This window comes from Salvia miltiorrhiza, chromosome 8, assembly GCF_028751815.1.
Source record: "Salvia miltiorrhiza cultivar Shanhuang (shh) chromosome 8, IMPLAD_Smil_shh, whole genome shotgun sequence".
Taxonomy (NCBI): Eukaryota; Viridiplantae; Streptophyta; class Magnoliopsida; order Lamiales; family Lamiaceae; genus Salvia; species Salvia miltiorrhiza.
In genome coordinates, this window is record NC_080394.1 from 54,264,438 (window position 1) to 54,334,224 (window position 69,787).

The 69,787-nt window shown below is 36.9% G+C and overlaps 12 protein-coding genes and 1 pseudogene across 14 annotated transcripts in view; 7 read left to right on the forward strand and 6 right to left on the reverse strand.

Annotated features, from left to right (window-relative positions):
* The window catches only part of LOC130999178 (FT-interacting protein 3-like), a 4,806-nt gene extending 1,149 nt beyond the window's left edge, over positions 1-3,657 (forward strand). The window contains exon 2 of the mRNA XM_057924678.1: positions 307-3,657. Within this exon, the coding sequence (XP_057780661.1) occupies positions 415-3,444 (3,030 nt within the window). The 5' untranslated portion in view covers positions 307-414 and the 3' untranslated portion in view covers positions 3,445-3,657. The remainder of the gene's footprint in view (positions 1-306) is intronic.
* A 220-nt stretch (positions 3,658-3,877) lies between these two features.
* On the reverse strand, positions 3,878-5,657 carry LOC130999179 (putative ripening-related protein 2). Its single transcript, XM_057924679.1, has 2 exons — positions 4,998-5,657; positions 3,878-4,427 (listed from the first exon to the last, which is right to left on the reverse strand). Exons 1-2 carry the CDS (start codon positions 5,553-5,555, stop codon positions 3,942-3,944), a joined length of 1,044 nt encoding a protein of 347 aa, XP_057780662.1. The 5' UTR covers positions 5,556-5,657; the 3' UTR covers positions 3,878-3,941.
* A 1,240-nt stretch (positions 5,658-6,897) lies between these two features.
* LOC130998687 (uncharacterized) lies at positions 6,898-8,193 on the forward strand. Its single transcript, XM_057924098.1, has one exon. The coding sequence runs from the start codon at positions 6,898-6,900 to the stop codon at positions 8,191-8,193; it is 1,296 nt and encodes a 431-aa protein (XP_057780081.1).
* Positions 8,194-10,741: 2,548 nt separating this feature from the next.
* Positions 10,742-15,108, forward strand: LOC130999182 (putative ripening-related protein 5). The gene is made up of 3 exons (XM_057924683.1): positions 10,742-11,754; positions 12,369-12,449; positions 14,597-15,108. The coding sequence occupies exons 1-3, from the start codon at positions 11,278-11,280 to the stop codon at positions 15,092-15,094; spliced, it is 1,056 nt and encodes a 351-aa protein (XP_057780666.1). The 5' UTR covers positions 10,742-11,277; the 3' UTR covers positions 15,095-15,108.
* LOC130999180 (kiwellin-1-like) lies at positions 12,377-14,504 on the reverse strand. Its single transcript, XM_057924681.1, has one exon. It carries the CDS (start codon positions 14,017-14,019, stop codon positions 13,456-13,458), a length of 564 nt encoding a protein of 187 aa, XP_057780664.1. The 5' UTR covers positions 14,020-14,504; the 3' UTR covers positions 12,377-13,455.
* A 5,982-nt stretch (positions 15,109-21,090) lies between the features above and the next one.
* On the reverse strand, positions 21,091-21,954 carry LOC130999181 (kiwellin-1-like). Its single transcript, XM_057924682.1, has one exon. It carries the CDS (start codon positions 21,797-21,799, stop codon positions 21,239-21,241), a length of 561 nt encoding a protein of 186 aa, XP_057780665.1. The 5' UTR covers positions 21,800-21,954; the 3' UTR covers positions 21,091-21,238.
* Positions 21,955-22,287: 333 nt separating this feature from the next.
* On the forward strand, positions 22,288-24,546 carry LOC130999183 (uncharacterized; annotated as a pseudogene).
* Positions 24,547-32,612: 8,066 nt separating this feature from the next.
* LOC130999184 (uncharacterized) lies at positions 32,613-34,862 on the forward strand. The gene is made up of 2 exons (XM_057924684.1): positions 32,613-33,267; positions 34,241-34,862. The coding sequence occupies exons 1-2, from the start codon at positions 32,713-32,715 to the stop codon at positions 34,736-34,738; spliced, it is 1,053 nt and encodes a 350-aa protein (XP_057780667.1). The 5' UTR covers positions 32,613-32,712; the 3' UTR covers positions 34,739-34,862.
* Positions 34,863-35,260: 398 nt separating this feature from the next.
* LOC130999187 (kiwellin-1-like) lies at positions 35,261-42,317 on the forward strand. The gene is made up of 2 exons (XM_057924686.1): positions 35,261-35,846; positions 41,412-42,317. Exons 1-2 carry the CDS (start codon positions 35,284-35,286, stop codon positions 41,890-41,892), a joined length of 1,044 nt encoding a protein of 347 aa, XP_057780669.1. The 5' UTR covers positions 35,261-35,283; the 3' UTR covers positions 41,893-42,317.
* A 164-nt stretch (positions 42,318-42,481) lies between these two features.
* LOC130999185 (putative ripening-related protein 1) lies at positions 42,482-45,204 on the forward strand. Its single transcript, XM_057924685.1, has 2 exons — positions 42,482-43,161; positions 44,589-45,204. The coding sequence occupies exons 1-2, from the start codon at positions 42,604-42,606 to the stop codon at positions 45,072-45,074; spliced, it is 1,044 nt and encodes a 347-aa protein (XP_057780668.1). The 5' UTR covers positions 42,482-42,603; the 3' UTR covers positions 45,075-45,204.
* A 463-nt stretch (positions 45,205-45,667) lies between these two features.
* On the reverse strand, positions 45,668-48,610 carry LOC130999188 (AT-hook motif nuclear-localized protein 9-like). 3 transcript variants are annotated; one of them, XM_057924687.1, is made up of 6 exons: positions 48,403-48,610; positions 47,374-47,818; positions 46,867-46,931; positions 46,645-46,770; positions 46,392-46,550; positions 45,668-46,071 (listed from the first exon to the last, which is right to left on the reverse strand). In XM_057924687.1, exons 2-6 carry the CDS (start codon positions 47,783-47,785, stop codon positions 45,904-45,906), a joined length of 930 nt encoding a protein of 309 aa, XP_057780670.1. In that variant the 5' UTR covers positions 47,786-47,818; positions 48,403-48,610; the 3' UTR covers positions 45,668-45,903. The 3 variants fall into 3 exon arrangements, with proteins under 3 accessions (XP_057780670.1, XP_057780671.1, XP_057780673.1); XM_057924688.1 differs by having other exon boundaries at positions 48,119-48,405; XM_057924690.1 differs by having other exon boundaries at positions 48,261-48,404.
* Positions 48,611-51,890: 3,280 nt separating this feature from the next.
* On the reverse strand, positions 51,891-52,727 carry LOC130999189 (uncharacterized). Its single transcript, XM_057924691.1, has 3 exons — positions 52,574-52,727; positions 52,392-52,453; positions 51,891-52,145 (listed from the first exon to the last, which is right to left on the reverse strand). Exons 1-3 carry the CDS (start codon positions 52,629-52,631, stop codon positions 52,017-52,019), a joined length of 249 nt encoding a protein of 82 aa, XP_057780674.1. The 5' UTR covers positions 52,632-52,727; the 3' UTR covers positions 51,891-52,016.
* A 2,468-nt stretch (positions 52,728-55,195) lies between these two features.
* On the reverse strand, positions 55,196-57,428 carry LOC130998688 (uncharacterized). The gene is made up of 6 exons (XM_057924099.1): positions 57,350-57,428; positions 57,027-57,265; positions 56,703-56,909; positions 55,817-55,909; positions 55,625-55,732; positions 55,196-55,549 (listed from the first exon to the last, which is right to left on the reverse strand). Exons 1-6 carry the CDS (start codon positions 57,426-57,428, stop codon positions 55,196-55,198), a joined length of 1,080 nt encoding a protein of 359 aa, XP_057780082.1.
* Positions 57,429-69,787: the final 12,359 nt, after the last annotated feature.

Consider the following 69,787-nt stretch of genomic DNA (forward strand, 5'->3'; position numbering starts at 1 on the left):
TGGAACGATTAGTATTGCAAATGTTGTTATCGCATTTACCTTATCAAAAAAAAATATTGCTGGATGATGGAGGTTATGTGTTGTTGATATGAGCTTTAACCAAGCTTTAGACTTTATCATAACTGTGAATTGCTCTTGATTCTTTAGCGCTCACCACTTTCACTGCCGCAAAATCAATAGTTCTTATCTCTCTTCCAAGGGGTCGGGTTATATTTTTAAAACATCTTAAGCTGAACAGCTTTTGTTAGCTAAACAGCATTGTTCTTTTTGGTACTGAAAAAAGATGTCCTGTCTCTAAAAATGCAGGTGGTATTTCTTTTGACACTTCATCATCACTCGACGTTGCTCCTCCTTTTCACGAGCAGGTTGCTGAATTCACCGAAAACAAGACATTGGTGCTTTGTGGCGTAACCCATGAGCAATCTCAAGCTAGGTGTAGAGGTTGTAAGAGCCCACAACCTTTTGCCCAAAGATGGGCAGGGCTCGTCTAGTCCATTCGTGGAGCTTCATTTTGATGGTCAGAGATTCCACACCACGGTAAAAGAAAAGGACCTCAACCCATTCTGGAATGAGGCATTCTATTTCAATGTGTCGAATCCTGATAACCTGCACAATCTCATCCTTGAGGCTCACGTCTACAACATCAACATAACCACCAAGTCAAAATCTTCCCTTGGAAAGGTTAGATTAACCAGTACATCATTTATTCCCCATGCTGATGCCGTTGTATTTAACTATCCATTGGAAAAGGGGAATTTATTCACTCGTGCAAGAGGTGAGCTTGGCATGAAAGTATTTGTGACGAATGATCCCTCTATCAGACCTTCAGTGCCTCTTCCTGAGACAGCTTCTTTGTCTTCACATTCAAGCGTGCATCCAAGCAGCCATGCCGATCATTTGCCTTCTGAGAAAGTGGAAGAGGCCGTCTCTGGCACATCGGCTAAAGGCAAAAGGGGGTCAATACGCACGTTTTTCCATCTTCCTAACTCAAGTAGCCAACGACAACAGCCTCCTCCTACGGGCTCCCAGAAATCAAATGTACACGGAGTTGATGAAATGAGGTCTCACCCTCAGGTACCACAAGCATATGGCATGTATGCAAATTCCTCCTTGCATCCTGCTGATTTTTCTCTTAAAGAAACGAGCCCTTTTCTTGGAGGGGGCCAGGTCATTGGAGGACGAGTTAGACGTTCAGAGAAGCCGTCTGGTATCTATGATCTTGTCGAGCCTATGCAGTTCCTATTTGTTAGAGTTGTTCGAGCTCATGATCTTCCTTCCAAGGATGTTACTGGGAGTCTTGACCCGTATGTAGAAGTGAAGCTCGGTAACTATAAAGGAGTCACGAAGCATTTCGAAAAAAACCAAAGTCCAGAGTGGAACACTGTGTTCACCTTTTCAAAGGACAGAATACAATCATCAGTTCTAGAAGTCGCTGTTAAAGATAAGGACACACTGAAAGACGAGGTCATTGGCAGTGTTCGATTTGATCTCCGTGAGATTCCCACACGAGTTCCACCAGACAGTCCGTTGGCTCCAGAATGGTATCGACTTGAGGACAAGAAGGGTGGGAAAAAGAAAGGTGAATTGATGCTAGCTGTCTGGATGGGCACACAAGCCGACGAGGCTTTTTCTGAAGCTTGGCACTCCGATGCAGCTGGTCCAGTTGATAGCTCGGTGGCCTCCACCCACATTCGCTCAAAAGTCTACATCTCACCGAGGTTATGGTATGTAAGATGTAATGTGATCGAGGCACAGGACTTGGTCATGGGTGACAAACATCGTATTGCAAATGTACATGTTAAGGCACAGATTGGCAACCAAGTTCTAAAGACGAAACCTGTCCAATCACATAGTATGAATGCTTCATGGAATGAAGATTTGATGTTTGTTGCTGCTGAACCTTTTGATGACCATCTGATACTTTCAGTCGAAGATCGTGTGGGTCCAAACAAGGATGAGGTTCTTGGTAAGGTTTTCATACCACTGACAACAGTTGAACGGCGAGCTGATGACCGAATTGTTCACTCTCGATGGTTTAACCTACACAAAGAAAGTTCAGCTGATACTGAGGAGCCAAAGAAAGACAAGTTTGCTAGTAGAATCCATCTCCGTGTTTGCCTTGACGGGGGCTACCACGTGCTTGATGAATCCACACATTATAGCAGTGATCTCCGACCATCAGCTAAGCTGCTATGGAAGCCACCCATTGGCCTTTTGGAGCTTGGCATTTTGAGTGCTGATGCTATTACCCCCATGAAGACGGTTAAAGGTCGGGGCACTTCTGATACTTTCTGTGTGGCGAAGTATGGTCAGAAGTGGGTGAGAACAAGGACAATTACAGACAGCTTAAATCCGAAATACAATGAGCAGTATACTTGGGAAGTTTCTGATCCAGCCACCGTTCTTACAGTTGGTGTTTTCGATAATGGTCATATTGGTGAGAGGGCCTCAAATGGTCACAGAGATCTGAAGATAGGTAAAGTTAGGATACGAGTCTCAACTCTTGAAACTGGCCGAGTCTATACTCATTCGTACCCGTTGCTGGTGCTTCATCCCTCCGGTGTCAAGAAAATGGGAGAGTTGCATTTGGCAATTCGGTTCACATGCTCATCAATGTCTGACATGATGTGCTTGTATTCCAAACCGCTCTTGCCCAAAATGCACTATAAGATGCCGTTGACAATGGTGCAGCTTGACATGCTGCGTCACCAAGCTGTCAATATAGTGGCAGCACGTTTGAGCCGTGCTGAGCCCCCTCTCAGACGAGAAGTGGTTGAGTACATGAACGATGCTGACTCACATCTCTGGAGCATGAGGCGTAGCAAGGCTAATTTCTTCAGGCTGATGTCTGTTTTCAATGGATTGTTTGCTGTTGGGAGATGGTTCAAGGAAGTCTCCCTGTGGAAGAACCCGATCACAACTGTACTAGTGCATGTTCTCTTCATCATGCTCATCTGTTTCCCGGAACTGATCCTACCTACGCTGTTCCTCTACATGTTCCTCATCGGGCTTTGGAACTACCGCTTCAGGCCAAAGTATCCACCTCACATGAACATACGTCTGTCCTGCGCTGACACTGTGCACTCTGATGAGCTTGATGAGGAATTCGACACATTCCCTACCTCAAGAGGCTCAGATCTCGTCAGGATGAGGTATGACCGACTACGAACCATTGCTGGAAGAATCCAGACAGTGGTAGGTGACATAGCATCACAAGGGGAGAGGATCCAGGCACTGCTGAGTTGGCGAGACCCACGCGCAACTGTCCTGTTCATGATCTTCTGTGTCGTGGCTGCCACCGTGCTATATGTTGTGCCTTTCCAGTTGTTGATTATCATGATTGGACTATATTCCATGAGGCATCCGAGATTCCGGCACAAGTTGCCTCCGGCACCACTCAACTTCTTCCGCCGCCTCCCTGCCAGGACTGATAGCATGTTGTAAGCCATCAGATTCCAGTATGTCTCTTCCTCAAATTCATGTAGTTTAGCTATGTTTCTTATGGGTTTCTAAAGTGTACAAAAGTGTGTATACAGCCGTTTCTTTGCTGTAACAAGCCACTTTTTTTTTTTCTTTTTTGGGTTACAGAAACTCAATTCCATGTATAATAGAGCTTCCTGTTTCTTGTTCTTCAATTCATGGATATGTTCGGTGGTATCACTTGTTTTCTGATTTCTGCTAGAAAGCCAAAAAAAAAAGTGTTTGTGTTGGTATATGTATCATAGTATCATAATTATAATATGTATGAGATTATACATTTTATTTGACAAGTAATGCAAATTTCTAGGAAACAAAGACTGTTTCTGACCACATATAGACTCTTATTCCTTAAAACACAAAGTAATTGTCTTCAACAAGTCACTGAATTCTATCTCATTCCTTAAAACACAAAGTAATTGTCTTCAACAAGTCACTGAATTCTATCTCAGTGCTGTTTTTGGTCAAGCATCAGTCCAGTGGATTTCCATTTCACCCCAATCCTTTTCAGGCACTTCTAGAGCTTGCCAGACAGCTTTAGAAGCGTCAACGATGTTGTTATTGCACGGCGGCTGATAGTTGTGCTCCTCATCACACCCCACAGACGAATCGCACTCATCCACCACCTTGGCAACCACTTTCTTCCCATTGCCATGGATGACAACTTTCTTCAAGCACCTCTTCTTGTTGTTGAACCACCCCGTCGAGAGTGCCACGATCGGAGTGTCGTCAGAGTGGAAGTTACCGTCACACGCTGCCGCCCCTCCACCATCATCTCCTTTGCCGAAGCCATTGAGAGTCAGGACTGCTTTAGTCCGGCCAGTGACCGCGGGTGAGCATCTGAAGGTCTTGTAGAACTTGCCACTTTCACAGCATTCGGAGTCGTGGTCCCGATTGCATTTCCCTTTAGGAGGCTTCTTGCCCTTGATCTTGCCGCTTGCTTTGCAGGTTTTAGGTCTAGCATCGACGCCCAAGCTCAACGACGCGATCAGAACAAAGAAGAGCAGGAAGAGCAAGAATGTGAAGGCATGATTTCTCATCTTCCTCTTCTTGTAATAGATTTTTAGAGTCTGTTGCTTTTAGCTTTTGGTGGTACATGCATATTTGTAGTGCTTGCAATCATCATCTGCTGAAAACATAGCTAACGACAATTTTGGCAGTTCGATGTGTTCTAGGATTCCCCTTGCTGTCATGAACAAGGAATCCTTGTAACTTTCCTAGGTTGTTAGATATATATGCACAGTGAATCTTTGCTTATGATTAGTATTTTATTGAAAGTAATAGATACCTTATCAGAATCTAATTTGGTTGGTTGAATCTTGCAAGATACTTAGTTAATTTCATACATACGACAAGAGCTACAGTGATTAATCACATAGTAGTTTCAGCAGTTGTGTTTACTTGATTAATCATGGATGCAGAAAAATAGTGAAAACTGCAATTAACAGTTTGTTCATAACATGATTTGCTAAGTATTACACCATGCTTTTACATCATATTTTACAGCAGTATTGTTAAGCATCAGACCAGGTAATATCCAGCTCGCCCCAGTCGCCTTCGGGAACCCCCAAGGCTTTCCAGACGGCCTTAGAGGCGTCGACAATGTTGTTAGGACATGGTGGCTGATAGTCGTGATCATCATCACATCCCATGGTGGAATCACACTCATCCACCACCATTGCTGTCACACTCCGGCCATTACCAGTTATAGTTACGTTGTTGAGGCATCTGCTCCCTCCGCTGTACCAACCAGTGGAGAGGGCGACGACTGGAGTGTCATCAGAGTGGTACTGACTGTCACACTCTGATGGGCCGCCTCCGTCTCCACCCTTCTGGAAGCTGTTGATGGTGAGAACTGCCTTCGTGCTGCCAGAGACGGGTGGAGAGCATTTGTAAGTGGTGTAGAGCTTCCCTTGCTGGCAGCAGTCGGAGTCGTTTTCCTGGTTGCATTGCCCCGGAGGTGGCTTCTTTCCTCTGATTTTGCCACTCGGGTTGCAAGACTGGAGACGGCCCTCCAACGCCTGAGCAGCGAGGATGAGCAGCAAGACAAGAACGGCTCCTTTTCCGAAGTAATTCATCTCAAAGCTCGGTTTTGTTTAGGATTAGTATTGGAAGAATGAATGTTGGATGCAGAATTGGGATGATATTATATGTTACTATAAAGTTTCCAGCCTTAAAAATGCCAAAAATGTGCTCAAGCAGTGGCGGAGCCAAGGGGGGGGCAGTGGGGTCACTGGACCCCCCTGGAATTTGGTAATTTTCGCAGGGGTATTTTAGTAATTTCATATATATTAATAAAAATTAAAAAAAAAACAATTTTAGGAACAATTTTCGCAGCCCCCTGCCTCACAACCTAACCTCTGAACCCTTCTCCATTGCGCAGCTGCGCCGCTTTCCAACTTCCAGGTGCCGCGCCGCTTTCCAACTTCTCTACCGGTTGCTGCCAGCCTGCCCCTGTCGACGCCGTCGCCGGCAATCTCTCTCCGTCGACAGCAATCTCTCTCCGGTGCGTCGTCTCTCTCCGGTGCGACGTCTTTTGCTTTAATTTCATGTTGGTTTTAAAAATATAAGTTTGTATGCTTAAGAATGTTGACTCACTTCTGCGATTCTAAAATCTGAATTAGTTTTCTTCTTCTTTGAAATTAAAAATGGGAACTGCCGAACTGCAACATGTTTAAATCAATTGATCTTTTTTGTTTGTTCTTTTGTTTTTCTCTATTGATGATTTGATGTGATGTCTAAATCAGTAGTATTCACATTGTAATGTTCCTTTGGTATGAATGAGAATTGTTATTTTGATATTGAAAAAGAATCCAGTAGCATCACCAAAAATGGGAACTGCCGAACTACTGCAATGTGTTTGTTTGCTTCCAAATGAATAAGTTAATCACCCCCCAAATGAATTATTGAGCACTCTTGTAATTACCTAGTTCAATCCCCCTTCATTTGATTGGTGATTTGCCTTATATATTTGTTGCCTTGTTGGTATTAATGCGTTTATATATTGACTGAAATGTATATATTTTTTATTCACAGGAAGTAGCTGAAAATGAAACGATATTATAATCACATAGTTACTACAAGTGGGGCGGGTTCATCTTCAACGATTAATGGTCCTAATGCACGTGTGGAACCTGAAGCATCACCAAAAGAAGTGAATATTGAAGTTGATCTTCAGCTTGAGCCATCTTCGAAAGTGGTTGATTTATTAAATCTTCCAAGTGATCCGGGACTACGGCCTAACATAATGAGCTATCCTCCAAACATGATTGAGCAGGTGCGTAGAGCTTATTTATTGGTCTAGTGCATGTTAGTGACACAATTGCTACCTCACTTGAGAAGGGAATTGATTCCTTATTTTCTACTTATGGGTTGAGCATTTCTAGTTTGAGAGGTCAAGGATATGATGGTGCAAGTAACATGAGAGGTGAATTCAGTGGATTGAAAACTTTGATACTCAAGAGGAATCCTAATGCCTATTATGTTCATTGTTTTGCTCATCAGCTTCAACTAACAATTGTTGCTGTTGCGAAAAAGCATATCATTATTGGGTCTTTCTTTAACACTATCTCGCGTTTATGCAATGTGGTTGGAGGTTCATGTAAGCGCAGGGATATGCTTCGAGAGAGCCAAAGAGAGAAGATTATGGAAGGCATTGCAAGTGATGAAATTAAGACCGGAAGGGGATTGAATCAAGAAATGGGGATGAAACGACACGGGGACACTCGTTGGAGTTCTCATTACGGTACTCTCATCAACTTGATTCACTTATTTACTTCTGTTGTTGATGTTCTGGAGTATGTTGGGGCAAATGGTACCGATGATTCACAAAAATCTGAAGCTATGGATTTGTTAGATGTTATTAGTCGATTTGAGTTTGTCTTTGTGTTACATCTGATGAAGAAAATTTTGGGAATTACACATGATCTATCTCAAGTGCTACAAAGGAAAGAACAAGATATTGTGAATGCAATGAGACTTGTTAATGTAGCAAAAACTCGCTTGCAAGCAATGAGAGATAAAGAATGGGAGATGATGTTAACTGACATTTCTAAGTTTTGTAGTAAAAATGAGATAGAAATGATTGATATGGAAGATGAATATGCACCTCGAGGAAGAGGAAGGCGTAGAGTTGAGAAAATGACAAATCTCCACCATTATCGAGTTGAGCTTTTTTACACTGTGATTGACATGCAGGCTTTAGAGTTAAATCAACGTTTTGATGAAGTCAACACAGAATTGATTTTATGCATGTCATGTTTGGATCCTAGAGACTCATTTGCTGGATTTGATATTGAAAAGCTAGTTCGACTTGCAAAGTTTTATCCGTCTGAATTTTCTGAAGTTGCTTTGTATGAACTTGAAAGTCAGCTTGAGAACTTTATTGTCGATGTGCGCATGGATGAAAAGTTCTTAGAACTATCAGGGATTGGAGATCTTGCTGAGAAGATGGTTTCTACAAGGAAACATGACATTTTTCCTTTGGTGTATTTGTTAGTTAAGTTATCATTGACTTTACCAGTTGCTACTGCTACAGTTGAAAGAGTCTTTTCAGCAATGAAGATCATCAAGAGTGTTCTTCGCAATCGTATGGGAGACAATCTTTTGAACGATTGCTTAGTACCTTACATCGAAAAGGATGTGTTTGTAAATGTTACTAATGAAGCTATTATGCAGAGGTTTCAGAACATGAAAAACAGGAGAGAAATGTTATGATTTCTGAAAAAAATTGTTTATGTTGTTTATTTGACTTGTTATGTAATTTAAATGACATTATAGTTGTATTAGTGATTATTATTTATTTCGAATTTTTTATTATTTATTTATTTATTTTATTAAAAAAAATTGGACCCCCCTGAACTCAAAGTCTGGCTCCGCCACTGTGCTCAAGGCAGTTGATTTAAACCAAATCATCTGTCTGCAACATGAAGAGAGAGAGAGAGATTCCGATGGAGGGTTCAAAATATTTGACTTCTCATGGCAAGGACTGTTACATTAGCTTGATCTGCTTAATTAGATTTTGAGAAGTTATAACAAAACTTCATTTTCCTTTTATTTTTCTCGAAATTTCTTTTTGGGTAAATATTAGTTTTTGGCCCATTGTTTGAACGTTTTCTCAAAAATATCTCATTCTAAGCATAATTACAAAACAATATCCATCGTTTCATTTTTTTTCTTATTTATGGCCCGCAAAAATTTTCCGACGACCGGTATTTGACGTGTTCCGGCCAAGTGCCATGTCAGCATTAAAAAAAAAAAAAAAACTTAACATCAGTTTTTGGTCCATCGTTTGGGCGTTTTCTCAAATATATCCCACCCTAATCAAATTTCCAAAATAATATCCATCGTTTCTAATTTGTGACCCGCAAAAATAATCCGACGACCGATTTTTGACGTGTTCCACCATTTGACGTTTCATTAGTATTATATGCACTAATATAAATAAGAATCATCGATATTGTTGTTATTGTGTTTGTATCACTCTGTGGATAATAATATGTGTGTTTGTGAAATTTTCCTAGAGTTTAAGCGATCTACCATCATCATTTCATGACTTCCAAAAGCTTAAGCTATCGGTCTTGAGACCCCAGTCTTACCTCCTACTTTGACAGATTTGTCCTGTAGTGAGAGATTCATGTATTGTTCTCTCATTCATTTTTCTCAATTGTTATAAATTTTATTTGTTGTTGAGATATGGAGTGCAATGTCTATAAATGATCTAGGTCAAATACCGTCAAATGATGAAACACGTCAAATAAGAAAAAAAATGAAACGATGAGTATTGTTTTGTAAATGATTAGGGTGTGATATATTTGAGAAAACGCCCAAACGTTGGGCCAAAAATTGATGTCAAGTTTTTTTCTTTTATTTTTTTAATGCTGACGTGTACTAATGACATGGCACTTGGCCGGAACACGTCAAATATCGGTCGTCGAAAAATTTTTGCGGGCCATAAATAAGAAAAAAAATGAAACCATGTTTACTGTTTTATAATTATGCTTAGGGTGAGATATTTTTAAGAAAACGCCCAAACGATAGGCCAAAAAGTACCATTTCTTTTTTACTACATTCACAATTAGCAGAAGATTTGGTATAACTCAAATTCCTTGATTATTTTCTTCGCATTTTAATCATAGATAGATTTTACATGTCCATCAGCAACAGACACAACAAACACCGTTAATTATAGTCAGTGACGTAGCCAGGATTTTATTTCAGGGGGGCCCAATTTGTAATAATTTTAAAATAATATATATATATATATATATATATATATAAATTAAAAATAAAATTATTTTTTTATCAATTTATTTTATGTACAATGCATCGTTTAAAATTAATAGCTAGGCATTGCTATATTATAACATATAGTATTTTTTTTACATTTAGTATTCTAAAATTATAATATAAAAACTTCATTGTAATATTTAAAATAAATGGAATCAAAAAAATCTCTTTCAATTTGAGGTACTACGATTAATCAAAATATGTTCTAATAACTTACATAACAAAATTTAGGATTATTAATAATAATTAATAACTTGATATCTGAAAATAAAAATAATAATTGGATTCATTCACTAACGCACTACTTCGCATAACTAAAGAAATACTAAATCCTCATTAATAATGTAAATACGAATAACATATATACAAAAAAGAAATGAAAACTAATTCACTAGCATATGGTTTGAGCTAATAACTGATATGAACTAAGATTAATTACTTAAATATATTAACTATAATATCTAATATTAAATGGGAATTTTATTAAGGAAAACTATAATATGTAATACATAATAAAATCAAGTTATAATTAAAAAATATTATTAATAAAGAAACTAAAACAAACAATCTATAACATAATTTAAAAAGTAAAATAAACATGGAAAGTAAATTGCAAGGTGATTATAAAAAAAGTTACATTTAAAATTCAAAATTTACTGTTTTCTTTATGATCGTTCATTATAGATAATTGAAAATTCAAATTTACTCTTTCAATTAAAAATAATAACAAACAATATAAAATAACATCCACCTAAATTAAAAAATGTTGTGAATTTATGATTGTTTTAAGGAAAAAAGAGATTTTTTTTAGAATTAAAAGTACATATATTTAACTAAAAATATAAATATTACTATATATATATTAGTAATTATTTTGAAATTTCCAGTGGGGCCCAGTGCCCCCACTGGACCCCCCCTCCCTCCGTCACTGATTATAGTTTACTGGTACGATGTTTTCAATGTGTAGAGCAGTAACAATATGTTTGTAGTGAGAGTAAATTCAAAGAAACAGAGTTAATAGTCCAAAAACAACAAACAGAAGCTGAAGAATCAGGCTTTCTCTCTCCTCCTTCTGCTTCTCTCTCTTCTCACCATGGCCTTGCATTGCATGGGGTTGAAGCTAAACCATGCAAGCCTAATGGCAAGATTAAGGGCAAGGGACTGCATAATTAACTACGATGATTGCTGTCATTAAAACTAAAGTAGTAATCAAATCTTTATAAAAGATTCTCACACAAAATGTTGAGAGATTTGGAATTTTAGCAGACTGGGCCAATGTATCAGTCTTGGCATGGAAAGATCAACTGAAACGGCAAATTCAAGCAATTTCATATGGATATATTACTCTCTCTCTCATCATGTTTCAGACATGATTTGGTTTCAATCAAAGGCCTTGATCACTTTCTTGGCATTTTTAAGGCTGGAAACTTTATATAAACATATAATTGCATCCCATTTCTGCAACCAACATTCATTCTTCCAATACTAATCTTAAAGAACCCGAGCTTTGAGATGAATTACTTCGGAAAAGGAGCCGTTCTCGTCTTGATGCTCATCCTCGCTGCTCAGGCGTTGGAGGGCCGTCTCCAGTCTTGCAACCCGAGTGGCAAAATCAGAGGAAAGAAGCCACCTCCGGGGCAATGCAACCAGGAAAACGACTCTGATTGCTGTAAACAGGGGAAGCTCTACGCTACTTACAAATGCTCACCCCCCGTCTCTGGCAGCACGAAGGCAGTTCTCACCATCAACAGCTTCCAGAAGGGTGGAGACGGAGGCGGCCCATCAGAGTGTGACAATCAGTACCACTCTGATGACACTCCAGTCGTCGCTCTATCAACTGGCTGGTACAGCGGAGGGAGCAGATGCCTCAACAACGTGACTATAAGTGGCAATGGCCGGAGTGTGACAGCCATGGTGGTGGATGAGTGTGATTCCACCATGGGATGTGATGAGGTTCACGACTATCAGCCACCGTGTCCTAACAACATTGTTGACGCCAGGGACGGAGTCAGGAATTAATTTCGGGGGGGGCTGAAACTGTACGGGGGTTCGGGGGCGGTAGCCCCCGAGAATTTTTTTTGGGGCATTCTGTATATTTAAGGTATTTTTTTTATTAAAATACGAGCATAATACTAATAATAACGAACAATATTTTCATAGATTATATAGTTTCAATATATCACAAAACTTTTTTTGGACATTCCGTATATTTAAGACATTTTTTATTAAAAGGCAAGCATAATAATAATAATAACAAACAAACATGTTCATAGATTATATATTTTCTATATATTACAAATTAGTTTCAATACATTATAATTTTTTTTAGCATTTCATACATATTAGGCATTTTTTATTAAAAGACAAGTATAATAGTAATAATAACAAACAATATTTCATAGATTATATAGTTTTAAATAACAGAATTATCCTTAAATTAAGTATATACATGAGATAATATAATAACCAAATACTCTTTTATAAAACAAAATTATTTTATAATAGGTATAAACATATATCTATATATATTTAAAAAAAAAAAAAAACTCAAAATTTGGGAGGGGGCTCTAGCCCCCCCTAGCCCCCCCCTGGCTCCGTCCCTGGTTGACGCCTCAAAGGCTGTCTGGAAAGCCCTGGGGGTTCCTGAAGGCGACTGGGGCGGCTTGGATATCACTTGGTCTGATGCTTAATGCTTGTTTAAATGATGTAAGGATATGTTGTATTACTTTGTAAATCATCTTATGCTCTTATGAATATTACTTTGAGTCTTGGTGTTCATTATTTTGCACTTTTGTTGAACTATATAAATCACTAGTTTCTTGCAGGAAAGCATCAATGTTTCTGATAAGTGATAACCATTCATCACGATTTCTCTTCATTTTACATCAAACAATTCTATCTTTCTTACTGAAGACAAACTGTTTAAAGCTAGCTTAAATCATTGGTATCAAGAAACATTTCTTTTATAAAATATGGTTCTTGATAGTTGAGTTTAATTTCTAAAATTCATCTTTTAATTATGCCAATTGACAACAGTCTTCTTTATGAATTCCAAAGCTTAAACAGTTGAGTTGGAGATGGAGATGTTCTGTTTTTTGCATGCCTTGATTTTATCTCCAACTAGTAATAACATGGTGAAATAATCTACTAAAAATGGAAAGACATATATGTAATGGGCTAATAGTGATGAAAGGGACTGCATAATCAGACAAAAAACCTATGTTCAGACAAGATTTCGGCCATGGATTCATGCTAAGAAGCTTAACCAACAAATATATACAATGATTCACAGATTTTCCTTTGTATAATTCTTGTATGACATGAAAGCAGCTTTGGATGAATAACTGTTCAAACAGAAAAAACCTTCTTTTCAGAGAAAATAATACTAATAATTAATTTTGAAGATCAGAAAGAAATCCATCATCAATGCTTGAGTTTACTTTTGTTATATTTCATCTGTAAATTGATGGTCATTTTAAGTTTATGGTCAAATAGGATCAATAGGTTTATTGATGTTTAGGCCGTGACACAGATGCTTCTTAATCATGCATCATTAATGGAACAAGAAATTTATGCAAGGAACAGAAGTTTGAACAAACTGCATTATATTTACATTCTTGATATGATTCAAGGATTCTCACAACATAATTTTACAATGACATAAAAACTGGATAAAACACATAAACTGCATTAGGCATCAGACCAAGTGATATCCAACTCTCCCCAGTCACCTTCATCCACTCCCAATGCTTTCCAGACGGCTTTTGAGGCGTCAACGATGTTGTTAGGACACGGAGGCTGGTAGTCGTGGTCATCATCGCATCCCATTGTCGAGTCACACTCATCAACCACCATGGCAGTCACACTCTGCCCATTGCCACTGATGACAATGTTCTTGAGGCACCTTGATCCTCCGGTGTACCATCCAGTCGAGAGCGCCACAACAGGCGTGTCGTCAGAGTGGTACTTGTTGTCGCACTCTGATGGGCCGCCTCCGTCCCCACCCTTCTGGAAGCTGTTGAGGGTCAGAACTGCCTTCGTGCTACCAGAAACGGGGGGAGAGCACTTGTAGGTTGTGTATGACTCCCCTGCTTTGCAGCAGTCGGAGTCGTTCTCCTGATTGCATTCCCCCGGTGGCGGAGTCGTGCCCTTTATCGTGCCACTCGGCTTGCACGACTGGAGCCTGGCATCGGAGGGATATGCTGCAAGAAAGATCAGCACAAGGAGAAATCCTCCTAGGGTGAAGTTCCTCATTTTGGATTGATATTTGATATATTGCTTTTGAATTATTGATAAAAAACTGGATAATTTGATGCAAATTAGGATGGAATAATCTGATTATATATATACAGGTTTAGCCACTAGAAATGAGTCAAATGACAAGAAAGTGCTCAAACAGCAGTGAACTGATAATTTGTCTGTGATGATCCAGTTTTTCTAGTAATTAAGAATCAGTAACTTTACAATGATGCATCAAGACTTGAAAAACACTCATAATAAAAACAAAAAAGTCAGAAAAATGAATCTCAACCATTGATGAAATACTTAGGCCAAAATATCAGTCTGTGGCTTGAGAGAGAGTGGATGAGAAGCTTTATTTATTTTTGACTGATAATGTAAATTAAGCTTAAGATATTTTGAGCAGATTATTTAGTTGAAGTTGAATGCATTGATCAGTTTCTTGGCATTTTTCTTGCAAAAATACTTATATAAACAGATCTCATCATCCCATTTCAGCATCAAACATACAGCAATCTAATACAAGATGATGAACCTCAAAAAAGTATCCATCTTTGCTTTGCTAATCGTCCTTGCTGCTCAGGCGTTGGAGGGCCGACTTCAATCCTGCAACCCGAGTGGAAAAATCAGAGGAAAGAAGCCACCTCCGGGGCAATGCAACCAGCAAAATGACTCCGATTGCTGTAAACAAGGGAAGCTCTACACCACTTACAAATGCTCTCCCCCCATTTCTGGAAGCACGAAAGCAGTTCTCACCATCAACAGCTTCCAGAAGGGTGGAGATGGAGGCGGCCCATCAGAATGTGACAATCAGTACCACTCTGATGACACACCAGTTGTCGCGCTATCCACTGGTTGGTACAGCGGAGGGAGCAGATGCCTCAACAACGTAACTATAAGTGGCAATGGCCGGAGTGTGACAGCAATGGTGGTGGATGAGTGTGATTCCACCATGGGATGTGATGAGGATCACGATTATCAGCCACCGTGTCCTAACAACATTGTTGATGCCTCAAAGGCTGTCTGGAAGGCCTTGGGGGTTCCTGAAGGCGACTGGGGAGAGTTGGATATTACTTGGTCTGATGCTTGATGCTTAATGCTTGTTTGAATTAATGATGTAAGAATATGTTGTACTATTACTTTGTAAATCATCTTATGAATATACTTTTGTGTATTGGTATCATTATTTTGCACTTTTGTTGAAATATAACGCGCAGTTTCTTGCACACACCTGCTTATTTCTGTTCTGAGAAATCGATGTTTCTGAGAAGTCAGAGTGAAACTGATAACTCATGAACTGCCCTAAACTGTTATACATTTCATCTCTATTTCTCTTTTTATTACATAAAGTAATTCTACTCTCTTACAAAAGAAAAACTGTCTCCTTCATCTTAAAGCTATCAAAGATCGTCTGAATCTTGAGAAAACGACTATTTTGGCATACATCTCCCATCAAAACTGAATCTTTCTGGCAAAATTATCATAATTTGAAGAAAAGAAAGTTTTCTTGAATATAATTCTTGATGGTTGAATTACTCCTTTTAATATGCCAACAACAACACTTTTTTTTTTCACTTGCTTTTGCCTTTTGCTTTGAGCATGGTTTATTGTCTGTAACTTGTGTAGAGAATAAAGATATAAAACATATTGAAGAAGAAGAAGTAGGAAGATGTATTTATATTGGAGATAAGAGTACATATTTATATGTAAGAGAACTATCACAACTAGGAACACTAAACCAATGTGGGATACTTATTACTATTCATAACACTCCCCCTCAAGCTGGAGCATATATGTTAATCATATCCAGCTTGATACACAACTCAGAGAAACGCTTGCCTCCCAACGGTTTAGTGAAGATATCAGCAATTTGATCTGACGAAGAAGTGAACGGAGTAGAAATAGTTTGGTTCAATACACACTCACGAATGAAATGGCAGTCAACCTCAATATGTTTAGTCCGTTCATGAAAAACTGGATTGTTAGCAATGTAAATAGCTGCTTGGTTATCACAGTGCATGGGTAACGGTTCATTGAAAGTGAATCCTAATTCCCCAAGCAGATTCTTCACACCAATCATCTCAGTTGCAGTATGAGCCATAGCTCTATACTCAGCCTCGGCTGAAGATCTAGCAACTGTTTGTTGTTTCTTGCTCCTCCAAGTTATCAAATTTCCACCCAAGTAAGTACAGTATCCAGATGTCGATTTCCGATCAATTTTAGAGCCAGCATAATCAGCATCAGAGTACCCTTCAATTTTTAGATGACCATTTTTTTTAAAGAACAATCATTTTCCCGGAGATTTCTTGATATATCGAAGAATTCGAATAGCAGCTTCCCAATGAACTTGTTTAGGCTTATCCAAGAAACGACTAACCAAACCAACCGCAAAAGAAATATCAGGCCGTGTCACTGTCAAGTAGATAAGTTTCCCAACAAGACGTCTGTACTTAGCTTTGTCCTCCAAGAAATCTTCACTCTCATCCCAGACATTCGGGTCAATATCCATAGGAGTATCAACCGGCTTCGTTCCCAACAACCCGGTTTCTTTAAGTAAATCAGTAGCATACTTCTGCTGAGACAGAGAAATTCCATACTTGCTGTGAGCAATTTCAATTCCCAAGAAGTACTTGGGACGTCCCAAATCCTTAATAACGAATTGTTCTTGCAAGTAGGGGTGAGCAAAAAATCCGAAACCGAATAACCGAACCGATCCAAACCGAAATTTTAAAATATGGTTCGGTTTTTTCGGTTTTTCGGTTCGGTTCGGTTTTTTTTCCCATAAAATTTCGGTTTTTCGGTTCGGTTCGGTTCGGATTTTTTAAAACCGAACAAAACCGAAAAACCGAATTATATTTATAATATATATATAATATTTTAATTATAATTTTATAATATCTAACTTCTAATATTTTTTTAATTTTATAGTTTTTTTTGGAATTTTCGGTTTTTTTCCGAAAATTTCGGTTTTTTCGGTTTTTTTTCGAAAATTTCGGTTTTCTTCGGATTAATTCGGTTTTTCGGTTCGGTTCGGTTTTAATTATAAAAATTTCGGTTAATTCGGTTCGGTTTGTTCGGTTAATTCGGTTCGGTTCGGTTTTTTTTTTAAACCGAACTAAAATATGGTTTGGTTCGGTTTTTGCTCACCCCTACTTGCAAGTATGTCTTTGTATCAGCAATTCCTTGTACATCACTCCCAGATATAAGGATGTCATCGACATAGACAACGAGAATGACAATTCCAGAGGCTTGATGGCGCACAAAAACAGAGTGGTCAGACTTGCATTGCTTAAACCCAATTTTGCTGAGAACACTACTAAACTTGTCAAACCATGCCTTCGGACTTTGCTTAAGACCATAAATAGCCTTCTTAAGACAACACACCTTAGTAGAATCCTCCCCCTGAGCAACATACCCGGGAGGTTGCTCCATATAAACAGTTGGAGATATATCGCCATAGAGAAAAGCATTCTTCACATCAAGCTGATACATAGGCCAAGAAAGATTAACAGCCAAGGAGAACAAGATGCGAATGGAGTTCAAGCGAGCGGTGGGAGAGAATGTCTCAAAGTAATCCACACCATAAGTCTGTGTAAAACCTTTTGCTACAAGGCGGGCTTTGTACCGATCAATGGTACCATCAGCAAGAAACTTGATAGTGAACACCCAACGACAAGAAACAATAACAGCAGAAACAGGAGCAGTTGCTAGAACCCAAGTGCCACGAGATAAAAGGGCACACATCTCCTCATCCATAGCAGCCTTCCAATGCGGATGTTTGAGTGCCTCAAGGTAAGAAGTTGGAATAACTGTAGAGAAAAGGGAAAGAGCAAAAGACCGAAAAGAAAGACTCAAACAGGCAAAAGAGACATAGTTAGACATTGGATGGCGAGTGGTACAAGTACGTTTACCTTTGCGTATAGCGATAGGTAAGTCATCTGTGTTAGCAGGTTGGTCATCCTCAGAATCTGCAGAAGAAGATAACTCGGGTGGAGAACATGAGGCCGGTTCAGCAACAGTCTCTGGAACTGGTGCGGGACGAGGACGACGGGTATACACTTGTAAGGGTTGAGTAGGAGGAGAAACTATCGCAGGTATAGGCAAAGGAGCAGAGTGTAACTTATTTTGAGAAGTAGTGCTAGTATGAGGAAAAAATGGAAGAGATTCAAAGAAGGTGACATCGGCACAGACATAGTGACGTTTGGTAAGAGGGTCAAGACATCTATACCCTTTCTGTGTTCTAGAATACCCGAGAAAAACACACTTAATAGAACGAGGAGATAACTTATCTAACCCAGGACTTAGATCATGAACAAAACAAACACACCCAAAAATGCGAGGAGGGACAGGGTAAAGAGGTTTGTCAGGATGAAGATACGAAAAAGGAATATCTCCATGAAGCACACTAGAAGGCATTCTATTAATGAGAAAACATGCCGTAAGAACAGCATCACCCCATAACCACTTAGGAACCCGCATATGAGACATAAGAGTACGAGCAACATCCAAAATATGACGGTGTTTTCGTTCTGCAACTCCATTTTGTTGGGAAGTATGTGAGCAGGAAGTTTGATGAATTATGCCACGAGAATCACAAAAAGATGAAATAGATTTTTGAGTGAATTCAAGAGCATTATCAGTGCGAAGAATACGCAAATCGACAGAATATTGAGTTTTTATTTCATGATAAAAAGAGTTTAGTATAGCAGGGACTCCAGTTCTCTGTTTGAGCAAATACACCCATGTCATACGCGAATAATCATCAACCAAGACCATAAAATATCTGAAACCCCCTCTAGACTCAACTCGACTCTGACCCCAAACATCACAATGAACAAGCTCAAAAGCAAAAGAACTACGTTTATCAATTCTAGAAGGAAAAGATGTGCGATGGTGCTTGCCCAACTCACAAGACTCACATTGAAATTCAACAGACGAAGTAGGAATTAAACTGCAAAGACTAGACGGCGACGGATGACCAAGGCGACAATGCCACTGATATGGAGTCACGGTGGCAGAGAGAGCACGCGAAGGTGCAGGAATACCAGAATCCAAGTAGTAAACCCCGTCACGCTCATGTCCTCCACCAATCGTCTTCTTCGTCTGCAGGTCCTGAAAGGTAACAAAGGTAGGAAAAAAAGTGACAGAGCAATTGTGAGTTTTGGTAAGTTGACTAACCGATAATAAGCTAACGGGAAATTTAGAAGCAAACATGACATTGTTAAGAGTTAATTGGGGAGTAGGACGGACAACACCACTCCCCGTCACCGAAGAATAGGTGCCATCAGCGACACGGACAGAAGGTAAGGATGAATGAGTAAAAGATGTCAAAAGAGATTTAGTACCAGTAATATGGACAGAGGCACCAGAATCTACCAACCAAGACTTACCATGAGACACTGCAAACGCACCTGCGGAAGCAACTATAGGAGAGGCTGCACTAGTAGATGGAGCAGTACCAGATGACAAATTGATGGATTGGATCAGTTTGTCGTATTGAGCCCGTGAGAGCGAGACCGTATCATCACTGGAGGAAGACTGAGGATCAGGAACAACTGTATGAGCCCGACCTGGTTTGCCAAAGGTTTTCCAACAATTTTCAGAAGTGTGATTGGTTCGGTGGCAATACTCACAATAACGATCAGAACCGCGACCTCGGCCACGACCTCGTTCACCACTACGGCCACGACCACGACCACCGTAAGAACTTTGACCGTGAGCATAATTTTGATTCTGAATAGCCTGGTTGGAGGGCGAAAAAGAGGCACTAACATGAGAATTCTGACTGCGAGCAGCCATGGCAGAAGAATTAGGTGAAGTAGCATCATCGGTACGACCAGTGGAAACCCGCAACACACGAGATAAGGCATTGGATAATGATGGAACATTATCACTTGATAACAGGCTGTCACGAACTGGTCGGAGATCAGCATCCAAACCTGATAAGAATTTGGCAACCATGAACTCTTCCCACTGTGTGGCCCGCTGAGTGACAGAACAGGATAGTGGATGATAAACAAGAATTTCATCAGCAAGTCCTTTGAGTGTAGAGAAATAGTCATTAACTGATTGGCCAGACTGAGTATGAGAGAAAAGTTTCTCATATAACTCGAAGACACGAGATACGTTCTTGTCATTGGAATACATCTGCCGTAATGTATCCCACATGTCCTTAGCAGTTTCTAAGAACATGATATTCTTACTAACAGAGTCTTCAAGACTATTCAAAAGCCAAGTCATGACAGCACAATCGTCGGCACTCCAGGCATCATATTTGAGATCCGTAGAAGCAACTGGATCACTTAGAACATGTGTTTTCTTTTTCTGAGAGCCTAAGAACAATAGAAAGGCACGAGACCAGAGAAGATAATTGGAACCATTCAATTTTATGGTGGTTCCTAGGGCAGCGGATTTTGAATCAGACATGATGTAAAAGGATTAGAAAACTGAAACCCTATATAGAGAATAGACAGCAACGGTGGCTGAAAACAAAAGCTAGAGAGGGAGGCTGTGCGACGGGGAGACCCGAGCAGCAATAGTAGTGCCAGCCGGAGAGAAGGACGGCCGGAGAGATGAAGGAAAACAAAAAAAAAAATTTCTGATGTGGAAGATCAGACAATGCTGCAACCACAGAGCATACTTATAGGAATAGAGAAAAAAAAAACTATTCATAAATACGTAAAGTACTATTCATAAATACGTACAGTACTATTTATAAATACGTACAGTAGAAAAAATTATCAGGTATCTAACATGCTCTGATACCATGTAGAGAATAAAGATATAAAACATATTGAAGAAGAAGAAGTAGGAAGATGTATTTATATTGGAGATAAGAGTACATATTTATATGTAAGAGAACTATCACAACTAGGAACACTAAACCAATGTGGGATACTTATTACTATTCATAACAACTTGTATGGTTTCTGTAATACATAATTCATCTGAAATATTCGAACCCTTCTTCGTCTTGAAATCTTCAGAACTCCGCGAAGCAGAAGAGTTTTCTCTCTCATATCCAAAGCTTAATGTGGACAAAGGATTGAGAAACAGATTGTCTTGTTGTAACTGAGATTAGTTTTATGTTATCTACTGCTTAACTTTAATTCTGCAGATCTTTCTAAAGAAGATTGGGACAGGAAATTATGAGATCATTAAAATTATTCTTAATCCACATGAAACCATACATTGAAAATGCAACAAAAAAGAAATGAAAGCACAAGTTGTGTCATTAGGCATCCAACCAGGTGATGTCCAGTTCATCCCAGTCTTGCACGGGCACCTTCAATGCTTTCCAGACAGCAGAAGATGCGCCAACAACGTTGTTAGAGCACGGAGGGAGGTAATCGCTGCCTGCATTGCATCCCTTGGAGGAATCACACTCATCAACCACCATAGCTTCCACGCTCCGCCCATTACCACTTATGGTGATGTTGTTCAGACACCTTCTCCCTCCACTGTACCATCCGGTAGGCAGAGAGACAACAGGTGTGTCGTCCGAGTAGTACTTGTGCTCGCATTTGGATGGCTTATATCCATCTCCGCCTTTCTCAAAGCCGGTGACGTAGAGAACTGCCTTTGTGGCTGCAGACACCGGTGGAGAACATTTGTAAGTAGTGTAATATTTCCCCTCTCTGCAGCAGATGTTGTCGTCTTCGTTGCAGTATCCTTCAGGTGGCTTCTTTCCCTTCACTTTGCCACTCGGCTTGCAGGTTCGATGCCGAGCTTCTGATAAATGAGGGGAGAATATCAGTGCAAGAAAAAGTGCTCCCAAGCTCAAGTTCCTCATCATGATACCAATTTTAGCTCAGCAATGGAAATTCTTGATATTGGGAGTGAAAAATATGAGTTTATATAGAGGTTTACCACAAGAAAAATGCCATTGTTGTTGTCAAAACTGAACTAATAAAATTAAATTTTTAAATGCTGATGATGGAGATGGAAATAGAGATAGGTTATGTTCTGTCTTCAGCAGCCTTGATTGGATCTCCAACCGGCAATAAAAAGGCGAAAGAATCGACTCAGAAGTCAGAAATGCATGCTATCTTCTTATTAGTATATGTTTATATGCTTCCATACTGTGTTATCAAATGACATAAATGAAAATATGACAAGATTTTAGTCCATGCTTATGGCAAAGTAACTAATTCTTAATTAGTATAATTAATAAATTATCAGTTCACTGCTGTTTGAGCACTTTCTTGTCATTTCCACTGCCTAAACCTGTATATATATAATCAGATTATTCCATCCTAATTTGCATCAAATTATCCAGTTTTTTTATCAATAATTCAAAAGCAATATATCAAATATCAATCCAAAATGAGGAACTTCACCCTAGGAGGACTTCTCCTTGTGCTGAACTTTCTTGCAGCATATCCCACCGATGCCAGGCTCCAGTCGTGCAAGCCGAGTGGGACGATAAAGGGCACGACTCCGCCACCGGGGGGAATGCAATCAGGAGAACGACTCCGACTGCTGCAAAGCAGGGGAGTCATACACCACCTACAAGTGCTCTCCCCCCGTTTCTGGAAGCACAAAGGCAGTTCTGACCCTCAACAGCTTCCAGAAGGGTGGGGACGGAGGCGGCCCATCAGAGTGCGACAACAAGTACCACTCTGACGACACGCCTGTTGTGGCGCTCTCGACTGGATGGTACACCGGAGGATCAAGGTGCCTCAAGAACATTGTCATCAGTGGCAATGGGAAGAGTGTGACTGCCATGGTGGTTGATGAGTGTGACTCGACAATGGGATGCGATGATGACCACGACTACCAGCCTCCGTGTCCTAACAACATCGTTGACGCCTCAAAAGCCGTCTGGAAAGCATTGGGAGTGGATGAAGGTGACTGGGGAGAGTTGGATATCACTTGGTCTGATGCCTAATGCAGTTTATGTGTTTTATCCAGTTTTTATGTCATTGTAAGATTATGTTGTGAGAATTCTTGAATCATATCAAGAATGTAAATATAATGCAGTTTGTTCAAACTTCTGTTCTTTGCATAAATTTCTTGTTCCATTAATATGACGGCCTAAACGTTGGACGTGTAACCATCTTCACAACGGTTCTTGAAAGATAATTATCGAGTTAAAAAAAGGTAAAAATGTGGCATCAAAATCTTTATTTTGATCTGGTAATTGCACAAATTAGATAATATGGAGCTGCTCTTTTAAAAAAAACAGAGAAATACTGGAATTTTTTAACTATGTTTGGTTGAGTTTTCAGATAAAGAGAGTTAAATGAGAACAAAACAGTATGAATGTCTAAAACATATCAAATCTATCTTATCATTACAATAAAATGAAGTTACTTACAAAGATAAAATCAAGTATTGATGATGCTTTTTTTATCTTCAAAATTAAAGATTGCTTTTTATCTTCAAAACCAGAGAAAAAAAACACACACACACACAAAGAGAGAGAGAGAAATTTCTGTTGGTTATCAGCACTGTACATTTTTTTTAATTTTTTGTGCAACCTCAGAATCTTTGGATGATTTTCTAAGTTTTTAGTGCATTATTTTTTGTTACAGACTAAACAAAAGCTAATAAAGGAAAGTTTTTCTAAAGAAATAAAGCTTAAGCTATCATGAAAAATATAGGCCAAAATTTATTTTGACTGATAAATGTAAACTATGTGCAAATAATTTTGAACTCTAGATTGTAAGAAATGATGCCTCTAACTCTGTCACATTATGCACTGATAATTTGGTTTGAAGTTGAATGCCTTGAGCAGTTTCTTGGCATTTTTACTTCAAAAATACTTATATAAACAGATCTCACCATCCCATTTCAGCATCAAACATACAGCAATCTAATACAAGATGATGAACCTCAGAAAAATAGCCATCTTTGCTTTGCTAATCGTCCTCGCTGCTCAGGTGTTGGAGGGCAGTCTTCAATCCTGCAATCCGAGTGGCAAAATCAGAGGAAAGAAGCCACCTCCGGGGCAATGCAACCAGGAAAACGACTCCGATTGCTGTAAACAGGGGAAGCTCTACACCACTTACAAATGCTCCCCCTCCGTTTCTGGCAGCACGAAGGCAGTTCTCACCATAAACAGCTTCCAGAAGGGTGGAGACGGAGGCGGCCCATCAGAATGTGACAATCAGTACCACTCTGACGACACACCAGTCGTCGCCCTATCAACCGGTTGGTACAGCGGAGGGAGCAGATGCCTCAACAACGTAACTATAAGTGGCAATGGCCGGAGTGTGACAGCAATGGTGGTGGATGAGTGTGATTCCACCATGGGATGTGATGAGGATCACGATTATCAGCCACCGTGTCCTAACAACATTGTTGATGCCTCAAAGGCTGTCTGGAAAGCCTTGGGGGTTCCTGAAGGCGACTGGGGCGAGTTGGATATTACTTGGTCTGATGCATGATGCTTGTTTGAATGATGCAAGGATATGTTGTATTACTTTGTAAATCATCTTATGAACATACTTTTGTGTATTGGTATCATTATTTTGCACTTTTGTTGAAACTAGCAGTGAGAACGTGCGATGCACGTTGAACATGTGTGATCTTTGATCAGATTCTAATAAACTCCTTTTTTGTGCCGCTTCTTTGAATGTTGAGCATTTTATACCATTAACCGTCAATAAATATTGGAAAGAGGTTGGTCCCCTGACATGATTCAATAATAATTTTTCATAGTATCTTTCTCCTTCAATCGGACTTACTGCACTTATACATACATAATGCTCTGGAAATTCTCTGTAGAGATACTGCCTTGCCTTTTCACTTATAGCACACATATAAAAATATTCAGTTAGCATTGTTTTAGAAACATGATCCCACAATAAAAGCTTCTGCAGATTTTGGGATGCGTGATAGGATACAAACTGTTTATCAGGAAGGTGAAGTTGTAAGTTGATAACTGCTGGAAAAATATCATTCAGACCAAATTCATAAATTCTCCACATTGCTTCTTGCGCAGATACCCATCGTGCATCTTGAAATTGTTTGATTTCATCAACTTGATGCGGCTAATCATCTTGGGTTATATGAACAGCCACCCTATCATGTCCATTATGGATATATTTGTACAAATACTTAACAACTGTGATACCAGAGCATACCTCGACACTCGATATTAATATGACAGTTGTATCTGGACAATATATAGATGTGCATTATATGGTAGAACACATTGGTTGTCTAAGTCTGCATTCTGAACACGTACAATTGATCCATTTTTTCTTCTTTTGTAAATTGGATATCCATCTTTACCTTGTTGTGTGCTTTCACAATATGGTCGCGGATAATGGCATTTACATTTTCCTTTCACCAAACAAGGATTATTTAGATTTTCTCTCCACAAGGTCCATGCATCATATGTTTTTTCACCAATTCAAACAATTCAGAATTGTTTTCTTGATCGGGAAGTTCGGCACTTACAAACTTATCTATTTCACTTGTCGTATTCAACTTATACTCAGTCTTGAAAATTATCAACATGTGGACATGTGGTAACCCTCTTTTTTGAAATTCAACTACATCAACATGTGCAGCTACATGTCCAAAAATTTTCCTCTTGAATAATTGATCTTTTAAGTCTTGCAATTTTGCTCGAAATACTCATGTAGTTAAGTCTGGACGATCTTGAGCTGTTTGATCATCATATAATGCTTCTTATATTTCTTTCCACTCTGGATTGCAAGTCATTGTAATGAATAGATCTGGTTTCCCAAATTTTTATACTAATGCCAATGCATCAAGATATCAACACTGCATATCTCTTGGTCCTCCTATAAATGTTGCTGGTAGAACAATTCTTTTGCCAACTTCATTCCCTCTTAATTCTCCATTAAAGACACTATCCACAATTCCTTGATACAATTCTGCTCTCATACTTGATTGGTTTTGACGAAAAAAATTTAGTCTTGTTGTCTCTAATTCTATATACATATCCACTATATATTGCTGTAATAATCTTCCAGCTAATAAAAGTATGGATTGTCTTGGATTTCTAATTTGTATCTTATAACAAATATATTCTCTGCACGATACATTCTTAACGTTTTGTCTTCTACCACCTATAAATATAGAAAAATACAACATAAAAATAATAAAAGTTATATTATAGTGGTTAGTGAAATAAAGTAAAATATAACAGTTGCAGAATAAATAATTGTCTTAACAATTCCTTAATTATATAAAAGAATCTCAATCCAATTAACAACCAAAAGATTTTCATTCAAACTGTGTTTAAAAATTTAATTAAATATACTCATTATTACCTAAACACTCTAAATACAAATAAACACTTTATGGATTTAGGCCATCCATGCACCAGTAGTTAGTGATAAGAGCAGAAAGACTTCAAAGTATATTTTTATTTTTTACACACGCTTAAATCCAAAAGTTTAATACTATAATTTATCAAATTATTAAAATCAATTTATAAACATAAAAATATAAAATATGATAACTGCTTAACTAATTTTATCATCAATCAATATATAAAAAGTTAATAGACATACCTTGATCTTCATTGAAGATAATATCGCCTGCAGTTATGGTTCTTGCTAATAAAGTAGAAGTAGAAATAGAATTTGTGTTACGAACTGAAGACATTGGATCAATCTTTTTAATGTTTTGATGCCAACCTGTTTCGCCCATTGGAAAAAGAAGTGGATATTGCAATGGATCATAATATCCATAATAATGCTTTATTCTATGTCTATCACCGGAATGAGCATGAACTACAATATCCCGCTCCAATGAGATATTTTCATTATTTCCCTCAACCCATGTAGCTGCAATTTAATCAGCCTGTGGAGAATTATATACTCGTTGGTCTAAGTTGACATCTTTGGAAATATGAAGCTGAACATTGTCCATTGAAGGATAATCTTTCAATCTTCGAAATAATTTTGCATACGGGTTGATCTCTAAAATTCCCATGAGTATCTTTACAACTGCTTCTGATAAAATTTGATTTTGCATTATGTCAATTCTATTTTCAATCTCACTTTGTGCGTCATAAAAGTATAGTTGAAAAAACGTTGGGATCAATCCAAGAAGATCATGATAAACTATTTGTTATGCTCGAAAAGAATAAACTCCCCGTCTTGCATATGCGAGTTCTTTATCCAAATTTACACCGAATGAAATAAATGAGAATATACTATTATAAGCCCGAATATTCCTTCTGAAACTAATAGCTTCTTGTGATTGGACTGTAAACAATTCATCTAACTCGGGAGGAACTTCAGAAAATGCAAGTTGAATTTTTCCATTATCACAACAAAAAGTAGGAGGTTCATATTCAAATCTTCATGCACCACAATGAATGCAATCAGACACTTTTTTCAATTCATGTAGCAATGAACCTAAATGGATAAATAATATAATTAAAAAAAATATTAATAGTTTATCATAACGTATAATACATATTTTTATCTTAAAATAATGTAATGCTTACAATTCAAATCACTTGCATTTCGTTTACGTTTCTTTTGCTCGTGTAGCAATGAACCTAAATAGATAAACAATATAATTAAAAAACATTGATAGTTTATCATAATGTATTAAACGTATTTATATCATAAAAGAATGTAATACTTACAATTCAAATCACTTGCATTTCGTCTACGTTTCTTTTGCTTTTGTAGATTTCTTCTTTGTCTATATACCATATTAGCTGCAATATATAAATATAAATATATTAATTAAAAAATATTTCGATTTGTGCTCATGTTGTGTGATATGTGGTGATTATAACATAGACAATTAATATATGTATAATATATATATATATATATATATATATATATATATTCCTTAATATAAATACTTAGAAGCTTGTGTGCTCATGTTATAGAAAATACGTAAAGTTGAGCTTGTTTTGCGCAATGTAACTTCCAAGCTCATAATTAGTATATAAATTTCAAAATCCTACAAATGAATATTTATTCTGTAACGCGACAACATAAATAATTAAACGTCAATGCTTTAATTAATTAGCTGAGTAATTTTTTTTTTTGTACGGTTTGTAGAAGTAGATTTGGTAGATTAAATATTTTCAAACATTGTTATAATCTTAAAGTTTCGTAGCTGAAATACTGTTTTCTCGAAGAGAAGATGGAATTTAATTTTTTTTTTGCTTTCTTAATTTCCTTTTTTCGCTTTGAAACTTGGATTAGATTTGAGTAGGGATGTCAATCGGGCCAACCACTCGGTTTCGGGCCAACCTATTCGATTTCGGGTTATTTTCAGTTCGGGCTAGTCGGTTGTTTTATTTTTCGGGCTAAAATTTTTCGACCCTAACCCTAACCCACTCGGGCCCACAAATTCATGATTTTTTATATGTATAATTTTTTTATATGGAAATCATATTATTGTAATAAAAATATGTCGTGCTTTTTAAATCAAAACATTTCGCCTTATTTTAGATACAAAAATTAGTGTCATTTTAATATAAATTTACATAAATCTAATTTTAACTTTGTTTCCGATAAAAGTTGTATATAGATATAACATAAATTACTATATTTCTTTGACTTTTATATCATAAATATTTATTATTAATCGTTAAAAAAATCAAAACATATTATACAAGCATCAAAATGTTATTATCAAACTAAAAAGTAAAGTATTAAAGTTTAAAAATCAATTATTAAGAAAGTGTTCGGTTAATCGGGCCAACCCACTCGGTTTTCGGGCCAACCCTATCGGGCTCGGGCTATTTTCGGTTCGGGCCATTCAGGCTAAATTTTTTTCGGGCTAAAAATATTCAGCCCTAACCCACTTTTTTTATCGGTCTATTCGGGTCGACCCGCCAGTTTCGAGCTTTTTTGACATCCCTAGATTTGAGGTAGAAAGATTCCAGTCTGTTTTTTGTTTGTAGATGTTCTTAGGCAATTTTGAGGAGTCGAGGTTCATGTAATTAATGATCACATCTCATATAAAAATCTATGAGATGTGGGATTATTTGAGGAGTACTGATTTGGTTTTTTGAAATAAAGTCGACGATTATTAGTATATCGAATCTTAAATATTGACACCATACTAATTCTTGGATAATTTAACTCATCGGAACTCCAATACTTTTCATCTCATTAAAACAAAAGGTATAGGGATCCAATTTTAAAAAACATTAAAAATAAAGAGCAAGTATAAATATAAACACGTCCAATTCATGTACCAGAAATAATTATCAACATCCAAAAGGATTTACATAATAGATTCAAGTAAGAGACTTCACTATATTCTAATAATGTTTATTAACAGAAGACATCCAAAAGGATTTACATAATAGATTCAAGTAAGAGACTTCACTATATTCTAATAATGTTTATTAACAGAAGGAGCGAGAATCAAAACTAAACTCAACTGTCCTTCGAATGTCCTTCGAAGAGGGGAGGCGGTGACCGGAGAAAGACTAAAATCGGCTCAAAACTGCGGCAAAGCACGAAAGAGAGCAAGGTAGACTGAGTCTGAGTAGAAACACGTTAAAAACATATGATCAACATGTCGAAACCAAAAGACTTGCATCTACATGTGTTGGCTATGTGTCAAAAAAATTTAACAACAAAGCTTCAAAACCATAAGGCTTACATTTAATCAGAATCCCAAAGTAATACAACTAAACTACATAAAAAATAAAATATAAAACTCCTAAACAATAGTTTTGAAACAATCCTATTGAACTACTGCTACATCTTTATATATATAAAGAGCAAAGTAAATGTAAATAAATTTAATTGCAAGGATATAATTGGAATTGGTGTGAAAAAATTAAACAAAAACCGCCAGCCAATATTCCATAAAAATCGCAGCAAATTAGTTGTTCAAGCACATAATGTACAATGGTCAAGAACAATTGGGTTCCAAACGTTTTTTATTTTTCATTTTTTGTTTTAGCACATAATATTTAAATGTTACAAATCAATTAATTCTCCCAATACGGTGGCACTATGTTTGCAAAATTAATTTTAAATTTTAATTTGAATAAATTGTAATTGCCTTTTTTTCCCTTTCTTTTTTTTTTTAATTTTTTTATTTTCTCTATTCTATTGTTACATTCTTCCTAAAATCTTCATTATTATGTCCATTCTTATATGTAATTTTAGTAGTGCTCGAATGAATAAAACCAGTTCTAAAAACTTTTTAAAAAATAATTTTAGTAGATTTTCGAAAATATATATGGTTTGTTTTTTATTTTTAATTATTATTTTGAATCTATGAATATTACAAGTTAAATTTTAAAGGGTTAAGTACCAAATACCCCCCCAACGTTGGGGCCCCTATCGCGTATAGGACCCTATAGTCAGGGTCCGCGCTGTTTACTACCTCAACGTGGCTAAACCTAAGCAAATCCACCCCCAACGTTGGGGCCCCTATCGCGTATAGGACCCTATAGTCAGGTATTAAGTACCAAATACCCCCCCAACAGTGACTTAATGCAGGGGGGGTATTTGGTATTTGAGGGGGGGATTTGTTTAAAATTAGCCACGTTGAGGTAGTAAACAGCGCTTACCCTGAGTATAGGGTCCTATTTGCGATAGGGGCCCCAACGTTGGGGGGGTATTTGGTACTTAACCCAATTTTAAATATATAATCCATGTGCCTCACACATGTGATATCTAATATATATATATATATATATATATATATATATATATATAGGGGAGGGCTACAGTAAAAATACTTCTTAAAATATAAATATAAACCTTTTTTAATGTACGAATTTTATTCAACAGGGTTACGAATTCATCCAACATGGTTACGAATTGTGAAAAATAAATTTTTGCTACCTTTGGGATTCGAACCCAGGACCACGAATTCATTCAACAGGGTTACAAATCAACCGTAGATCTTGATGATCTAAGAGCTGAAAATCATTTATATTTTATACACTTAAGAGTGTTTTTATTCTAGCCCTCCCCTATATATATATATATATATATATATATATATATATATATATATATATATATATATAGGGGAGGGCTAAAATAAGAGCATTTCTTAAGATATAAAATAAGAATCATTTTCAGCCCTTAGATCATCAAGATCTACGGTTGATTCGTAATCTTGTTTGATGAATTTATGGTCCTGAGTTCGAATCCCAAAGGTAGCAAAAATTTATTTTTCACAATTCATACATTTATACAGCGAATTCATACGTGTTCTACATAAAATTCATACATTAAAAATTGCTCTTATTTCTTATTTTAAGATGTGCTCTCACGGTAGCCCACCCCTATATATATATATATATATATATATATATAAAGAAATGTGTGGAAATAAATTTAATTTTAAAGATAAAATTGAAATTGAAAACAAAAATACATGATCCCCTACCATATATACATATTTTCAAATGAGACACTTTTTCGTGGACGAAAAGAATATTATTTTTGTCAAAAAGGAAATCATAAAATTATCAAAGTGAAATAACGATGATTGTGTGTTAATCATTTAAATAATTTTTTTTTAAAAAATATGATATCAATTGTTATTATTTCGTAATTTTGATTTTAATTTTCAATATTTATTTCATCATCAAATGGGTGAAAATTGAATTCATGATTAAATATCTAACAATTATTGAATCAAAAGTTATAAGAGATAAATAAAAGCATACATGCTTGAATTTGTTCAAAATTATTGTTACTTTTTTAATATGATAACTCTTTTTTTTTTCTATTAATGTATGTATATTTTTTTTTTGTAATTGTACAATTATCTTTTATAAGTTTTAAATTAAATTTGGATATTTTTATGTGTCTATTAATATTTTAAAAATAATGTGTTGAGATATGGTCTGTTAAGGATCAATATGCTTAATAACAACTATTTTTATCCCTTAAATTGTGAAGATCTTTGATGGAATTATAGCTTCACTGACTAAATTTTTGGTCCAAAGTTAGAATCTCATAGATTGAATTTAATTAAGCATTTTCACAACAAATTCATAATTTACATAGCGAATTCATAGACAACTTATTTTATACGATAAAGCTGATTTAATTTGTATAATTATATAAACCCCCTATATAAGTGATATTATACCTATATATAGACACATGTTATATTTTTTATATGAATTACTTAGGTTATATTAAAATATTAGATACCTTTGCAAATAAAAATGTGGTATAAAATTTTATTTTTATTAGTTTATATTAATATTATAAAGCATAAATAAGCACAACTTACGTGATGAGGATGAAATTGGGAAATTAAATATATTCAGATATATATTCAGCAAAAATACGAAACGTGAAGATAATAAAATACAAGAAAAATGCCATTGTTGTTGTCAAAACTGAAATAATAAAATTAAATTTTTAAATGCTGATGATGGAGATGGAAATAGAGATGGGTTATGTTCTGTCTTCAGCAGCCTTGATTGGATCTCCAACCGGCAATAAAAAGGCGAAAGAATCGACTCAGAAGTCAGAAATGCATGCTATCTTCTTATTAGTATATGCTTCCATACTGTGTTATCAAATGACATAAATGAAAATATGACAAGATTTTAGTCCATGCTTATGGCTAAGTAACTAATTCTTAATTAGTATAATTAATAAATTATCAGTTCACTGCTGTTTGAGCACTTTCTTGTCATTTCCACTGCCTAAACCTGTATATATATAATCAGATTATTCCATCCTAATTTGCATCAAATTATCCAGTTCTTGATCAATAATTCAAAAGCAATATATCCAACATCAATCCAAAATGAGGAACTTCAATCTAGGAGGACTTCTCCTTGTGCTGATCTTTCTTGCAGCATATCCCTCCGATGCCAGGCTCCAGTCGTGCAAGCCGAGTGGCACGATAAAGGGCACGACTCCACCACCGGGGGAATGCAATCAGGAGAACGACTCCGACTGCTGCAAAGCAGGGGAGTCATACACCACCTACAAGTGCTCTCCCCCCGTTTCTGGAAGCACGAAGGCTGTTCTGACCCTCAACAGCTTCCAGAAGGGTGGGGACGGAGGCGGCCCAACAGAGTGCGACAACAAGTACCACTCTGATGACACGCCTGTTGTGGTGCTCACTGGATGGTACACCGGAGGATCAAGGTGCCTCAAGAACATTGTCATCAGTGGGAATGGGCAGAGTGTGACTGCCATGGTGGTTGATGAGTGTGACTCGACAATGGGATGCGATGATGACCACGACTACCAGCCTCCGTGTCCTAACAACATCGTTGACGCCTCAAAAGCCGTCTGGAAAGCATTGGGAGTGGATGAAGGTGACTGGGGAGAGTTGGATATCACTTGGTCTGATGCCTAATGCAGTTTATGTTGTGAGAATTATTGAATCATATCAAGAATGTAAATATAATGCAGTTTGTTCAAACTTCTGTTCTTTGCATAAATTTCTTGTTCCATTAATATGACGGCCTAAACGTTGGACGTGTAACCATCTTCACAACGGTTCTTGAAAGATAATTATCGAGTTAAAAAAAGGTAAAAATGTGGCATCAAAATCTTTATTTTGATCTGGTAATTGCACAAATTAGATAATATGGAGCTGCTCTTTTAAAAAAAACAGAGAAATACTGGAATTTTTTAACTATGTTTGGTTGAGTTTTCAGATAAAGAGAGTTAAAGGAGAACAAAACAATATGAATGTCTAAAACATATGAAATCTATCTTATCATTACAATAAAATGAAGTTACTTACAAAGATAAAATCAAGTATTGATGATGCTTTTTTTATCTTCAAAATTAAATATTGTTTTTTATCTTCAAAACCAGAGAAAAAAAAACACACACACACAAAGAGAGAGAGAGAGAAATTTCTGTTGGTTATCAGCACTGTACATTTTTTTTTGTTTTTTGTGCAACCTCAGAATCTTTGGATGATTTTCTAAGTTTTTAGTGCATTATTTTTTGTTACAGACTAAACAAAAGCTAATAAAGGAAAGTTTTTCTAAAGAAATAAAGCTTAAGCTATCATGAAAAATATAGGCCAAAATTTATTTTGACTGATAATGTAAACTATGTGCAAATAATTTTGAACTCTAGATTGTAAGAAATGATGCCTCTAACTCTGTCACATTATGCACTGATAATTTGGTTTGAAGTTGAATGCCTTGAGCAGTTTCTTGGCATTTTTACTTCAAAAATACTTATATAAACAGATCTCACCATCCCATTTCAGCATCAAACATACAGCAATCTAATACAAGATGATGAACCTCAGAAAAATAGCCATCTTTGCTTTGCTAATCGTCCTCGCTGCTCAGGTGTTGGAGGGCCGTCTTCAATCCTGCAATCCGAGTGGCAAAATCAGAGGAAAGAAGCCACCTCCGGGGCAATGCAACCAGGAAAACGACTCCGATTGCTGTAAACAGGGGAAGCTCTACACCACTTACAAATGCTCCCCCTCCGTTTCTGGCAGCACGAAGGCAGTTCTCACCATAAACAGCTTCCAGAAGGGTGGAGACGGAGGCGGCCCATCAGAATGTGACAATCAGTACCACTCTGACGACACACCAGTCGTCGCCCTATCAACTGGTTGGTACAGCGGAGGGAGCAGATGCCTCAACAACGTAACTATAAGTGGCAATGGCCGGAGTGTGACAGCAATGGTGGTGGATGAGTGTGATTCCACCATGGGATGTGATGAGGATCACGATTATCAGCCACCGTGTCCTAACAACATTGTCGACGCCTCAAAGGCTGTCTGGAAAGCCTTGGGGGTTCCCGAAGGCGACTGGGGGGAGCTGGATATCACTTGGTCTGATGCTTAATGTTTTATATGTTAATCTCTTTTAACTGCTGTGAAACATATGTAAAAGTATGGTGTAATAATAAAACTTAGCAAATCTTGTCATAAACATACTGTCAATCGCAGTTTTTTCACTTATTTTCACATCCATGATCAAAATTCTTAAGAAACACAGTTGTTCAAAATGCTATGTGGATTAATCACTGTAGTTCTTGTTCATTTCTATGAAGCTTTTCCTAATCTTACACAGCTTGTCTGAAGCTTGAGAAAATGGCTTTCTCCCATGAATTTTTTCCAATCAAAAACTAGATATTTTACAAGATTCCACCAAGGCTGTAAAGGAATCAAACAATTCAATAAACTACTAATCATAAGCAGAGATTCACTGTCCACATATTTCTGAGAAGCTGGGAAAATGACAAGGATTCCTTGTTTATGGCAGCAAGGAGAATCCTCGAACACATAAAACTGTCGTTAACTCTATCAAGCACTATAAAAATATGCTTGAAACAAATCTAACTTCACACCATTAAGCAAGAAAATCTGTAAGAAGAAGAAGAAGCAAAAATGAGAAACCAAACCTTGTCATTCTTGCTCTTCTCTGTCCTGATCATGTCGTTGAGCTCGAGTGTCGATGCTAGAGCTAAAACCTGCAAACCAAGTGGCAAGATCAAGGGCAAGAAACCTCCTAAAGACAAATGCAATCAGGACCACGACTCCGATTGCTGTGAAAGTGGCAAGTACTACGACACCTACAAGTGCTCGCCCCCGGTCACTGGCCGGACTAAAGCAGTCCTGACTATCAATGGCTTCGGGAAAGGTGATGACGGTGGAGGGCCGGCAGAGTGTGATGGCAAGTACCACTCGGACGACACCCCCATCGTGGCTCTCTCGACGGGGTGGTTCAACAACATGAAGAGGTGCTTCCAGAACATCACCATTCATGGCAATGGGAAGAGTGTGGCTGCCATGGTGGTGGATGAGTGTGACTCAACTGTGGGGTGCGATGACGAGCACGACTACCAGCCGCCGTGCCCCAACAACATTGTCGATGCTTCTGAAGCTGTCTGGAGAGCTCTAGGAGTGCCTAAAAATGATTGGGGTGAAATGAAAATCAAGTGGTCTACTTGATCAAGAACAGAACCAACACAGAATTCAGTGACTTGTTGAAGACTTCGTGTTTTTAAGGAATAAGAGTTTGTTTGTGGTGAGTCAATCTTTGTTTTCTAGGAGATTGCAATATATTTGTTAAAAATATACCCATGTAGCAACATATGTGCATATCAAGATATATACAATAAATATATATTTGTTTTCTTTTCTACTGTTTTACTATTTATAGAAAGTTACCAGACTTGCAATACATTGGTTTATCTCAAAATGCACTCTTAATATTTTTAGAGAAGAATAAAAAATGCTGCAGTTATCAGAGTATGGATGGTTAAAGAAAGAACTTAATCATCAAACAACTTTCCAAATGGCTTAAACCTATAAAATCTACTTACAATTTTTTACTTGAAATTTTTGTTCCATGATGAACAGATGATATGAATCATAACTCGTCGTTTGAAGTTTTGGAGACTGTAGAGAATAAAGATATAAAACATATTGAAGAAGAAGAAGTAGGAAGGTGTATTTATATTGGAGAAAAGAGTACATATTTATATGTAAGAGAACTATCACAACTAGGAACACTAAACCAATGTGGGATACTAATTACTATTCATAACACTCCCCCTCAAGCTGGAGCATATATGTTAATCATATCCAGCTTGATACACAACTCAGAGAAACGCTTGCCTCCCAACGGTTTAGTGAAGATATCAGCAATTTGATCTGACGAAGAAGTGAACGGAGTAGAAATAGTTTGGTTCAATACACACTCACGAATGAAATGGCAGTCAACCTCAATATGTTTAGTCCGTTCATGAAAAACTGGATTGTTAGCAATGTAAATAGCTGCTTGGTTATCACAGTGCATGGGTAACGGTTCATTGAAAGTGAATCCTAATTCCCCAAGCAGATTCTTCACACCAATCATCTCAGTTGCAGTATGAGCCATAGCTCTATACTCAGCCTCGGCTGAAGATCTAGCAACTGTTTGTTGTTTCTTGCTCCTCCAAGTTATCAAATTTCCACCCAAGTAAGTACAGTATCCAGATGTCGATTTCCGATCAATTTTAGAGCCAGCATAATCAGCATCAGAGTACCCTTCAATTTTTAGATGACCATTTTTTTTAAAGAACAATCCTTTTCCCGGAGATTTCTTGATATATCGAAGAATTCGAATAGCAGCTTCCCAATGAACTTGTTTAGGCTTATCCAAGAAACGACTAACCAAACCAACCGCAAAAGAAATATCAGGCCGTGTCACTGTCAAGTAGATAAGTTTCCCAACAAGACGTCTGTACTTAGCTTTGTCCTCCAAGAAATCTTCACTCTCATCCCAGACATTCGGGTCAATATCCATAGGAGTATCAACCGGCTTCGTTCCCAACAACCCGGTTTCTTTAAGTAAATCAGTAGCATACTTCTGCTGAGACAGAGAAATTCCATACTTGCTGTGAGCAATTTCAATTCCCAAGAAGTACTTGGGACGTCCCAAATCCTTAATAACGAATTGTTCTTGCAAGTATGTCTTTGTATCAGCAATTCCTTGTACATCACTCCCAGATATAAGGATGTCATCGACATAGACAACGAGAATGACAATTCCAGAGGCTTGATGGCGCACAAAAACAGAGTGGTCAGACTTGCATTGCTTAAACCCAATTTTGCTGAGAACACTACTAAACTTGTCAAACCATGCCTTCGGACTTTGCTTAAGACCATAAATAGCCTTCTTAAGACAACACACCTTAGTAGAATCCTCCCCCTGAGCAACATACCCGGGAGGTTGCTCCATATAAACAGTTGGAGATATATCGCCATAGAGAAAAGCATTCTTCACATCAAGCTGATACATAGGCCAAGAAAGATTAACAGCCAAGGAGAACAAGATGCGAATGGAGTTCAAGCGAGCGGTGGGAGAGAATGTCTCAAAGTAATCCACACCATAAGTCTGTGTAAAACCTTTTGCTACAAGGCGGGCTTTGTACCGATCAATGGTACCATCAGCAAGAAACTTGATAGTGAACACCCAACGACAAGAAACAATAACAGCAGAAACAGGAGCAGTTGCTAGAACCCAAGTGCCACGAGATAAAAGGGCACACATCTCCTCATCCATAGCAGCCTTCCAATGCGGATGTTTGAGTGCCTCAAGGTAAGAAGTTGGAATAACTGTAGAGAAAAGGGAAAGAGCAAAAGACCGAAAAGAAAGACTCAAACAGGCAAAAGAGACATAGTTAGACATTGGATGGCGAGTGGTACAAGTACGTTTACCTTTGCGTATAGCGATAGGTAAGTCATCTGTGTTAGCAGGTTGGTCATCCTCAGAATCTGCAGAAGAAGATAACTCGGGTGGAGAACATGAGGCCGGTTCAGCAACAGTCTCTGGAACTGGTGCGGGACGAGGACGACGGGTATACACTTGTAAGGGTTGAGTAGGAGGAGAAACTATCGCCGGTATAGGCAAAGGAGCAGAGTGTAACTTATTTTGAGAAGTAGTGCTAGTATGAGGAAAAAATGGAAGAGATTCAAAGAAGGTGACATCGGCACAGACATAGTGACGTTTGGTAAGAGGGTCAAGACATCTATACCCTTTCTGTGTTCTAGAATACCCGAGAAAAACACACTTAATAGAACGAGGAGATAACTTATCTAACCCAGGACTTAGATCATGAACAAAACAAACACACCCAAAAATGCGAGGAGGGACAGGGTAAAGAGGTTTGTCAGGATGAAGATACGAAAAAGGAATATCTCCATGAAGCACACTAGAAGGCATTCTATTAATGAGAAAACATGCCGTAAGAACAGCATCACCCCATAACCACTTAGGAACCCGCATATGAGACATAAGAGTACGAGCAACATCCAAAATATGACGGTGTTTTCGTTCTGCAACTCCATTTTGTTGGGAAGTATGTGAGCAGGAAGTTTGATGAATTATGCCACGAGAATCACAAAAAGATGAAATAGATTTTTGAGTGAATTCAAGAGCATTATCAGTGCGAAGAATACGCAAATCGACAGAATATTGAGTTTTTATTTCATGATAAAAAGAGTTTAGTATAGCAGGGACTCCAGTTCTCTGTTTGAGCAAATACACCCATGTCATACGCGAATAATCATCAACCAAGACCATAAAATATCTGAAACCCCCTCTAGACTCAACTCGACTCTGACCCCAAACATCACAATGAACAAGCTCAAAAGCAAAAGAACTACGTTTATCAATTCTAGAAGGAAAAGATGTGCGATGGTGCTTGCCCAACTCACAAGACTCACATTGAAATTCAACAGACGAAGTAGGAATTAAACTGCGAAGACTAGACGGCGACGGATGACCAAGGCGACAATGCCACTGATATGGAGTCACGGTGGCAGAGAGAGCACGCGAAGGTGCAGGAATACCAGAATCCAAGTAGTAAACCCCGTCACGCTCATGTCCTCCACCAATCGTCTTCTTCGTCTGCAGGTCCTGAAAGGTAACAAAGGTAGGAAAAAAAGTGACAGAGCAATTGTGAGTTTTGGTAAGTTGACTAACCGATAATAAGCTAACGGGAAATTTAGAAGCAAACATGACATTGTTAAGAGTTAATTGAGGAGTAGGACGGACAACACCACTCCCCGTCACCGAAGAATAGGTGCCATCAGCGACACGGACAGAAGGTAAGGATGAATGAGTAAAAGATGTCAAAAGAGATTTAGTACCAGTAATATGGACAGAGGCACCAGAATCTACCAACCAAGACTTACCATGAGACACTGCAAACGCACCTGCGGAAGCAACTATAGGAGAGGCTGCACTAGTAGATGGAGCAGTACCAGATGACAAATTGATGGATTGGATCAGTTTGTCGTATTGAGCCCGTGAGAGCGAGACCGTATCATCACTGGAGGAAGACTGAGGATCAGGAACAACTGTATGAGCCCGACCTGGTTTGCCAAAGGTTTTCCAACAATTTTCAGAAGTGTGATTGGTTCGGTGGCAATACTCACAATAACGATCAGAACCGCGACCTCGGCCACGACCTCGTTCACCACTACGGCCACGACCACGACCACCGTAAGAACTTTGACCGTGAGCATAATTTTGATTCTGAATAGCCTGGCTGGAGGGCGAAAAAGAGGCACTAACATGAGAATTCTGACCGCGAGCAGCCATGGCAGAAGAATTAGGTGAAGTAGCATCATCGGTACGACCAGTGGAAACCCGCAACACACGAGATAAGGCATTGGATAATGATGGAACATTATCACTTGATAACAGGCTGTCACGAACTGGTCGGAGATCAGCATCCAAACCTGATAAGAATTTGGCAACCATGAACTCTTCCCACTGTGTGGCCCGCTGAGTGACAGAACAGGATAGTGGATGATAAACAAGAATTTCATCAGCAAGTCCTTTGAGTGTAGAGAAATAGTCATTAACTGATTGGCCAGACTGAGTATAAGAGAAAAGTTTCTCATATAACTCGAAGACACGAGATACGTTCTTGTCATTGGAATACATCTGCCGTAATGTATCCCACATGTCCTTAGCAGTTTCTAAGAACATGATATTCTTACTAACAGAGTCTTCAAGACTATTCAAAAGCCAAGTCATGACAGCACAATCGTCGGCACTCCAGGCATCATATTTGAGATCCGTAGAAGCAACTGGATCACTTAGAACATGTGTTTTCTTTTTCTGAGAGCCTAAGAACAATAGAAAGGCACGAGACCAGAGAAGATAATTGGAACCATTCAATTTTATGGTGGTTCCTAGGGCAGCGGATTTTGAATCAGACATGATGTAAAAGGATTAGAAAACTGAAACCCTATATAGAGAATAGACAGCAACGGTGGCTGAAAACAAAAGCTAGAGAGGGAGGCTGTGCGACGGGGAGACCCGAGCAGCAATAGTAGTGCCAGCCGGAGAGAAGGACGGCCGGAGAGATGAAGGAAAACAAAGAAAAAAAAATTTCTGATGTGGAAGATCAGACAATGCTGCAACCACAGAGCATACTTATAGGAATAGAGAAAAAAAAAAAAAACTATTCATAAATACGTAAAGTACTATTCATACATACGTACAGTACTATTCATAAATACGTACAGTAGAAAAAATTTATCAGGTATCTAACATGCTCTGATACCATGTAGAGAATAAAGATATAAAACATATTGAAGAAGAAGAAGTAGGAAGGTGTATTTATATTGGAGAAAAGAGTACATATTTATATGTAAGAGAACTATCACAACTAGGAACACTAAACCAATGTGGGATACTAATTACTATTCATAACAATTCAATAAACTACTAATCATAAGCAGAGATTCACTGTCCACATATTTCTGAGAAGCTGGGAAAATGACAAGGATTCCTTGTTTATGGCAGCAAGGAGAATCCTCGAACACATAAAACTGTCGTTAACTCTATCAAGCACTATAAAAATATGCTTGAAACAAATCTAACTTCACACCATTAAGCAAGAAAATCTGTAAGAAGAAGAAGAAGCAAAAATGAGAAACCAAACCTTGTCATTCTTGCTCTTCTCTGTCCTGATCATGTCGTTGAGCTCGAGTGTCGATGCTAGAGCTAAAACCTGCAAACCAAGTGGCAAGATCAAGGGCAAGAAACCTCCTAAAGACAAATGCAATCAGGACCACGACTCCGATTGCTGTGAAAGTGGCAAGTACTACGACACCTACAAGTGCTCGCCCCCGGTCACTGGCCGGACTAAAGCAGTCCTGACTATCAATGGCTTCGGGAAAGGTGATGACGGTGGAGGGCCGGCAGAGTGTGATGGCAAGTACCACTCGGACGACACCCCCATCGTGGCTCTCTCGACGGGGTGGTTCAACAACATGAAGAGGTGCTTCCAGAACATCACCATTCATGGCAATGGGAAGAGTGTGGCTGCCATGGTGGTGGATGAGTGTGACTCAACTGTGGGGTGCGATGACGAGCACGACTACCAGCCGCCGTGCCCCAACAACATTGTCGATGCTTCTGAAGCTGTCTGGAGAGCTCTAGGAGTGCCTAAAAATGATTGGGGTGAAATGAAAATCAAGTGGTCTACTTGATCAAGAACAGAACCAACACAGAATTCAGTGACTTGTTGAAGACTTCGTGTTTTTAAGGAATAAGAGTTTGTTTGTGGTGAGTCAATCTTTGTTTTCTAGGAGATTGCAATATATTTGTTAAAAATATACCCATGTAGCAACATATGTGCATATCAAGATATATACAATAAATATATATTTGTTTTCTTTTCTACTGTTTTACTATTTATAGAAAGTTACCAGACTTGCAATACATTGGTTTATCTCAAAATGCACTCTTAATATTTTTAGAGAAGAATAAAAAATGCTGCAGTTATCAGAGTATGGATGGTTAAAGAAAGAACTTAATCATCAAACAACTTTCCAAATGGCTTAAACCTATAAAATCTACTTACAATTTTTTACTTGAAATTTTTGTTCCATGATGAACAGATGATATGAATCATAACTCGTCGTTTGAAGTTTTGGAGACGAAATTTAGCAGATAGGCCAATGCACAAGTCTTGACAGCGATGAAGAAAAGATCAACTGAGACGGCATTTCAGTTGAGCATAAGACTGTATCTCTGTCATCTTATATACAGATAATATAGCAGAAGAAGTCACATATCTTGAGCACTTTTTTGGAGTTATTTATTGAAAATGAATCTATTTAAACACTCAAACTTCATCCCATTTCTGCATCCAAAAATCAGTGTTTCAATACTAAACTTAAAGAAAACATAGAGCCAAGATGAAGAACCTCAACAAAGTAGCCATCTTTGCTTTGCTAATCATTCTTGCTGCTCAGGCGTTGGAGGGACGTCTTCAATCCTGCAACCCGAGTGGCAAAATCAGGGGAAAGAAACCACCTCCGGGGCAATGCAACCAGCAAAATGACTCCGATTGCTGTAAACAAGGGAAGCTCTACACCACTTACAAATGCTCTCCCCCCATTTCTGGAAGCACGAAAGCAGTTCTCACCATCAACAGCTTCCAGAAGGGTGGAGACGGAGGGGGCCCATCAGAATGTGACAATCAGTACCACTCTGACGACACACCAGTCGTCGCCCTATCAACTGGTTGGTACAGCGGAGGGAGCAGATGCCTCAACAACGTAACTATAAGTGGTAATGGCCGGAGTGTGACAGCCATGGTGGTGGATGAGTGTGATTCCACCATGGGATGTGATGAGGATCACGATTATCAGCCACCGTGTCCTAACAACATCGTTGATGCCTCAAAGGCTGTCTGGAAAGCCTTGGGGGTTCCTGAAGGCGACTGGGGCGAGTTGGATATCACATGGTCTGATGCTTAGTAACATCCTTTGATTCTTGAAGGGCAGTTATACTAGTTTAAATGATGTAAGAATATGATTATCTACCTATTAAATCATGTTAAGAGCTTAATATATGCAATCTTGGTTTTACTAGTCTCATGGTTTCTTGTATAATTTCTCACACCTTTGACATAAAAATTTCTCTTTGGCATCATAATAGGTATTAAACAGTAACCTATTTTCTTGCTTATATCTATAATCTCTAACTATTATCCTTAAATCAGAAAAAATATGGAAAACAAACATCAAATTGTTATCATTTTTAAATGATGTAAGAATATGATTATCTACCTATTAAATCATGTTAAGAACTTAATATATGCAATCCTGGTTTTACTACAGTCTCATGGTTTCTTGTATCATCTCTCACACCTTTGACATAAAAATTTCTCTTTGGCATCATAATAGGTATTAAACAGTACCCTATTTTCTTGCTTATATCTATAATCTCTAACCATTATCCTTAAATCAGAAAAAATATGGAAAACAAAACATCAAATTGTAATCATTCAGAGTCTGACATCTTGTTGCTTTCTGCCGTCTGGAGATAGTTCAGACAAACAACACAATAAATGACAGAACATTTTTCTCCATCACATCACCTTAATGTGAAAATGGAGCACATAGGATTTGATATCGAAATTGTATGTTTTATAACGATGTCAAACTGGCCTAGATTAAAATGAAACTAATGCAGTATGGAACCATAAAGTTTTCTGGGATTGCATGCAGAGAAATCTTAGTCTGTTTCTTGCAGACATGACATGACCATTGATATTATTATTAGGGAAAAAAAAATTACACTACTTACCGTATTCGTTTGCTCTAACTATGGTCCCTCATCTATCATAGAAGGAAGGCCATAGACATAAAAAAGTTCTTCTTTGTTCAAATTATGATAAAGAATTTTCTTAGATTCTCAAACCTTGCTCATATAGATGATTTAGACATGGGATGGCTTCTTTCGTGTCGTTTGTCTTCTTCATCGTTGTCTAATATTGCGTGGATATTATCTAAATAAGGGTCAAACAGTTATAAAAAACAGAGAAGAGATCCTGCAAGGAACAAAAGAAATCAGAAACAAAGATTCATTGTGGAATTAATGTTAAGTCCAAACAACAATTCTTGTTAATGTCAATCACTTATGTTTACTAAGTTAATAGAAGAGTCCACTAGAATAAGACACAATCAGTCTCTAGTTCCATTTTAAGAAATCGACAAACGAATTTCACTGTTCCAACATCTATAAAATGGCTGCATTCACTTCTAAATTTCATGAAAAAGAGCTCAAATCATCAGGCTTACTAGTAAGAAAGATGAGGAATCGGTCTCTCTTATTCTTGCTGTTCATCGTCTTCTCTGCTCTCATCATGTCGTTCGTCCCGCAAATCGAAGCCAAACCCTGCAAACCAAGTGGCAAGATCAAGGGGAAGAAGCCACCAAAAGATAAATGCAACAAGTCCAACGACTCTGAATGCTGCGAAGAAGGCAAGTTCTACGACATCTACAAATGCTCACCTTCAGTTTCAGGCAGGACTAAAGGCTTCCTGACTCTCAACGGATTCGAGAAGGGCAAGGACGGTGGAGGGCCGTCGGAGTGCGACGGCCACTACCACTCAGACGACATCCCGATCGTGGCGCTGTCGACTGGTTGGTTCAATAACATGAAGAGGTGCTTCAACAACATTACCATTTATGGCAATGGGAAGAGTGTGACTGCCATGGTGATTGATGAGTGTGACTCCACAATGGGGTGCGATCTCGAGCACGACTACCAGCCGCCCTGCGACAGAAACATTGTCGACGCCTCGAGGGCCGTCTGGAAGGCTCTAGGTGTGCCTGAAAAGGACTGGGGTGGATTGGACATACACTGGTCAGATGCTTGAAAAGGACAGTATAAATATGCAGCATTATTACAGAGCTCAGTGATCAAATAAAGGAGGATGTTGCTTATGTCTGTTTTAAAATAATGTTGCTTCAGTCCATATATATTTGATATTTCTGAATATGGATGCAGATATTGTAAATGTGTCTATCCTACATACTAGTACGTCCGCCCGTGCGATGCACCACGAACATCGACATTTTAAATAAATAAATATAAATTTAAAAAAGGGGGAGAGAGTTATATATGACATGATCATCTGAAAATAGATAATTAAGTTCAATGACTAATCTTGATGTGTCTCTTATTTCCGTATGCAATTTTCAAAGGTATAAATAACATACAAATCAGCATACTGCTTACAAAAACAATGATAACAACACATATTTAAAAAAGAAATATTGATATATCTATCTATATATAAATATATATATATGCATATGAAAATGCAGAAATGCGTTATGCCATTCATGTCTTAGATAGTATGAAACAGAGCCCCTCTTCAATCAATGCACTTACTCTGCAACCCCTTCACAGAAACGTCGATAAACAGAGGATCTTGTGTGACAGGCAAAATGCAAACACTCACCCAGATTGAGAAAAAAAGCTTCCAATTTGTTACAAAAAACTGAGTATACAAATGTTTCTTGAGCTGTCCTCTCAAGATGAATTACAAGTATTGTTGTTCATACAGCAGGTACGAGGAAAATCCTTTTAATGGAGGGATGTACATTTTGGGAAAGCCTATGTCATGTAAGAAAAAGCGAATGCATTGTGCTCTTTCTTTCCAGCTTCAGTTAATGTCAACACAACAATTTCATATACATCCATCATCTTGAATTCGTCCAGGCGCGCATCTGGTTGAGATTCTGACTAACGTTAGCTGGATTTACCGAGTTTCCAAGTGTGCTACGATGAGGGTCTCCAGAAGGTTCCAGATCTTCGGGCGCCTTGTTTTTGGGCTTAGAAGTGAAAGGAACCATGCTTCCAGCAATCACCTGGAGCAGTTCATAACCAATGGAAAAAGAAAAAGAGAAAAAAGAAAAAGAAAAAGAGAGAAAAAGATAGAAAAAGGTATATCTTCAACAACCAAAATAGAAGATTAAGTTGGCTATCAACTATATGCTGTTTGAATACAAAAATGGAAGAAAATATTTGATCACAGATATTGAAAGTCGGAGGTGAAAGCATATTGTTATATTGTTATGGTATCATATTTCACCCAATGAAAACATAGTGAATTATATCTAGGCAGCAGCCATGTAAAATCATAGTAAATTTCAGTTGGTTTCAACACGAGAGAGCGTTTTAATGGCACCTGAACAGGGCTGCCAGCAATGAGGAGGCCCTCGACAGGGCCGCCTATGAGACGACCATCAGGACCAGCAAACGTAACATTAAGACCACCAGTCGGGCCGTGAGGACCATCAACATCATTGATGTAAGAACCTGATAAATTTATCATATCAAAGTGCCCCTGCAAAAGGATGAAAAAGCACGATTCGTTTCAGACAAAAACTGTTCCTCGAATTCTATAATGAAGATTTCTTAGAGCTTAGCCAACACCTCACCTCGTACGTGACACTTCCACTAGAATTTGAAATCTTGATATTTGCGGCCGAGATGGAACCAATGCCCGACAAGATAACTATGCCCCTTCGTCCCTGTAAAAGAGATAATACCTTTCTTTTGATATCCTGCAACGTAGCAGTTACGAATTACCATTTTGTTCCAGTTGAGAAAGGCAAAAAGCCTATAATTGTATGACATGATTCGCAAAGATTTATACATACTTCTCCAACTGCAACATTGATGATATGTGGAGTCATTGTTCCAGCTCCAGTGAAAGTAGATCCACCTGAAAAAGGTTATTAGTTCTTCGAAAATTCAGCCAAACAGTAAATATTTTAAAACTGGTGAAACAGATTAGTATATAAAAATATCAAAAAGCATGAATATCGTACACTTGAAGAAGGCAGCTAGCTCAAGATAGTAGCCTTTTTTAGTGATTCTATATCCACACAAGTGACATAAATATATTGAGTTCAACAGCACTTGATTTTATTTTTAGAAGCTTTGCATAAGAAATTTGCACGCTTGAACTCATGATTCGGACATGTACATAGTGCTACAAATACAAGGAACAATTAAAGCATGAGGAACCTTGAAATTGTATAACATGGTGAAATTGTAAAATGTAAATTCATGAGACTTGTCTTCAAGATTTTTGCATCAATTAACAATGTTAAAAAGATAATGAATCCATCATAAGCTCTGAAAAAAGCAAAGGGGAAAACTACCTAGAGGCGACAGCTGTTGCTTACGTCCAGCTCCCGGTGGTCTCCCTCTCCACTTCTGAGTGGCTCTTGCCATAGGTGTAGGACTAGAGATAGAGGGAGACAGTCCCAATGAAACTGCACCATCGTGTCCATATTTACGCGGCCTTCCCCTTTTCCTGCGCACAGGTTCGCCTTGCTGCATAGCATGTGGACCTACACCTACACCTACACTAACTCCATGAGGAGACATTGCTGATGAAGTATCTAAAGGTAACGACGACACATTTAAGCTGCCACCGGTGTTGGACTGGAAGTGTACAGCAGCATTCGACATTGGGCTCATGTTAGGCGAGCTCTGCAGCCCTGCTGCAGAGTCGGCCTGCATGTAATACGAACCCGAGCCCGCTAATGTCATAGCATCCCTTTGATCCATGCATTTACTTTGGGGCTTCTACTCTTGACACAACTACAACAACATCAAAGTTCAAAGCTTCAACAACCATAGCAAATCCACACACTAAACTCTCCCTCTTTTCCAATTTACAAAACTTAATCAAGACAGCTCAAACCCCATCAGATAAAACCTATGATAATCATGAAAATGATACACAAAGAAGATGAAAAGCAAATCAAATGTACAAAACATCCAAGAATTCCACTCACATAAAGGACTTAAATTCAAGATAGCCCACACTCTATAAATCAACAGAGAAAAGGAAAAAAAAGCTTCATCCAAGAAAATAATCAAGAAAAATTCACAGCCTACCAATCCAAAAAAGACAGTAAAATAAGCTTCTAGAAACAATTTCTCCTCACACTCTTGTCAATCCTCAAGCAGAATTTCAAGAAACAAAACCCATTTTTCTTAGACAAAAAACGCCATTGCCTTACAAGAACATGGTACATACTAAACATGCACAATGGTTTTCGAGAAAGTTGAGGAAAGATTGAAACTTGACGAATGAAATGCGAACATAAGCCATAGTGTTGAAAAGGGTTGGCAGAGATAAACAGTTAGAGTAAGAAGAAATAAGGCATGGATGAACTCACCATAACTTTGAAAGCGTTCTTATCTGAAGATATGCAGTGCTCTTTTTCTTGGTTTTTTCTGACTAAATGCCTGTTGAGAATGCGAACAGATATTTTGCCGCAATCGGGCTTTCCATGTCAGAAAATAGAGTACTTTATTTTCGTAAATATTTATGGTTGGAATCTTGAAATTTTTCCAAAATAAAATTACTTTTAAAATTCTTTAACATGTGTGTGTGCATTATTTTGAATATGATTACATATAATCAACACAATTATTGAATTATTTCATGATTTAATTGAATCGAGCCTACGTCTAATTCTAACATATTTATAGTACTTCTTTTTTTGGGATAATATGAGCTCTGACTTTCTTTAATTATCTGCGGTGTTTATTTAGATATATCATGCACATTTAACTATAGCATTTTTGACAAATAAAATCACGAATTATTTTATAATTATAATTTTGCTGTGACTTTTAAAGTGTGATGAATAAAATCACCACATTTTCAATTTTTGTAATTCTGTCCTCCAGTTCAAAAATTAGGAGCTTACACAGATTAATAAAGGCTTAAACGATATTGTTTCGTACGATTTCAATTAAAAAATTTCTCAAATTATAAATTAAATGTATCGTGTATCTACAGCCTAATTTCCAATATTCAACAATTTTATTGCAAATGATAGCGTAGCATAAATATTATGTGACGAATTAATCCACGTAAACTCCAACTCAACAATCCAGCGATAAAAAAATAGAGGGATAGAATTGCAAAAATTAAAAAAATCATGATTTAATTTGTTACACTTTAAAAATCATATTAAAATTATAATTTCAAAGTAGTCTGTTATTCTATTTACCAAAACTCCTTAATCATATTATATACTAATATTAGTGAAATAGAAAATGAGACGGTTGAAATAGGAAGATCAAAAGTGGGGGTTGGAGGCCTTCGTTCATGCTCGTGAGACGGTGGTGTTGGATTTTTTTCATGTTCGTCGTGGGGCTAATGGAGCAGCTCATGAACTTGCTAGACATGTTTTATCTTTATATGATGTAATGATTTGGAAGTCGGCTTGCCTATTTGACTTTCTCCCCGAATTAAATAAAGCTATTCTTCTCTTAAAAAAAAAAAAAAGTGGGGGTTGGAGTAGAGAGAGAAAGTAGAAAACAAGACAAAAGAGAGTGCTTGGTCCATAATTCTCATCTCAAATATCTTCATGCCAATGTGATTGTCACACTTCAATTCAATCACTAACACCTATTATCCCACTCGCTCATGTGGGCCGTCGACTTTAATCGACTACCATTTCAACATAGATTTTTCTTTTTAATTTTATTCGGAAATTTCAGCCCAATTTTGCCACAAGTTTTTCATTGTTAACGTCTTAATAATTTAATTATTTTTTTAAAATACGCTAATCCCATGTCCCCTAGATAAAAGAATTCCAATTTATCATGTGATTCATTAAAAGTAAAAACAAAAATTTACAAAATTCTTTGAGTGTGAACCTAACATCTTAATGAGAATCTTTAATCGGCCAAACACTGAATAATAATTTCTCTTTAAAGTGATTGTATAAAATATTGAGAAAAATATTTGCACCATACAAAATTTATACTTGAATATTCAGCTAATTATGAGCTGAATAAGATTGTCACGTGAGAGAAAATTATTAACTAACTAAGATTGTCAATTGTGAGTCAAATGAGAATTAGTTGATCAGTTGATTAAGTTTGTTAAAGCAGCGTTATTGAGTTAGTTAATTACTTTCTTGAAAGTTAATCTCAAGTGTTGATCAATCTTAATTAGTTTCATCCTCTTAGGGGGCGTTCGGTTCTAAGGATGAGATAGGATTAGATTAGATTAATTTTATGATATCTTGTTCGGTTGGATTAATTTTATGATAAAATGTCAATTTTGAAAAACTATAAACCAATTTTTAGACTTCTTTCTCGATTAAGCCAAAATTTTCAATTCCAACAGCACTCTAATTCGTCAACCTTATTCTAAGTCGATGCATTCGTCAACAGAGTGTTGAAAATAGATCTATTAATTTAAGTTGGTGAGAGCTATATTTTTTTTCTTCAAGTTTGTTCAACTTGAAGCATTGATTTGCCAGCATTCACGCCCTTAGATATTGGGAAAACAGAATATGACTGGTGGGGCGTTTGAAGCAACATCATTGGGGATCCCGGTTCGGGCGGTGCGGGGCCCACATCAAGCGGATATGATAGCGATCCGACTGCATAGACCCACACAACCACTCTTGTTCAAGCTCGTTTAGTGAAATTTACCAATAATAACTCATGAATTATTGTACGGGAGTCTCAATCCCGGACCCGGACAACTAGACATTTGTGTATACAGATTAAATAATTTTGAATTTAATATTCAAATTAAAAAAAATCATGATATTCGATTTGTTATTAAAAATATTCAATTATATATATTATATATATAAAAGAAAAGAATAGTGATAAAGTGAAAAAGAATATAGCTCCATATTATTTAACAAAATAATAAACAAAAAAATATTTACTAGCGTAAAAAAGAATATGGAAGAAAGAAAAATAATATCAAAATAAAAAGAAGTATAGATATAGCTCCATATTATTTAAAATATTGTTTGAAAATTTCTCCTTCAAAATTACGAATTAAATATATTCATATTCAGTCGAATAGTAGAAAAGTTCAAATTGAATATTCAATTCGATCCATATTCGCGAATCATATCAATGTACAACTCGAGTTCAAATCACAAATATGATTCGAATATATATTTACAAATAAAAATCGAATTTAGTGATATTCACTTTGATTCGAATTGTTTACATTCCTATCTCCCACGCACATTCATATATTCTAAACAGATCAACACATCCAAAAATATATGAGATTTCTACAAGCATGTAATGTAACAATCATCAACACATCCAAAAATATATGAGATTTCTAATCATCAACACATCCAAAAATATATGAGATTTCTACAAGCATGTAATGTAACAATCATCAACACATCCAAAAATATATGAGATTTCTACAAGCATGTAATGTAACAATCAACGGGAAATGTAGTCATAAAATTACACAACGGAAGGAAGGAACCATCTATCAAATAGTTGCACACACAACCTAGATTACTTAGACAAGCTACACAACAGGAAAGGAACCATCTAGGAGAGGATTTAGTATAGAGATGGGCTAAACTTTGTGCAAGCTCGATTTGAAAGAGTGATGGTTCATTACAATAGGACCACAACACAACAACATGCAATAGTAATAGAACAATGAAGTGAAGCATGTGAGGTGGGGTTGTCTTGATCTCAAAGAACTGCCTTAAACCATAAAAATAATGTCACACCACATTCCCGCACTTCCTACCCGATTCTCACTATCAACAACTAGTCATAATTCGCTCTGTAGAATTCCCTCAACTATGGGACACCCAAGAATATCTACGAGAAATTCCCACATACGCTGACCAAACCAAAACTGAAGTTAAAGAACACAAAAGCATAAATGATAGATTTCAAAAGGCAAAGTGTGCAAACATTTGAAGTTACAATCAATGAGATTCAACAAATTTCCTATTTTCTGCTAGCATTTAATCCAATGACAGTAACCTTATTTGTCGACCTCCATTGCCTGGGCAGCTTTAGCTTTGGCCAACGGCGTCATCCTCGTTTTCAACTTTTTCTTTCCTACTTGAAATCCACTCCCACCCTTCTTCTTCTTACTGCTGCTACCATCAACCTAAGCACAATACAAATCGACTTCTTCAACATAAAGAATAAAATCATCTCCAAACCCAAAAAAGACATGGCCAATCTCTCATACTAAACTATGCAAAAACAATTTAATCTATTCAAAATCATGATATGCAGAAACACTACATCAAGGATAAGTTAAATTAATCCCATAAACAATCAAACAAATTTATATTATATCACCAGACGCCATAAATTCATAGTAATCGAAGTAAAAAGCAGAGTGAATTACTTTCATCTTATTTTTCTTGGCATTCAGCTTCTTTTCCTTCTTTTCCTTCGCTTCTTTTTCCCCTGTTTTTTCGCAAAGCAACGAGAAAAAGTAGATAATCAACAAAGAGAACTACAAAATTGATTTTAGCGAAATCAATAGATTAAAAAGTAAGCAGATTAAGAAGAGAAGAAAAGCATTACTCTTTAAATCGAAATCATGCTGCCTTTTTCTTCGGCCTAAATCGTTCTTCTTCGACATTCTCTCACTCAATTGGGGCGTCGAGTGGGAAACAATCACAAACCCTAATGCTTCAATTTAGGCGCTGCACACAACTTCTTCTTTTCTCGTAGAAGGCCTCAAAGTTCTTTTTATTTCTTTTGAAGCCCCACAGGTTCTGAAAATCATGTTCGTCACCACAATGTTTTAAAATTTCAAACATTAAGAAACATATTCAAATTTCAATATTTTCATGGATTACCTGCACGTTAATAAATTATAGGGTTAATTGCTCATAAAATACTAAACTTTGTCTAATTCTGATTTTGCACACAAACTTTGAATTGTAGCGTGATAATTATTAAACTTTAGATTTTATCTAATTTTGCTACTAATCCAAATTTCGGTCAAATATTAGGCTAATATGACGTGCCAATATTTGACGTGACGTATCTATTGTTAATTTCTTATTAATAAAAAAAAGGAACACAAAGCAAATAATCCAAATTGTCTATGACTTAGTATATCAAATCAAATACTAGTATTTTTTTAATTCTCAGTTTAAATCAATTTTTTTTCTAGTTCACTATTACACAATGGATTACTCCAATATATAATAAAGAAGGGGGTTCAAGATTTTAAATACCACCTTTTAAAAATAATATGTTTTTAGCCCCTCTTTAAAAATAACTCTTTTGTATACCAAAATGAATTAAAAGACTAAAATACCCTTTACGGTCCCCACCACTTTAATTTCCGGCAACATGACACGTGCCCACGATCATGGACACGATGAGCATGATCGTGTCCACCATCGTGGGCACGATGGGCATGATCGTGTCCACCATCGTGTCCACGATCGTACCCACGATCGTGCTCATCGTGGACACGATGGTGGATACGATCGTGGGCATGATCGTGTCTACCATCGTGTCCATCATCATAATCGTGGGCACGATCGTGATCATGATCGTGGCACGATCGTGTCCACCATCGTGATCATGATCGTGGGCACGTGTAATGTTGCGCGAAAATTAAAGTGGTGGGGATCGTAAATGGTATTTTAGTCTTTTAATTCATTTTGGTATACAAAAGAGTTGTTTTTAAAGAAAGGCTAAAAAAACATATCACTTTTAAAAGGTGGTATTTTTTTTATAAGTTTTCTCATAAAGAAGTCATTCAAATAGTATAAATATATATAGTCTATAAAAAAACATTAGTCTTTAGACTTAGCTAAATAATTTTTTTTATATTAAGTTATTGATAATTAAAATGTTCTTTGGCTGACACACCTTTATTCGAAGAATCCCCTTACTATTATTGAATTTAATCAATTAATTCATACAACTAAAAAAATACTATTATTTGATTTGATATATTAAATTATTGACAATTTGAGTTATTTGCTTTGTGTTCTTTTTTTATTGATAAGAAATTAAATAAAAAATACTACTCCCTCCGTCCCAAACGAAATCTCTCATTTCTTTTCGGCACGGAGATTAAGAAATGTGTATAAAGTAGATAAAGTGGGTTGGTGGAAATTATTTAAATATTAAGTATAGAGACACTACAAAAAAAATGGTTTTTAGTGGCGACATTTTTTGTCACTGTATGTATCAAAATTGTCACTATAAGTGCTTAGTGACGACTTTTGTGTTCGTCGTTGAGTCGAGACTGTATGCACCGACACTAAAAGTATTAGTGACAACAACAAAAATAACGTCACTACATATTGAAGTATAGTGACAGAGGATCTTGTCACTGAAGATGATGATGTTGTGACAATAATTAGTCATCGCAATATAGAATTTTTATAGCCACGTACAATGATCGTCATTATAGTTCATTGTTTCAGTGACATGAATTATTTGTCACAATAAATCACTTATGTAGTCACACATTATAATTGTCACTAAATTATTCGATATATAGTCATTTTTTTTAACGTCACTACAACTCCATCAATTAGTCACGTCTATTTACTGTCACTATATAATTTGGTATGTAGTCGCATGTCTTTATCGTCACTAGAAGCACATAAATTAGTCACATTCTATAGTTGTCACCAAAACAATTTGTATATAGTCACGTGTGGCTACCGTCACTAAAACGACTCGATTTAGTCACATGATACAATCGTCACTACTATTCCGTAATAATGTCACGCAGTATAGTTGTCACAAAATAAATATTTTTTATTGTCATTATAACAATATTATTTTAGTGACAAATCTATTTCAACACTGAAACAAATTAATATAGTGACTAAAAGAAATTCTATAGTGACATAAATTATTATCACTATAATTAGTGTCACAAATTGATAATAATTTAGTGATGGAAAATAATTTTGAAGGTTGTCACAATATTAATATAATGTCAAGTATACAATTTGTCACTAAATTTAAATTATTCATCATATTTAATATTTTTTTATCTAATTTGCTAGTTAATATACAATATTATCAATTCTTCTTTCATTAAAAATATGAAATATATATATAAAAATTGAGAAAATTAAATTAAAATAATATATTTCATAAAACACATTAAACGTCATATCACATTGTTTGGAAATAAATACATTAAAAGACACCTAAACGACATTAATTGGAATTTGGAGTTTCACTATTTTGACTCAAGCTTTGCATGAGACCTGGGAGCTGCATTCTCAGAACAGCTTCGACTTGAGTCTGTAGGTTGACTTCATTGTTACTAACTTGAGCTTCTAAGGACTCAAATCGAGCTGTCAATTCTTGATTTTGTTTTCTTAATTCTTCATTCTCCTTTTGAAGATCAAGATTTATCCTTTCTCCTCTTTTAGAAGTTGGCTTGATCCCATCTCCACATCCACGTAATCTGCTAGATTTTTCTTCTCCAAGAACTTTTATGAATGCTTCATCCTCGGTCATAGGTTCTCCACCGTCTTCTGGTAGACTTTGACACATAATAAGCTTTTCCTGAACATAACAATTTATATTAGAATTTGTACTTCATACATATTTATGTACACATAAACAGAAATATGCACTCACATAAACTTCTTTAGAAGCATCATCAACCCATTGTTTTTTCTCATTGTTGTATCGACTTTTTCTCGATGCGGCTGTACGAGTAGGCTCCTCGCCAGTTTCAGGATCACGCTAATATCGTAAACATGTTAATGTTAACAACATATAATTCAAATATGCACTATTTCGATTGGACAAACATTAATAATCATGTACCTCTTCATAGCAAGCTTGGGCAATGGATTTTGTTCCACATGAGTGATTCATTGTAAGTTTTTGTCTATTCTCTTTATTTCTCCCACTAATTTTCTTCAAACAGTACACGTGAAACATGTCAAAAAAAAGGCAAAAGACAATCTAAGAATAAACATGATCACGCATATTTTAGAAATAGGTTTCAAAACATGATCACGCATATTTTACAATTAGCTTTAAGCAGCCAAAAAAGACATATGATAATCTAAGAATAAACGTGATCACACATATTTTCGAAATAAGTTTCAACAGTTGCGTAGAAGACAATTTAATAGTATACTTGATCACGCATATTTTACAATTAGCTTTCAGCAGCAAAAAAAGACATAAGACAATCTAAGAATAAACGTGATCACGCATCAAAAAAAGACATAAGGCAATCTAAGAATAAACGTGATCACGCATATTTTCAAAATAGGTTTCAACAGTGTGGTAGAATACAATTTAAGAGTAAATGTGATCACGCATATTTTACAATTAGCTTTCAGCAGCCAAAAAAAGACGTAAGACAATCTAAGAATAACCATGATCATACATATATTCCACATGGGTTTCACCAGTTGGTCAGAAAAGAGTAAACATGATCAGGCATATTTTACAAATAGCTTTCAGTAGACAAATGAAGAATAGGCGTGGTCATGTATATTTCAAAATTGCTTTAAACATTCAATTACACAATAGGCATGGTCATGTCTAGTTCATACTATGCTTCAAGAATCTAAATATGCTCATTGAAACCAAATTACCAAAAGATCACATACCACACAAATAAAATCAATGTCGATCGAACAAAGTATATCAACATTATCAACCACAACCAAGCTTGAATAAAAAAAAAAACTATTACCTTGAATGCATCGCTCTCAAAATAATCAATTAGTAGTTTCCAATCTTCACGATTTACTCCATGTGGAGACTTATCCAAGATAGTTCTTTCGCCCTTGTTTTCAAGATAGTGCATGTGCAACTTATGCCTGTAACTCCTATATTGGCGATTGAATTGGTGAAATACTACTTTTTTGACGTGGACGTCTTCTTCCAGATTAAACTTTTGCTGCAAGAAAAATGTGATTGCTTAGAAAAACACAAAATAAACGTGATAACACAGAAAACTTTCCCACTAATTTCATGGAATGAACGATTGATACTGAAAATAAATATTTTTGTATACCTTCATTCCAATCCACATCTTCCTCTTGTTTTCCATTGGGATGTCTTTCCAACGAGGGTGTTGAACTTGTGCAAATTGTTTTACCATCACACACGCTTCTGTCTTGAAGTCTTTAGCATTCTCGCCAACAATCCGATTTCTTGTCGGATGTATAATCACGTCTAATTTTGGAGTACGCTGACATTTCTTTTGGAGTGATAAGCCTTTCGTAACACCTCTGACTTTCCGTTTGGGCGCACCTATATCAAATATATATTATGGTTTAGCTAACCAATCACAATACGAATATACATTACATACAAACATGAAATTAATAATAAAACCATTAGCCCTATCGTGTTGTGAAATTATTGTTTCCTCCATTGATGGTTCCACCAACTCTTCTTGAAAATCTTCATCCATTTCATCAACTGTAGAGAGAAAAAAATATATTATTTCTCATATAAAGAAATCAAAAAATTGAAAAGGAAAAAAATTCAATGAACAAAAATAACAACTTACACGAGGTGTTCACGATGCGATCGTTTGACATGATGTTGGGAAGATGCAAAAGAAAATAATATAATTTTGTAGTTTGCAGGAGAGCAAAGATTTAGACGAGAATGAGGAGAAGAAGTATAGAAATTTGCTGCAAAGTGAATAACGTGAGTTGAGAATGAGAGAAGAAAAATAGGGTTTAATTTGTTGAGTGGTGACTGAAGTGGGAGAACGTGAGTGGATGAGAACGTGTGAATATGTATTCTTTTATATTTTGCGGTAAATATTTGATATTGGCGGTAAGTTTTATGTTTTAGATTTTCTCCAAAAATTTAAATTTCACGTTTCATATATTTTTCAAAATAAATTTAATTCTTTTTTTTAGATATACTAACGGATTGCCTCTAAAAATATTGAAGACACTGCTAATTAAGTCTGCCTTTTTTTGGTAATAAACGTGATCACGTTTTCTGTTAAATACTCTTGGTCAAATTGTAAAACAAAACATATTATTGACGCCAAATCATTATACACGCTTTTCTTGTTATAAGCATGATCACGTTTATTTTGCAATAATTTTGATAGAGAATATAATAGGAACTAATTCATATTATAAGCTAAATCAAACTCTACATATATATTCTTTTGGAAAGTTCTACATATAAGTTATAAAATTAAAATTTAATTATTAATTTAAGTTAAATTAGTGAATTTGAGGATAAACGTAATAAAATGAGGTGAAATGGTTCATATGAATATATTTCGCACCCAAAACTATGTTTAACAAGTCGATTCAATTATTCATTATAAAATAAATATTTATTAATTATTTTAAATTAAATTAGTGATTTTGAGGAAAAATATAATAAAAGGAGGTGAAATGGTTGATATCATGATATGAATGTATTTCGTTTGCAAGACTATGTATAACAAATTCTTTATTCAACTATTCGTTATAAAATAAATATTTATTAATTATTTTAAGTTAAATTAGCGATTTTGAGGAAAAATATAATAAAATGAGGTGAAATGGTTGATATGAATGTATTTCACTCGCAAGACTATGTATTACAAGTCGATTCAACTATTCGTTAAATATTTATTAATTATTTTAAAGTAAATTAGTGATTTTGAGGAAAAATATAATAAAATGAGGTGAAATGGTTGATATGAATGTATTTCATTTGCAAGACTATGTATAGCAGGTTGATTCAACTATTCGTTATAAAACTTGTAGACAATGTATTATAATATAGTATTGAAGTCGATTTGATAATAAAACAAATGAACTACTATAGTTGTAATACCCGGACTTTTGATGACGTGTTTAATTGCTTGATTTTGAGTAATTAGGGTTTAGATCCCTTGTTTGATTTACTTTGTAAAGAGATGAAGAGTTATATGAAGTTTTGTTGTTATATTTTAAAGATGTTGAGATGTTCTTTTGATGATGTGAGATGATGTGGGATTTTATATCCGTATTTGAGTTTGAGTATTGAATAATTTAGGTAATTATTTGAATGAGAAGTGAACTCGGAAGTGAAATCTGAGTCCGTTAAGACGTTTTTGAAATTTTTGACTTTTTGATGATGAATAGTAAAATACGGCTATTTCGTCTTTTTGTCGACTTTCAAAATCTTACGTGCACGTCGTCGAGAAATATTCTTAGTTTTTCGATACGAGTCCAATAATGAAAGTTTTTATTTTTGGACGACGAGTGAATAGTAAATCGGGATTTCTCGATAAACGAACCGAGCTCGTTTATCAGAATTTCGAGAACGAGCTTGCGTTTTCTATATTTATATAGAATTACGAGTATAATGAAAGTGAGTAGGAGTTGAGAGGGCGAGTAACGAAGAGTATGGGTAGTTAGTCGTTAAAACGAGACGAAACGAGATATTTAACGACTAAATATCTAACCTACCCTACCCTTGACCACCCCCAACCGCCCAAGCCCCTTTTCTCTTAAATCACGTTGTTTCAGCCAAACACTAACTCACACACACAACACCAAAACACACAAACTCACGCATAACACATTGTTGAGAGTTGGAGCTTTTGAGCTCCGATTTGAGTGCAGAGACGAGCCCGATCATCTTTTCGATCACGTATCTAAGTAGGTAACATCTCTACCTACGTTTTGATGGTTTCTTTTCGATTTTCGTCGACGTCGAAAAAACGTCGATTCTCGACTTTATTTTGAAACGACGTCGGATCGTCGTGAAATTTTAGTATGTTGTTCTTGGGTAGATGTTGAGCATTTTAATGAAGAGAGTAAGAATGGAACGAACCGTAGCTATGAAACCCATGAGGGCAGCCCCGTTTTCGTCCGTTAGCTCGTCTTTCGATTTTTGTTTGATCGTTTTGACTTGATATTTGTGCTTAGGGGTATGCTAGGATCGTTATATATTAAATTCGTATTTTTCCAAGCACGAAAATTGTATAAGTTTTTAGAGTATGATTATTTAAATTCGTGAAGTTTGGGACGTTGCATGATGAATATTATTCGTATATGTGTTCTACGATATCACATGAGCATGCTAGATTAATTTGGGAATTTTGAGAAATGTTAGAAACGAGAAGCATGAGGACCGAATGGTTTGATGCCCGGATGTGAATATTTGATTTTTATTTGAATGATTTGAGTTTATATATGTGTTATATTTATTAAATATTGCACGTATAATTTACTTAATTAATTTGAACACCGAGGTTCAAATTTGATGAAGGCCGTGAGTCATAAGGCCAGAGACGAGCGATGCTCGATTTTAATTGAGTAATTTGAGCATGCCAATGTGTTTAGGATAATTAAAAATATTTGTATTTAAATTTTGGGAATTTATTTCCATTAAATACAAATTTTCTAATTATTCGATGATTTATTAAGTTGAGATATGTAGAGTATGTGAAGTCATGTAAGTGAACTAGCAGTGCATATGAGTTAATGCTATGTTAGTAAGACTATATGAATTATTTGAGTATTTATGAGATGAGCATGATTAGTAAGTATTGAGCTTTTTGAGTTGCATGAGAAATGCATATAAATGACCAAGTATGAGAAGATAACATGAATTAGATATATTATGTTTAAATGAGATAAATAAATTAGAGAAGCATGTTAATTAATTAAAGTTGGAATTTAGTATTTAATTACAAAGTCCGAGATTTAATCGAGAATTATGAGCATGTTAAATTGTTAAGATATAATTTATTATTGAGTTTGATATCGATATGTGTCTAAATGGAGTGAGTGGAGAGTTATGATTAACGCACATAAATGTTGGTATCTGACACTCGAACAATTGGTTTCGAGTATAAATGATAGATGACTGATAAAGAGTTTTTGATTTTGAATTGTTGTTTTGCGTTAAAGAGATGTCAAGATGTTAAGTTTTGAGTCGAGAGACGAGTTCACGTAGTGAGATTCACGCGTTGAAATCTCGTGGCTGACTTATGTATGAATAGGTCATGCCGAAATTTTTAGTGAATACTTTGATATATCATCAAATAATCATTATAATTTCTTAGTGAAATTAGGATTTGAGCATAGTCAAAGAGAGATGAACATTAGAGATACTAATGTTTCATAAAGAGATTAGATTATTAATCGAGTTTTCTTTAATAACTTCTCACTGATTCTTCATAACGATGAAGGTCCTTTTGGGAAGTAACGACTTGAGGGAGAGAGTGACGTTACTCATTGATACAGAACACAACGAGGTGGGCTTTCTTAAACACGTATATAGAGATCCCCTGCATGCAGGCCTCTTATACGAAATGAAATGAATACATGATATAATTGTTAAGTTTCGATTTTATGAAAATGATCAAATGATGAATGGTTCTTTATGAAATGATGAAATGAAATGAAGGGAATTATTATATGAAGGATGTTATATTGAAGTTATTGCATTGCCAAATTTTTGATGTTTTGGTATGTTATCTATCTGCTTGAGATGAAGAATTCGGTCCTATGCTAGTGTAGATACTAGTAAGGATTTGTGTACACTGAGGTGGTCGTGAGTCATCGAGCGGGTTGGCCGATCACAGTGCTGCAGAGGGAGGCCTCCCTCTCAGTACTTGATGTTATAACAGATATGATACTTACCTGATGAGAAAAGTCTGCGCAGACAACTTTGAGGAAATGAAAATGAGTTTAGCTAATACAGGGCCTTTCTAAAATTTCTTGTATTATGCATATGAAATGGCAATGACAATATTTATAGCTTTATAAGCATGAGATGAATGAGATGTTTGGCATGTGTTCACTGAGTGCTTTTGTACTCAGCCCTGCATATGTTTTCAAAAATGTGCAGGTTGAGCTGATGTGATGATGGTGCTGCAATGAGCGGAGTCTCCAGGGTTGTTAATAAATAGTTAACCTGTCTAGAATATGTCTTCATACATATGTCTAGCTACTTTCCGCTGCAAATGTTATGATGTTATAGTATGTTATGTCATACTACGAGTCTTAAGAGAATGGTTTCATATGATGTATAACTTGATTAATAATATTAATTAAGCTTTATGTTGTCTTTCATAGACTGTTTAAATGAGTATTAATGAGAAATTATGACGAGTTTTATTATGTTGAGTAAGTTTTACGGTTCCAAATGACGCCCCTTTCTTCCCTGATAACACTCTATTTCCATGGTTTTTAATGTTCATATGATGTTAATTTTATAGGAAATTGAGTGTTGAATGATTGTTTTGTGCTTAAATTGCTTTATCTTGTGAAACATGATTCTTACTCGAACTTTGAAGGATTTTTCAAGTTTATTGAGTTCGAATTTGGAGAACTGTGCTGAAATAGAAGTTGTAGATCGTCTCGATTCGAGTTCGTGAGCGCAAAAAGATCATAAATCGGAGTTCGAACGAGAAAGTTATGGCCGAAACAAAAACGTCGCGCGCAGCAGTCAAAATTCGGCGACCTAAACGGCGACCGCCGAATTTTGGCATTTTAAAGAAGCAAAATGGCGACCCAAACGGCGACCGCCGGCCAGGTCGCCGAATTCCCTGTTTCAATTTTGGCCTCCGGTGGAAAATTCGGCGATCGCCGAATCTTAGAGTAAAAAGGCTGATTTTCGGCGACCCAGACGGCGATCGCCGAACGGGTCGCCGAACGGGGCGCGTGTTTCGTTTCTTCCGCGTTTTTTCTCGTTTTTTGAAGTCTTTTCGAGCTCAAACTCTGTAGTTTTACCCTGACACTATAAATAGGTCTTCTTTTGACCTATTTAGGGTGCCCAGCTTTCATATTTCAGTTTTTAGCTTTTAGAATACTTTAGCTTTCCAGTTTTCAAGGCTTGGATCAAGATTGAAGATTCAAGTCACTACAATCGTTTTTAATTCAATTTTTATTTAATTCAGTTTTTATTATTGCTTTCTTTTTAATTATGTTTAAGTTTTATTTTGCTATGTTTGGCTAATTTCCTTTAGCTGATTCTAGGGTTTGTAAATAGTTGATTGAATTTATGTGATTTATTTGTTAATACCTTTGTGCCTTCCAGTTTATGATTCATGATTCCTGGTGCTTAATTTCTTGTGAATTATTTGGCCAATAATTTACATGTCTAGCTGTTCAGTTTGAGTCTTGAATGCGATAATTGTTCAGCCGATTCAGGAATGCATGATATAGTGTTAGCCTTGAGTCTTGAATGCGATAGGTGAAGCTATAGGGAGCTATTCTTTGTGTACGCTTGGGAGTTAATTTATTCCTTGGAGTCTTGAATGTGAAGGGGGGTAAATTAATCTACTTTCATAGGTGTTCGTTAGAGAAGCTTGTGAATAGTTGTGTGATCTCTCATCATAGCTGGATTAAACTGGTACATAGGATTAATAGATTTATTGCATAGATTTAGTTAATGAATTTACTGCCCTAGGATCAGTTGTCTTTCATATTTGAATTCGTCTACATACTTTATTTATCGTTAATTGCGTTTTAGTTTAAGTAAATCAATCTCTACTTTCGTTTGCCTGTCTACTGTTTTAGTCTGTTTAGGAGATAGCTAGAGTAGTTTCGTTGTGTCAGTCCCTGTGGATACGATACTTGGTTACCAGTTTGTGCTACAATTGCACCGTGTTAGTTGCGGTAATTTGTTGCTAATAATTTAGTGATCATTCCCCTTATTCTTTAACCCCATCCCTAGTCGTAGATCACTCGCTTAACTATCCTTAGTTAGGGCGGGCTGCGACAGAGTGGTATCAGAGCGAAGGAAAGCTCTGAATTAGAAGTCTTGAGTTTAGTCTAGAATGAGTCACTAGACTAATAGTTATTAACAACCGTGAGCTCAGCGCACCATCACACCAGGCTCAACGAGGTATGTAAAATTTCAAAGTTTATTTGACGTTAAATTTTGAAGAGCATGATGTTGAGGTTATATGATGAGTTATGATGTTACACTTTGAAGGTGCATAGTTTGAGTTTGAGGATGACAACATGATTAATAATGAGTTATTATGTTGTAAGAGCATATGTTGATGTTACATGATGAATCATGAGAGCGTTTATATCATATGATGTTATATGATTGAGGATGCATAATTATGAGTTATGATGTGATGTATTTGAGATGTTTTGTGATGAGAATTGTTTGAGCAGTTGTGATAAGTCACGATGATTTAGATGAAGGAATCTAATGTCATTGTTAAGAGAGATTTTTACTAAGTAGAAGGATGAAATGAGAACTTAGAGCTAAAGCTTGAGAGAATTAGCAATTGCTTTAAGTACTTGTTTTTGAGTTATGAGTTTGAGTTATGAGCTTGAGTATAATAGCATGATTAATGATGAGTTATTAGCATGCTGCAATGAGATATTGTACGATATGTTGAGATGTTTTGTGACGCGAGTTTTGCTCACGCAACCTTAATGGTACTTGAGAGGTATCATGAGCCATAGTCTTTGGAGATGGCTTTGAGAGAGAATTGTTGAGTTGTCTTACTGAGTCACGATGATTTAGATTAAGGGATCTAATATCATTGTTTAGGAGGTTACCTACTATGTAAAGATGGGACGAGATGAGAATTTAGATGTTTTGAGCTTGAGTTTTAAGATAACAGTACTACTTATAGGAGTTTTGCTAAGTTATGTTTTGTTTATTTCTGTTGCTGGAGCCAAGTAGAGTTAGTTCCTAGAGTCACCTTTAAGTTCTCCTTATAGGTTGGCCAGGACTGTTGGCACTGCACGAAAGTGGACTGTTGTGAGATCGAACTCAGGAAAGATCGGATACGAGGACGAGGCGTACAGTATGTGGTACAGAGATACCCTAGCAGATTTTCAAACACATGTTCATAGACTATGAAAGGATGAAAGCCTTATGGTTGTTACTAGACTGGATGGCATCGTGCACCTAGTCCCCGTGCTACCAATCGAGTGGTAGGATTGAGCAAGGAAGAAAGCCACTCAATATGATGGGACATGTCGTCTTGAGCATTGGACCCACAGGAGATGGGATTTGTTACAGATACCCAGATTTTCTATGCGGATCTACTGACCGGATGCTGTTTTCTACCAGGGACTCTAGAAGAGTGTAGTAGATATCGAGTCGATCCTTGAGTATCAGTTACCAAAGATGATAAAATGATAAACGATAATGAGGATGAGAAGTAGCCGAGGAGGGCTAGAGTTGATGAGGATGAGAAGAGAAGTCGATGTAGACTAGAGCTAAGGATGATCTTGAGAGTATGAGCGGTACACCCTCGTTTTTGATTAGTTGCAATTACATTGCGATGTATATAACTTACTTAGGAGATACTGGTACTTGAGATTTTGACATGATGATAGATAAGCATGCGAATATAGTACCCTACTGATGTTAAATAGATGGATGTTCCTAGTGTGCTAAAGTAGCAACTAGATGAGTTAACTGGTAGCAATTACCGTAGGAGGTCCAGACCGAGACATAGTACTATTAATGGTGTCGGTTTAGAAGGGACATTACGATAGATACTATGGTTTTGTAGGGTTTAATAACCCCTTTATGTAAGTCCTCTAAAAGAGGCATTCTACTGATGGATATATTAGGTGACCAGAGTGGTCTTTTTGTTAGCATTTCGTGAGTGCTTATTGCCTTACAGATGAATGTTAAGGTGACCGTGAGGGTTTCCTTAAAGTTGAGTTAGATTGAACTTGAGTTTCGAGGATGCTTAGAGCGTTGGTCGAGTTGAGTTTTCCTTTTGTGATTTCAAAATGCCTCAAAGATGTCATCAAGAGTGTGATGTGAAGGATAGGCGGGATAATACTCCGCCACCACCACCGCAACATGAGAGGAGAGTGAAAAATATTGAACTTTCGAAACAAGAGTCTAGAACATAGGACCCTGAGTTTAAGCTTTTAGCTTGCTGGTGTGAACTTAAGTTTTGTTATGTATAGTATGTTGAGGGTTTAGAAGACACAGAATTTCCAAGTTCGGGATAGTATATCCCGTGTGACTGGGGAGTGATTATGTTGGACCTGGCCAGTCCGCATGATCCAAATCTCAGTAGACGTGTTTTGGGTTTATAAACCCATGTGTTTCAACTTTCGGTTGAAAAGCCAGATGGGTTCTTACTCTAGGTCATTTTTGTTCGACCTGGTAGTTACTTCATTCTACCCTCTGGTCATTCATTTGAGTCTCTTGAACAATTGTTGTTTTGATGTCGTTCTAGGGTTGAACCCTTACAACTTTTGAGTTATCCTAGTAGATTCTTTTGATGTATAAGACTAGTGAGAGGCACGTCAGAGGACTTTAACACCGAGCAACTGGTAACTACACTTGAGAACAATTGAAGACTACTCTTGAGAAGTATGTACCGAGGAGTACAGTAAGCAGCGAGAGGCTGATTATCGAAGTTTGATGCAAGGAAAGAAATCGGTTGTAGAGTATAATCGAGAATTCTGTGAGCTATCACGTTGCTCATCAGAAGATGGATACTGATGAAGAGATGTCTGAGTTTTATGTGCCGGTTTAAGGCAGGACTTTAAGGTAGTATGGGCAAGTTATTGGATGCACCAGTTAGAATCCTGTTTAATACAGGAGCCTCGCATTCTTTAATTGGTTTGAAGCATGTTACCTTCAAACTCGAACCAAAACAAGCTAGTCCCGAGTTGAGAGTAATCACTCCTGTAGGAAGAGCTACTACAGTTTCTCACATGATTTCTAACTTAGAGCTTGAGTTAGGATCACTAAAGATGAAAGCAAGAACCTTGCACTTAATGCCTATGTGGAACGTAGACATTATTCTAAGGATGGATGGTTAGCAGAGAACTTTGGCCCGATTGATTGTAAGAAGAGACAGATAACTTTCCAACCACCTGGGAAGGAACAGACATGTTTTCACGGCATTGATAGAAAGAAGAGAGTTCCAATCATTTCGGCACTTCAGGCGTCGAAATTGGTAAAGAAGAAAGGAGCACAAGCTTACCTAGTTTACTTGAATGATGAAGGAGAAAAAAAAACTTTGAGGATGTAGTAGTGGTAAGGGAATATAGAGATGTATTTCCCGAGGTCTTACCAGGATTGCCACCAACAAGACAGTTGGAGTTCACTATCGACCTAGAACCTGGATCAGCACAGTGTCGAAGGCACCCTATAGAATGGCGCCTAAGGAGCTACAAGAGCTGAAGATTCAGCTACAAGAATTGCTCGAGTTAGGTTTTATTAGACTAGTGTATCCCCGTGGGGAGCACCAGTCCTTTTTGTCAAAAAGAAGGATGACACGTTGAGAATGTGCATAGATTATCGAGACTGAATAAATTGACACTCAAGAACAAATATCCTTTACCGAGGATAGATGACTTGTTTGATCAATTACGAGGAGCGAGTTTTTCTTGAAAGTTGACTTGAGATCAGATTACCACCAGTTGAAATTTTGACAGAAGGATATACCTAAGACAGCTTTTCAAATGAGGTATGAGCACTATGAGTTCATAGTTATGCCATTCGGTTTGACGAAGGCACCAGTAGTTTTCATGGATCACATGAATCGAGTTTCATCAATAACTGGATAAATTTGTCCTAGTTTTCATAGATGATATTCTCATCTATTCGAAGAATGAGCAGGAGCGCCAAAACATTTGAGAACGATGTTGGAAACGCTAAGAGTTGAGAAGCTTTTTGCCAAATTCACCAAGTGCGAGTTTTGGTTGAACGAAGTAACTTTTCTAGGACATATTGTATCATCCGAAGGAATTAAAGTTGACCCGCCAAGGTACAAGCTGTACATGAGTGGAGATCACCAACTACGCCTAACGAGATTCGCAGCTTTTTAGGCTTAGCAGGATACTATCAGAGGTTTATTGAAGGATTTTCCACGATAGCAAGACCGATGACAAATTACTTAGAAAAGAAGCTAAGTACAATTGGAAAGAGGAGTGTGAAGAGAGTTTTTAAGAGCTTAAAGGAAATTGACTACAGCACCAGTGCTGCTAGTCCCGGAAATGGATAAAGAGTATACCATCTACACAGATGCGTCAAAGAATGGGCTAGGATGTGTTTTGATGCAAGAAGGAAGAGTTATAGTCTATGCATCACACAACTTAGACCCCACGAGATAAATTATCCAACGCATGATTTAGAGCTTGCAGCCGTTGTGCATGCCCTGAAAATTTGGAGACATCATCTCTACGGAGTTAGATGTGAGATTTTCACGGACCACAAAACTTTGAAATACTTTTTCGAGCATAAGGATATTAACATGAGGCAAATGAGATGGCTCGAATTAGTAAAGGATGTTAACTGCGACATTAATTATCACCCTGGCAAGGCCAATGTAGTAGCCGATGCATTGAGCCGAAAGGTCTCGTCAAAGTTAGGATGTCTTCTCACGAGAGAGGATGAGCTTATAAAGGACTTTGACAAGATGAGGATAGAGATGATAAAACCACCAGGGACGATAGCGAGTATTGTTGCGACGATGCCTAGTTTGAGGAAAATGGTGATTGAAGCACAAGGAAAGATGAGACAATGAACAAGTTACGAGAAAGGATAAGAGCAGGAGATCTCAAGAGTTACAAAAAACAAAGCATCAGACAATGCTATCTTATTTGAGGGGAGAATATGCATTCCCCGCGATGATGAACTTAAGAATACGATCATGAGTGAGACTCATGACACGCCTTACACCGCCCACCCAGGAGGCACAAAGATGTATCAGGTTGTGAAAAAGAGATTTTTGTGGGACGGAATGAAACGAGACATAGCTTCGTTTGTAGAGCGATGCTTAGCTTGTCAGCAAGTGAAAGCATTACACCAACGACCCTATGGGAAGTTAAAACCGTTGGAGATTCCCGAGTGGAAATGGGATCACATAGAGATGGATTTGAAAGTCAAAGAGGAAATACAGCAATTTGGGTGATTGTAGATCGACTAACAAAATCTGCACATTTCATACCGATCCTAATCGCGTATGGACCAGATAAGTTAGCACAATTGTACGTTCGTGAGATTATAAGATTGCATTGAGTACCGGTGTAGATCACCTCAGAAAGAGAAAAAAAAAATTACATCACGTTTTTGGATGAGTTACAGAAAGAGTTGGGTACAAGGATGAATTTTAGCATAGCAGACGATAGAAGATATGATAAGAACTACTATCCTTGATAGAGGAGTACATCGGGAGAATGTGTTGCCACTAATTGAGTTTGCCTATAAGATGTGAGACAAAGTTTCGAGATAGGAGACAAAGTTTTCTTGAAGGTTTCACCCTCAAAGGGGATGAATAGATTTGGAGTTAAAGGACAGCTTAGACCCAGAGTTATAAGTCCTTACGAGATATTGCAAAAGATAGGTCCAATAGCGTATAGGTTGGCTTTGCCACCTAGCTTTGGAAATGTGCATAACGTGTTTCACGTGTCACAATTGAGAGGATATATTTTCGACCCAAACCATGTGGTTTACTAAGAAGAAATGATCTTAGAACCAGACTTAGTTATGAAGAGAGACCTCAGATGATGCTAAATCATAAATTCGGCAATTGAGTAATAAGTCGATTGCATTAAAGGTCCAATGGAGATATAGTTAGAAAGAAGTGGAAAGAGAGCTTGAGGATAAGATGTGAGAGAAGTACCCGAAACATTTACAGGAGGTACAAATTTCGGGACGAAATTTATTTTAAGGGGGAGGGTATGTAATACCCGGGCTTTTGATGACGTGTTTAATTGCTTGAGTTTGAGTAATTAGGGTTTAGATCCCTTGTTTGATTTACTTTGTAAAGAGATGAGAGTTATATGAAGTTTTGTTGTTATATTTTAAAGATGTTGAGATGTTCTTTTGATGATGTGAGATGATGGGATTTTATATCCGTATTTG

Coding starts and splice junctions, on each gene's coding strand:
- LOC130999179 (XM_057924679.1), bottom strand. CDS start 5,555: ATGAATTACTTCGGAAAAGGAGCCGTTCTTGTCTTGCTGCTCATCCTC. Junction 4,428..4,997: donor TGGATATTACCTGGTCTGAT/GCTTAACAATAC, acceptor GCTAGACCTAAA/ACCTGCAAAGCAAGCGGCAA.
- LOC130998687 (XM_057924098.1), top strand. CDS start 6,898: ATGAGAGGTGAATTCAGTGGATTGAAAACTTTGATACTCAAGAGGAAT.
- LOC130999182 (XM_057924683.1), top strand. CDS start 11,278: ATGAATTACTTCGGAAAAGGAGCCGTTCTCGTCTTGATGCTCATCCTC. Junction 11,755..12,368: donor CACCGTGTCCTAACAACATT/GTTGACGCCAGG, acceptor GCTCCGTCCCTG/GTTGACGCCTCAAAGGCTGT. Junction 12,450..14,596: donor TGGATATCACTTGGTCTGAT/GCTTAATGCTTG, acceptor CAGGCGTTGGAG/GGCCGACTTCAATCCTGCAA.
- LOC130999180 (XM_057924681.1), bottom strand. CDS start 14,019: ATGAGGAACTTCACCCTAGGAGGATTTCTCCTTGTGCTGATCTTTCTT.
- LOC130999181 (XM_057924682.1), bottom strand. CDS start 21,799: ATGATGAGGAACTTGAGCTTGGGAGCACTTTTTCTTGCACTGATATTC.
- LOC130999184 (XM_057924684.1), top strand. CDS start 32,713: ATGAGGAACTTCAATCTAGGAGGACTTCTCCTTGTGCTGATCTTTCTT. Junction 33,268..34,240: donor TGGATATCACTTGGTCTGAT/GCCTAATGCAGT, acceptor CAGGTGTTGGAG/GGCCGTCTTCAATCCTGCAA.
- LOC130999187 (XM_057924686.1), top strand. CDS start 35,284: ATGAGAAACCAAACCTTGTCATTCTTGCTCTTCTCTGTCCTGATCATG. Junction 35,847..41,411: donor AAAATCAAGTGGTCTACTTG/ATCAAGAACAGA, acceptor TAGAGCTAAAAC/CTGCAAACCAAGTGGCAAGA.
- LOC130999185 (XM_057924685.1), top strand. CDS start 42,604: ATGAAGAACCTCAACAAAGTAGCCATCTTTGCTTTGCTAATCATTCTT. Junction 43,162..44,588: donor TGGATATCACATGGTCTGAT/GCTTAGTAACAT, acceptor ATCGAAGCCAAA/CCCTGCAAACCAAGTGGCAA.
- LOC130999188 (XM_057924687.1), bottom strand. CDS start 47,785: ATGGATCAAAGGGATGCTATGACATTAGCGGGCTCGGGTTCGTATTAC. Junction 46,932..47,373: donor GCAACAGCTGTCGCCTCTAG/GTAGTTTTCCCC, acceptor AACCTTTTTCAG/GTGGATCTACTTTCACTGGA. Junction 46,551..46,644: donor GTGGAAGTGTCACGTACGAG/GTGAGGTGTTGG, acceptor ATCCTTTTGCAG/GGGCACTTTGATATGATAAA.
- LOC130999189 (XM_057924691.1), bottom strand. CDS start 52,631: ATGTCGAAGAAGAACGATTTAGGCCGAAGAAAAAGGCAGCATGATTTC. Junction 52,454..52,573: donor GCATGATTTCGATTTAAAGA/GTAATGCTTTTC, acceptor GCGAAAAAACAG/GGGAAAAAGAAGCGAAGGAA. Junction 52,146..52,391: donor CCAAGAAAAATAAGATGAAA/GTAATTCACTCT, acceptor TATTGTGCTTAG/GTTGATGGTAGCAGCAGTAA.
- LOC130998688 (XM_057924099.1), bottom strand. CDS start 57,428: ATGGATGAAGATTTTCAAGAAGAGTTGGTGGAACCATCAATGGAGGAA. Junction 55,910..56,702: donor TTGAGAGCGATGCATTCAAG/GTAATAGTTTTT, acceptor TACTGTTTGAAG/AAAATTAGTGGGAGAAATAA. Junction 55,550..55,624: donor ATGCTTCTAAAGAAGTTTAT/GTGAGTGCATAT, acceptor TGTTATGTTCAG/GAAAAGCTTATTATGTGTCA.